A 72,089-nucleotide genomic window follows, 5' to 3' on the forward strand; every position below is an offset into this window, starting at 1 on the left:
ATGGACCCAACCTCCATGACTTTATCTCACTTCCCTTTAAACTCTGTTCTAGTTCTAGCCTTCACAGCCTCCTGCAGCAAGGAGTTCCACAGGTTGACTCTTTGCTTTGTGAAGAACAACTTTCTGTTACTAGTTTGAAGCCTGCTACCCATTCCTTTCCTTTGGTGTCCTCTAGTCCTTCTATTATGGGAACTAATGAAGAACTTTTCTGTATGCACCCTCTCCACCCCACTCATGCTTTTATAGACCTCTATCCTGTCCTCTCTCAGTATCCTCTTTTCTAAGCTGAAAAGTCCCAGTCTCTTTAGCCTCTCTTCATATGGGACCTGTTCCCAACCCCTGATCATTTTAGTTGCCCTCCCCTCTCCCAGCCTCTCTCTTCCCCTCTCCCACCTCCTTTTCCCCATCTCCCCCAGTTTTGTTCAATAAAGACAGATTCCATTTTGGAAGACACGTTATCTTTATTTTGTACATCAAGAAGAGGGGCTAGGGAAGGGTAAGTGGAAGGAGGTGAGGGAGGAATGGGGCACAAGCCCCCGATGGGGAGAACTGGGCTGGCTCTGCGGGCTTCTGGGTGTGGAAGCTCTCCTGCAGCCCCCCAATTGCCCCCTCTCCCCAGATGGCAGCCTGCGGCAAGTGCAGCCGGGCTGATGGCCGAGTGGTGTGATGTGCCCAGTGTGGGTAGTCGGGGCAATCCAAGCCAGGACTGCTTTGCAAGTGGGGCACCCCTGAGAACTGTCTGTCCGGGGTGGGGGTCGGGACCCTTTAAGCACAGCCCTCGGCTAGCCTGAGACAGCATCTCCACGCTCTAAGTTCTCCTCTGATGCCCTGCCGGCACTGCTTCCGGCCATCCTTAAGCCCGGTTCAGGGTCCACTTAATGTGGACATGCTAGTTCGAATTAGCAAAATGCTAATTGGAACTAGCTTTTAGTTCTAGACGCGTTAATTCGAACTAGCTTAGTTCGAATTAACGTTGTAGTGTAGACATACCCTAAGATCTTTCACCAGATCTTTGATGAGACGTTTCATGGAATTGTCAGAAAGTGAAATTTCCAATAGTTTATTCTTGCTTTCGACACCAAGCACAATATCAGCTGCTTTGAACAAACAAGGTTTCCCAAGTTTCTCCTATTATGTACGCTTTCATGGCTTTAGCGATGAGCAATGACAGTTCATAAGACGCTTCTACCACTTTGGCCAATGCTTGATTAAAAGCTCCAGTAGTGTCCAGGTTCATGCATTTCAAATTTGGAAGTTTAGCAGCAAAAAACTCTTTTGGTTTGTCTGTCAAAGTGCTGTGGTTCTTCGTCAAGTGTCTCTCAAGATACTAGGTCTCAAGGCATCATTTCTGAGAACCGTGTGGCATACTACGCATTGAGGATGATTGATCCCATTTTTTTCCGTGACAGTGAAGCCATACTTAATGAAGACTTCATCGTACTTCCTTTTCTTAATTGCGGCCATAATATATTAATTAAAAAAATGTATAAAAATAGTGTTCCTGATTAAAATAAAATGAACGGACGCAAGTTACTTTGATAAGTTATTGCAAATGTTTATTTACTACTACTATTATGTACAGAGGCATGCTGCCTTATATAAACCCCACCACCAGTCACTGCACAAGACCAGCTACCTACTCCCATGATAGAATCGTTCTGAACACTCCTGCAAGTGTGCTAGAAAAAAGTTCTATCACCTTCTACATCATTCTTCAGCCTCACCACAGACCAAACTGGTACTCCGACATGTCAAAAGGAAAAAAAATTAAACTATTTGCATTTCGTGGTATGAAATTTGAAAATTAATTTTTTTATACTGATAATTTTTTTTGTTATGAAAATGTCTCAACCTCGCACTCCCCTTGGAATTTCTTCACTTACCCCCAGGGAAGTGCGCCCCCAGTTTGAGAACCAATGCTCTGAACCAAGAATCTAAAACCATCAGAAACACACAGGATTTTAGCTGAATATTTGCAAAGCTGTGCATGGTGAATAAACAACAAACTTGCCACCTCTCTCTCTATGAAGTGGTATTGCCTGAATTCAGAGTATTTCTCACATCTTCTCAGAAGTCCATTCCATTGTAGGTAAACAAACTTTGTGATAAGTTCAAGCAAGATGTGACTCAATTTTTCTGGGGTTTTGTTTGAAGATGGTCTGAATGACTGTCCCCATACTAGCCATCAAATCTCAGGAAGAAGTCAGAGCACTGTGGTACAGAAAATTTGACATTGTTTACCTTTGTAGTCAGTCAATTGAACAGTTGAGTCCCTAGGGGAGGTGAGATTAGTCAATGGAAGCATGATGACCGATTGGAATCAGCGAGGAAGGTCTTCAGCAAGGCTGGATTAACCCCCTCTCCAGACAGAAGAACATCAGCAAAATTCAATAGTGTGCCCTCAGGCAGGGAAGTGCTAGCAAACAATGGCCCTGAGACCTATGGTGGGGAGGCTTCCATCTGGGGTTGGGATGGCAGGATTAGGGGAATACAGTCCCAATTCCATTGCATTCCAGACCAGGACCACTAAAAGCGGTGCGATGTCCTGCCACCAGGTCAGTGGGGATTCTCCCCAAACACACGAAGACTGTGTCTAGACTGGCAAGTTTTTCCAGAAAATCAGCCGCTTTTCCAGAAAAACTTGCCAGCTGTCTAAACTGGCCACTTGAATTTCCAGAAAAGCACTGACGACCTCATGTAAGATTGTCAGTGCTTTTCTGGAAATACTATGCTGCTCCTGTTCGGGCAAAAGTCTTTTTCCGAAAGACTTTTGCGCAAAAGGGCCAGTGTAGACAGCACAGTACTGTTTTCCGCAAAAAAGCCCCGATCACGAAAATGGCGATTGGGGCTTTTTTGCGGAAAAGCGCGTCTAGATTAGCCACGGACGCTTTTCCTCAAAAAGTGTTTTTGTGGAAAAGTGTCCTGCCAATCTAGACGTGCTTTTCCGAGAATGCTTTCCGTTAAAAGCATTTTCCGTTAAATTTTCCATTAAAAGCATTTTTGGAAAATCATGCCAGAGTAGACGTAGCCTGACAGTCTGTTAAGCTACAAAAACATCAAACAAAACCCAGGCTACCTCCTGCCTGGGCTCCAAGTCAGACTCCTCAGATACATCAGGGTACTCGGTTGCTTGGATTTGTCTGGGAATTCAGCCACCAGCAGTTCATAGAATCATAGAATCCTAGGGCTGGATGAGACCTCAGGAAGTCGAGTCCAGTCCCCTGCCCAAAGCAGGACCTATCCTAATTAAATCATCCCAGCCAGGGCTTTGTCAAGCCAAGACTTAAAAACCTCCAGGGATGGATTCCACCACTTCCTTAGATAACCCATTCTAGTACTTCATCACCCTCCTAGTGAAATAGTTTTTTCTAATGTCCAACCTAGATCCCCCCCCACTGTAACTTGAGACCATTGCTCCTTGTTCTGCCATCTGTCTCTCCTGAGAACAGCCTCTCTCCATCCTCTTTGGAACCTCCTTCAGGAAGTTGAATGTTGCTATCAAATCCCCCCTCGCTCTTCTCTTCTGCAGACTAAATAAGCCCAAATACCTCAGCCTCTCCTCATAGGTCATGTACTCCTATCCCCTAATCATTTTGGTTGCCCTCCGCTGGACCCTCTCCAATGCATCCACATCCTTCCTGTAGTGGAGGGAGGGCCCAGAATTGGACACAATAATCCAGATGTGGCATCACCAGTGCTGAATAAAGGGGAATAATAACTTCTCTAGATCTGCTGGCAATGTTTCTCCTAATGCAACCTAGTATTCAATTTGCTTTCTTGGCTACAAGTGAACACTGTTGACTCATATCCAGCTTGTAATTCCAGGTTCTTTTCTGCAGAACTGCTACTTAGTCAGTTGGTCCGATCTCTGGACCGAGTTCTACCAACTCCAACTCCTCCTCACCCTTAAAGTGCCTGGCTCAGCAGCAGGTTCGGTGGCTGGTATCAAGCAGGGAACATCAGTCTCCTTCCCTGGCTTGGCAGCAGGGTCTACAGGGATCAGCCCTCAGTCTGTGTCTGGTGCTTTCCCCAGTGCTGCCCCAAATGAGGTACTGGCCCTATCTTTTTCCTTCCTGTTCCAGCCTTCCACTTCTGTGTGGTAGAGTAAGTTTGGTCTGGCTCCTGCCACCCAGGCAGCGCGATTTCCTCCTCATCCTCTGGCTTGGAGAAAGGCTGCACTCGCTCCCTATAGCTCATTATGTATAGCTTTGAGAATTAATCTCAAGAGTCTGTCAAGACTGAGTATTGAACCAAAGGAGAAGTAAGAGATTTAAAAAATGAGGTTATAATTTAATGATTTCCCTCCCTCATAAAGAAAATAGTCCTGCTATGCGCTTTGAAACAGTGTATGGAATACTGTATATTGCAAGCACAGTAAATCTTAAAATGCTATCATACACATATAGAGAATAATATCTTAGGAGCAAGGTAAAGGGTATGCATGAGGTGTAGAACTATACTTTATGAAATTGCATTCTTTTAAAATGCAGGTTAATAAATGAGCATTTAATTGTGCAAACAACCAAAGTGACTAGTATGAACTTAAAACACTTTGTTCTATACTGTGCAGCAGAGATGACAAAATATTGTCCTTTATTAGAGGATGTGGCTGAAAAATTTCTGCTAGCTGCACTAAGCCCTGTCCCATTATGTCTGTCAAAGCAATGTTTACTATTTACTGCCTCTCAAGGGACAAGTTAAAAAGCCTGAAAGATCTTGACAGATGCTGGTAGCATTCTATGTAATCACAACTTCTATCCACCTAACTGTCAGGGTCATTATCTGTGAAATGAGATGACTGTGAAGTTTGGGAAAGAAGAAAGGAAGTCATATTCAGGGAAGGCTGTGGAATTTATTACTGTGATGGTACTGAATGGTGAATTTCAAAACAATGAATGATTGAGAACAAAACTAAGCTAATATTTTAAATTCACTAGGGTATTACAATCTTCATCAGAGGCAGGAAACAAAACAAGATTAAAATACTGATGAATAAATACTAATACTTTTGGATATTTTTGTTTAACTACACAGGCATCAGTTCAGGAAAATAGTTAAGCACATGCTTAAATCAGTCCCTAAGCAGGACCACCACAAGCAAGAGCTTAGTTCTAAACATACCCTTAAGCAATGTTCTTAATGTGTATATTTAAAAAATGGGAGATACAATCGAATATTACATTATTAGCTGTAGTGGTTCATGGTGGAAGTTTGACGAAGCTATTATACTGTGGTTCTCATGTAAAGCAATAGTTTATTATAGAAAAATCACCCAGATATCTCAGGATCCAGACTCCATAGGCCATTTACTTCCTGTTACAAAAGAAAACCACTCTATTTAAATTTTGATGTTTAAGCTCATTGAAATATTGGAATAGCTGCAGATATTGATGTTTCAGGGTTTTTAAATTGTCTTTTGAGAAACACACTAGTCTAACACTTACATTCAGACTATTTATTGCCTGCATAAGTGCCAGTTCCGGTATTTTTAAATTGGAGCTATTTATCTGAATATAGATATCCCTTGTAAAAACCCCTCATAATATTAACTTGGACTTCTTAAAGTAAGACAAGAATAATTTTTTCTTCTCCTTTTCATAGAATCCTAGAATCCTAGGGCTGGAAGAAACCTCAGGAGGTCATCGAGTCCAGCCCCCTGCCCAAAGCAGGACCAACCCTAACTAAATTATCCCAGCCAGGGCTTTGTCAAGCTCAGACTTAAAAATCTCTAGGGATGGAGATTCCACCGCCTCCCTAGGTAACCCATTCCAGTGCTTCACCATCCTCCTAGCGTTAGTAGAGGTCAATGGAAAGATGACCCGCACAAACTTAGGTAAGGCTACCGCATCCTAATGGCAGGTGGTAGCAAGGTGCCTGACAATCCTCGGTTCTTCTGGGAAGCCTCCCTAATAAGAGAACTATGACTTTGTAATTTGCAGATTAAGTAGGCAATTAGGATTTTTAAAATATACCATTATCTTTAATTCTTTAACTGTGCTATTCAATAAAAACCTATTTGAACATAACCCCCCAACCCACACACACACACACACACACAATTATTGTGTTGTGTCCTCCCATTAGACATCCTCATTCCTTTTGATAATCCCCCTGCACACTACACACTTAGAAAGTCAGGCAATCTCTTTGCAGGACCTGTTATAAATTATAATTTCCTATGTCTTGGGCAGACCATGTCCTCTGAAGCTTGTTGTCTCCAGTGGGAATATAATAATGCTTTAATTACACATAATGGGCCCAAATGAGGTTGCTGACCTTCCAGAGTTGAAAAGTAATGCTGCATTATCCGTGCTAGACCAGCTACTGCCTAAAGTGCCTATTGCTGGTCTAATGACGATGAAAAGCATTCTGATTTTTTTCCCTAAGAGGAATTGCCAGCTAACTGGAGCAATAAGAGAGTGATAGGTCAGTGTAACAGGTTACTGACCTTTTAAGAACAATGAGGCCAGTGCCCCTTTGTTTCACTTGCCTTCCAGAGAGCTAGTACTGCAATTCTGAAAAGGGCTGATTGGCAGTACTGTGTTTGGGTAAAAGAGCCATAAGACTGGTCGGCTGCATCTAGACTGGCATGATTTTGCAGAAATACTTTTAACAGAAAAGTTTTTCCATTAAAAGTGTTTCTGCAAAAGAGCATCTAGGTTGGCACGGATGCTTATGCGCAAAAAGTGCTTTTGCGCAAAAGCATCTGTGCCCAGTATAGACGTGCATTTGCGCAAGAAAGCTCTGATGGACATTTTAGCCATCAGGCTTTCTTGCGCAAAAAATTAAGGTGCCTGTCTACACTGGCCCTCTTGCGCAAATATTCTTGCGCAAGAAGGCTTATCCCTGAGCAGGAGCGTCAAAGTATTTGCGCAAGAAGCACTGAATTCTTACATTAGAATGTCAGTGCTCTTGCGCAAATTCAAGCAGCCAGTGTAGACAGCTGGCAAGTTTTTGCGCAAAAGCGGCCACTTTTACGCAAAATCTTGCCAGTCTAGACACTCCCGTCATGTTCAGGTTGATGGTCTGGAGTTTGGGGAACCTAGAACAAGGTCAGAAATAATCTGAGATTGGAGTAGTGGTTAGACTTACACTGATAAGTCCAGTGCAGCTTTTCCAGTGCACTGAAAAGCTCCAGTGCAGCTTTTCCAATACTGTCCCCAGCCCAGTACTCCCAGTGAAGCTGTACAGACGCCAGGAGGGGCAGTTATGATCCCCCCTGATATTTGGGGAGGGGCATCTGTCACTTCTTGACCCTCCCATTACTCTGCTTATGTGAGCTGGATATATAAACAGATTGGAGAACTCAGGACAGACACACAAAAGGGAAGGTCAGCATGGGGTACAGATCACAGCTGGAGGATTCTCTGCATCTTGGGGTCTTCAAAGTATTTGAAGGCTTCAATATCTGAGATACAGGTGAGAGGATTATTCTGGGAGGAGTGGGTGAGATTTTGTGGCCTGCACTGTGCAGGGGGTCAGACTAGATGATCATAATGGTCCCTTCTGACCTTAAAGTCTATGGGTATGTCTACACCACCCTGCTAGTTCGAACTAGGAGGGTAATGTAGGCATACCGCACTTGCAAATGAAGCCCGGGATTTGAATTTCCTGGGCTTCATTTGCATAAGCGGGGAGCCGCCATTTTTAAAACCCCGCTGGTTCGAACCCCGTGCAACGAGGTGTACCGGTAGTTCGGAGTAGGAAGCCTAGTCCGAACTACCTAGTTCGAGCTGCACGGGGTTCGAACCAGTGGGGTTTTAAAAATGGCGGCTCCCCGCTTATGCAAATGAAGCCCGGGAAATTCAAATCCTGGGCTTCATTTGCAAGTGCGGTATGCCTACATTACCCCGCTAGTGGGGTGGTGTAGACATACCCAGAGAGAGACCTCACCATTCCACGGAGCTTGCACTGATCGGGGTTCCCAGATGATGATGGTAGCCGGGGGGTCCAGAGGGCAGGAGACAAGCAGAACAGAGCCCCCAGCACGATCAGACAGGAGATGAAGAAGTCTCAATGGAACTGATGCAGTTTAAGTCCAGGTATCAGAACAGTTTTTCTTGGGGCAAACATAGGTGTTTTTATAGGGATAGTTCAAAGAGAAAGAGGAGAGACAATAGAGACTGATCACCCCTGGTTATGGGTGATGTTCCTTGAATGAGCTCACAATGCAACTAGGCAGTTTCAGTATTTTAGATGTCAATAGGATCATTACTAGAATTGGTCTGATAATGACTAATGTGGGTGTGAATGGGCCTGGGTTCATTAGCATCTGGAGCAGGGATTTCCCATCAGGCAGTGCTTCTCTGCTTTCGGTGTCCCATAGTTCACTTTGGTTCTTGCCTTGGAAGAGCTGCTCTCCATTCTGTATGCTAATGAGATGTCCCTCTGTTCCATCTTTAATGCAAATGAGGCTGGGGTGTTTCCTTAATTGTATCACCCTTGTCTGAAGCAGTTTAGGTGTGTCTTCCCCGGCCTTTTCATTGCTTTGTCTGATTCCAGCAAAGGCTAAGGGGGGGGGGGGGGGGATGGTTTTCCATGAATGTCACTCCCTGGCTCCCAAAAGCACAGGGCTGGTAGGTAACAACCTACACTAACATGGAGTTCCCCTAAAAACCTGGCGTTCTCAGTCCAGGGAGTCCTCCTCCTAATTTGATGAATTAGGATGTAAGAATATAAGCAACATTGGAAGTGTTAAGGAAGAACATACAATCAAAAAAATATATATCTTTAAATACATTACATGTTTTTCCAAAAAAATCCAAAAAACTGCCCCTCAAGCTAATGTGGAGCCAGCTAATATAGAATTATATAGATTAAGGCAGTGTTGACCCTAGTTTTTTTAAGCTTGATGTTAAGGTAGATTAACTTGATAATATATCATGATATGCCAGTGATATGAAATCAATTTTATTTGAATGCTACTTTAATTCTTGGAAGAAAAAAACTGTATTAAAGTAGTGTGAGAGCTTTCCAAATCAGTACAGAAAGCTGAAGATGGACTATCTGTTTTCCTAGTATGCATGCACACAAATACCACATAAATGTGTGGTGTTTTGCACTCACTTCAATGTTGGGCTATTTGCAGAGGTTCAACCAGAAATTCACAGCATCCCTGGTACAGCCTAAAGAAACTAGTTGTGTTGTTGTATTTGAAACTATTGTCCTTGTTCTCTTTTCAATACTATATTCACACACAAAGCATTAGAGGGTGGGGATGTGTGGAAAAGAGAGAGATCTCACACCCATGACAAAAATAATTAAAAAAATATTTTTTCAAAGCACCCTTCACATTAAAACAAATATTTATACCTCAGATTGTGAAATGAAATTCAGAGCCAAATTCTCTGCTTTTTTTGCTTCATCAACATTAGTGGAGCTGTGCTGATTTAAGCCAGCTAAGGATCATGGGGTTTGAAATAGTTATCCAAGACATACTAGTTATTTATCGATATATTATTTTAAGTATTGACCAGAAGTCACGTGATGCTTTTGTGACTAGCCTGTAAAGCAACACCAAATTATGCAACTACACAAATGCAAATTCATGCCCTCCAATCCATTAATGCTATTAAAAAACCCACAATATCCTCCAAACATACAGAAAGCTTTAAAATTTCAGGACTGTATTTTCTGCTTTGCCGGTGGAGGAAGGGAGGGAGGGGAAGGATGCCAGTCCTGGAGACCATGTTTGCATTTGTTTGTCCTCCAGCCCCAGGGTCAGTTGGGGCTATAGCTGCCTAAGACACAAGTCAGGGAAGTCACAAGTATGCTATAATTTCTGCCAATTCCAATGACATGTTAGATGTAGGGCAAAGGATTTAAGCAGTGCTGAGGACCGAGCCCTCAATTTAAATTTAGCTCATTAACTTGTAGAACTAGAAAGTCAGAAAAATCACTCCTGTGAGAAAAAGAGATGTCTGGCCTTAGAATCTGTAAATCTATAGCTATTGCAGGTAACTGTTCAAATTTTCAGTCCACTGGGTGGAAAATGAATGCCGCTTGATAAAATCCCTAGTCTATCAGTACTGCATGTTTAGAACGCCCCAATTTTTTCCAAAACAGAGACAGGCTAACCTGAGAAGCACTGCAGGAGAACTACTGTCCTACTGAAAGTAGTATAGCAATATTCATCTGCAGTAAGGAGCCATTGTCAAAGCTATACATATCCAAAAATGACCAAAGTTACCACTTACATTAGGGCTATGTGCAGATATATAACTGTATTTGGCCCCAAGCAAGTACTAGCATAGAGCAGGGGTTCCCAAACTTTTTGACACGGGGACCAGTAAATCTATTCACAAGTTTTTGGAGGACTGGTAACATTCACCTGCATATCTGCATATTCATTAAGCAAATGAAAATGTTTCTGGTCCTCCCAAAGCCCCCAGTGCCAGCTTTAGTAAAGCTTTTGATATGGTCACCCACAATATTCTTGCCAGCAAGTTAAGGGAATATGGATTGGAATATGGACTGTAAGATGGATAGAAAGCTGGCTAAACCAGGTTTTCCCAAACTTTTTACTTTAGTTGCAATCGGGTTTTTTTCAGTAGTGTTTTTTGCAGCCAAAAATATAAACACACATAAAAAAAGAATTAAAAATGAATAAATGTTCAGTGTTTCACCTGGCTGCTTCCCCTGCCCAGCCTGGGCCAGAGCTTGGGGGACCTGGTGACGCATAGGCACTCCAGGAGGCAGGAGCAGGAGCAGATTGGGGGTAGGGTATCTGGCTAGGAGGGAGGGTGCAAGGTGGGGTAGGGTTGCCAGGTGTCTGGTTTTGTACATATAAAATGTCCGGTATTTTCTAATTAGGTAAGTTTTATTATTATTAGGTGTATCAGTCTGTAGCTGCGAACTGCCTGGCTGGTAGATGTGCTCACGCTGCATGAGTGTGTCTACCAGCCAGGCAGTTCGCAACTACTTGAGAGAGGGTATGTGGGGGAAGGAGGCAAAATGGAATCCCTGTGTCCGGACTCACTCATATGCCCGAGTCTGCATGTGCCCGGGTCAGTCCCGCTTCCCGCCAGCTGATTGACTCCCTCCACTCGCTTCTCCTCCTGGTCTCCTCAGTCCAGCCCTGCTGCTTCTGTCCAGCCCTGCTTCCGGAGCCTTCAGATATTAGTGCTATGTAACCTATCACTTAAATCAGCTTCTGTACTGAATGGCTAATGTGACAATTGTTGTTTTTTTTAAAAGGCTTCAAAGACAATTCTGGCAATTACAGACCCATGAGTCTAACTACAGTACTAGTAAACTGGCTGAAACCATACTAAACAATAGATTTGTCACACATAGATGAACACAATATTTTGAGGAAAATCAATGGAGGTTTTATAAAGGGAAATCATGCCTCACCCATATATTAGAATTCTTTGAAGGGTGGTCAAGAAACACGTTGGCAAGAGTGATCCAGTGCATATAATGTACTGGGATTTTCAGAAAGATTTTAAGGCTTTTAAGCAAACTAGGCAGCAATCATGGGGTAAGAGGAAAGGTCTTCCCATTAATTAATGTAACAAGATTGAAATCACCTCTTGTGAGCATCACCTGGCCAGGTGCATGTGCCTGCACTCTCTCTGTTTATGGTGGTTCTTCAGTGATTCAGTCCTCCGGTCAAGTCACACTCGGTGTGACAAAACAAACCTCTACTGGGGCTACAAGTCCAGCAGGGCATCTCTTGGTGCCCTCATTAATGTGTCTCAGTTTGTTTCTACTCTGGAATAGAGCAGTACCTCCAGGACTCAGGGCCGGCTCTAGGCACCAGCAAATCAGGCAAGTGCTTGGGGCGGCAGCTGGCGCCACCCCTGGCAACACCTAGCCCTGCCCTGCTGATCTTAAAGGGCCGTGGCCCAGGAAACGCTGTGGCTGTGCAGCCAGCTAGCACCAATGTGTGCCCGGAGCCTGCTGGCTGCCCCTGTCTCCTCTCCTGCTCCTCCCCAGTGGCCGCTAAGCAGCCGGTGCCGCCCACTGCAATGCCCAGCCCCTCCCTGCCCCACCCCACTGATTTTAAAGGGCTGCAGGAGACACCGCAGCTGTGAAGCTAGGGTAACCAGATAGACACCCACCCCCCAAAATACCGGCCAGGAGGTGAAAATGCTGGGCACCTGGCAATCCTACAAACACTCAGTGCCTGGCCTCCCACCCAGCCCAAACCCCCCTGACTCCCAACACCCCGACCCCAGCCCTCATGCTTACCTGGTTTCACAAAATGGCTGCAGGCCAAAAGACTTAGGGGAAGCTATCCATGCACTCACTGTTAAAGGCTTAAAGGGGACATGCTGTTTTAATGCTATTTCATTTAAAAAATGTTTGGCATAATTTTTTTTTTTGCTCAACAACTTTTGTCTGCCTCCCCCTTTTTTTCGCCCTTCAACAGAATTTTTTCCTGGTGTGGTGTGTTTTTTTTTTTTTTTTTTTTTTTTGGTGGGGCGTGGGGTGGCCAAAATTTTTTTTTGCTTGGGGCAGCAAAAACCTAGAGCCAGCCCTGCCAGGACTTCCTTCCTGAATACAATGTTTTCGCCATCTCAGGGCCCTTTTGGTCCCAGTTCTTTGGCTGGGTCATTATAGTTCAGTTCCTTCCCAGGATGCCTCAGTATCCAGGCCATTTCTCCCAGTAGCTAAGGGTATGTCTATATTTGCCCCCTAGTTCGAACTAGGGAGGCAAATGAAGCATACCGAAGTTGCTAATGAAGCACGGGATTTAAATATCCCATGCTTGATTAGCATATTCGCATCCAGTTGCCATTTTAAAAAGCCAGTAGCCCGATTTAACTCGCTGCTTGTAGACGCGGTAGTTCGATCTAAACCCCTGCCCTCGAATGAACTGTTACTCCTCGTACAGTGAATAGCTATCCTCAGTCAATTATCTTGAAGGGATGGGATCCTGGTTCCCTATGAATCATTAATCAGAGTACACTTGGAAAGAACAATCGATTTTTGAGTTCCCCCTCTTCCAAAGTAGAATGAATTTGCAACAAAAATGCAAATTTGTCTGAAATTACAAACCCAATTCTTTGAACAGTAGTTACAATGTGATACCTTGAACTGGATGGTGTGAAATTGTTTCCCATAATATTTTGCTTTGTTCTTACACAAAACCAATCCAACTCAGTGCTTGTTATTGAATTTTCCTTTTCTTTGTGTGGAATTTGTGGAAATTTAAAACAAAACTCAAACTGTCATTTTGGAAAGACTGAAATAAAATTTTCACATGAATCCCTTCAACAAAACTATTGAGTTCTGCCCAGCTCTAGCTATAATGAACATTTACCTGTACACAGTGATGAATAGGCAGTTGGGGAGATTTTTTCCCATTGCATTGAAACTGAAAGCTGACACAGAGTGAAAACAAGGAAATAGCACAAAATAATTGTAATAATAGTGGTTGCAGCTGATAACTTGAACATTGTCCTTATGTTGTTGAAACATTTATAAGTAATACATATGAGACTGGTTTGTGTCTATTAAGCCTTTTTCGTCCATAAATCTAGCTACATTGCTATCAATTCCAACAGAACACTGGAGTCATGGTAACTAAAGTAATATTGGCCATGATTTTGTTGTCTATAGAAGCAGAGACAAATCACGTTTAACAGCATCATTAATTGTTCCTGGGTAAACCATACTAAAATCAGAGTATACTGGAAAGCTCTTGGTTTGATGTTGAGCACAACTTTTCTCTGTCTATGATGACTGCAAAATAGTGGACAATATCATATTAGCTAACTCACCTCTTTCAATACAGGCAGACCCCGGGTTACGCGGATCCGACTTATGTCGGATCCATACTTACGAATGGGGCTTTTCTCGCCCCAGAGGATGCGGGCGGCGGGACCGCCCAGATGCGCCATGGTCCCACCGCCCACGTCTTCCGGGGCGAGAAAAGCTGCTCCGCGTCTCCCTGGTCTGCTGGGGGGGCCCCCAGCAGACCAGGGAGACGCGGAGCAAAGCCGCGAAGGATGCGGGAGGCGGGACCGCGGTGTGTCTTAGTGGTACTGCCGCTTGCATCTCCCTGGTCTGCTGGGGGGGGGGGGGCACAGCTAGTGCGCCCCCCCACCAACAGACCAGGCTTTTCTCGCCGATGCCTGTGGTAGAGCAGTTGGGGCACTGCTGGGTTGGTCCCGCAGCGCCGCTCCTCGGCGCTACTGGACCAACCCGGCTGCACCCCAGCTGCTCTGCCCCAGGCGTCCTGATTCAGCCGCTGCTGGTCAGTATTAAATCTCGTTGTCTTCAGCCTATCTATGTGATGGATGATCTGCACATAGAGAGACTGCAGAATATCAGTGTTGACTACTACCTCCTAATCCAAATGTTCATTTTCTCTATTAGCACTGTCTTCGAATTAAGTTAATATTTGTCTTGCATGTTGTAGGGGTCAATTGCAGAAGAACTCTGTAAGTGTGAAGTATATGGGTGGTAAAGCTTGCACTGCCCCCCACTTTCCTTTTACCTCCCTTCCCTACTACTGATGAGCCAGAAGCAAGCCTCTAGGAACATACACCATTGTAGCAAGAATGAATTGTAGATAAGGGTGGGAACATAGCAATCTTGTTTACCTACATGTACTGATCACGTAAACAAAGTCAAAGGACAAACAGTACATCTGAGCCATACTGTAACAAGCAATGAGTAACCCCCGGAAACTTCCAAACTGCCAAACAAGGTAGAGATATAGTATTTACAGCTGCACCAGAGCACAGCAATTTGGACCTCACATGTTAACTCCGGTGTCTCAAAATAGCTACTCAGCATCTTAAGAGCAAGCCCATTAGAGTGAAATAATTATTCCAACTTCCCTGTAAACCTCATTGCATGATGGATAAGGAACATTTTGGAATAGCACCTTATTTCAAAATAAAATCGAAATAAGCTACGCAATTTGTGTAGAGCTGATTGTGTAACTTATTTCAAGGAAAGGGTGCAGTGTAGACACACCCTAATACATTTCCATTTATCCTATTCCTACAGATGTATGAAAATAGCACAATATAGTTGCAAAAGATGAATAGCACTCTACATTTGAAACAATAAGTTGATCATCTGTCTCCTACCACATGTTGCTCTTAGACATATCAGTTACTTAAGAAGGTTTTTTTCCCCCTGAATTCGGGCCATAGAAAAACATGTGATGAAAAGATGTAGAAATCTGGTCCCTTTCTGAGGAGGAATTATTCAGAACAATTCTACAAGTGTGCACAGAGGCTACACTTCCAAAGCTGATAATTATTTAATTAAAATTTCTGTAGCTGGTAGGGTTTGTCTAATTAAAAAAGAAGCTGCATTATCATTCCCCATCTGTGGTTGTATCCGAGTTGTAGTGTGGGCTAATAATTGGAAATATGTTTGGTGCTGAAAGGCACTAGCAGACCCTGTAGACATGGTATTGTGTGACCTTTTTTAATTAACTCCCGGAGCAGGATCTCATCTTAAAAACATACATTTTTGTGTCATTTTGTTTATTTAAAAACATTAGTGTTCAAATGCAGTTTCACAGAGCCATCCTGGATCCATTCATAGAAGATGCAGCAACATAGGGCATCCAAACATTTGGAGCACCACTGGATCTTAATGTCCACCTACTTGCCAATTCCTGTCCCTGTTCTGTGGCTCTGCTTTCTGCATAGAGGATCCAGTTAATCTAATAGTGAAAAAGCTTGACATCTATTAGCAAAACATTGAAACTGAAAAAGCCATTCAGGTGGTAATGAAGCCATGTAACAGACATTTGCAAATGCCAGGTATATACTGTCAGTTTCTGAATTCACTGTGCTAGTCTACAGGACCTTAGTTTAAAATGTGTTTAAAAATATTTCATTAGTGTGTTGCTGAAGATTATAAAATCACATCCCTAAAAATATTGTTACCCCCCATTCTGGTCTGCTGTTGAGCATAAGGGCACTAGTTTAATAGTACTGTGTAGGGTCCCATATATCCTAAGGACACCCCGTTCATCCACAAATCAACGCAACATTTGCTTTCTGGTTTACAAGCATATTTAATACAAATGATTACATTAAAACCAATACACATTTTATAGATATGGCCCATTCATCTTGAGAGACAGTGGCAATCTATGAGTCGTGCCTGGATCTGCAACTTCTTTCATGGCTTATTCGTCCAATATTGGATTTGCACAGTCAATTACAATAGCTACATGCCAGTGTACTTCCATTTCATGAGTCTGAGAATTTTTCCTTCTGAGGCAGAGTTCTTTTGCATGTCTTACACAGATCCTATCGAAAAATGACGTGCCCTGTTGTAATAATTGTCACCAGATGTTGTGATCTGATGACGTAGATTCCTAAGAGCTTGGATTGATGTTAAACCTTTTCATAGTGTTTTTACATATATCCTTGAGTCTTAACTTTGGTCTTCCTCTTGCCCTTGCGCCACTTGTTAGTTCACCAAAGCGGATTTCTTTAGGAAGGCATTTATCACTCATTCATCTCACATGGCTGAGCCACCGGAGTCTTCTGTTGTTAAGGATCGCTATGAAACTGGGTATGCCAATTCTTGATAGGACATCTACATTTGAAACTTTGGCTTGCCACTTAATATTCATTATTCTGCGAAGGCAGCGAAGATGGAAACTGCTCAATTTTTTCTCTTGGCACAAGTAGGTAGTCCAGGTCTCAGATCCATAAAGCAAGACACTTAATGTGCACAAATGCTATATCAATATCTTTGTTTTTAATGTTAGTTTGGGATTGTTCCGTGCTCATTTCATAAGTCTGCCAAATGTTGTGGCTGCCTTCCCAATTCTGATATTCAGTTCTTCATCCATGGAGATATTTGTGGTGATAGTAGACCCAAGGAAACAGAATTGTTGAACGACCTCTAATGGACTGTCATTCAGAATGACCTGTGATGGTTGAGATACACCTTGAGCAAACACAACAGTTTTCTTCATGCTTACGTCGAGAGAGAATGATTTACTAACTCTGGACAGAGAATCTATCAGTGCCTGTAGCGTGTCTTCATTATGTGCAACAAGCGCTGCATCATCCGTGAATAGGAGTTCTCTAATGAGAACTTTCTTGACCTTAGTTAGCCTTGAGTTGTGTTAAGTTGTAAAGAGAACCATCTAACCTTGCCTGGAGAAATACATCACTGTGTGAGTTTAGAAATGCACAGTTTAATAGGACTGAGAAGAATATACCAAAGAGGGTAGGAGCAAGGACACATCCCTGTTTGACTCCACTTTTCACCACAAAGGGCTCAGATGTAGATCCATCATAGTACACTGTTGCTTTCATATCTTCATGAAAAGATATTATGAGCTTTAGTAGAGTTGGTGGACATCCAATCTTAGTTAACACTTTGTATGGTCCTGATCTACTGATTGTATCGAACGCCTTTGCTAAGTCCACAAATGTTATAAACAGCGGCTTTCCTTTATCTCTGCATTTTTCCTGTAGTTGTCGAAGAGAAAAAATCATGTCCACTGTTGACCTGCCAGCCCTGAAGCAAGGGCGGATGAGAGTTTTGTGGGACCAAAGGCAGCATAGTTTCGAGGGGCCCCGATTTGGAGAAAAAATAGAAAAAAGGTGTCAAATGTGCAAATTGAAGGATATTTTCATATCATATTAAATGTGAATTGGGTAAATTTGATAGAAACTTAATTTAGTTGGATAATTTTTATTTTTATTATTTTGTAATTTTTATTTTAATATATTTTAATATATTAATTATATTATTAAACAAAATTCTGCATTAATAATTAAACATTTGTATTTGTATTTAAGCTTAAACCCCCTCCTGCCGCACTCTCTCTATTTGGGTATGTCTACACTACAAAGTTAGTTCGAATTAACGGATGTTAGTTCGAACTAACTTTCATAGGCGCTACACTAGCGATCCGTTAGTTCGAACTTAATTCGAACTAACGGAGCGCTTAGTTCGAACTAGGTAATCCTCATTTTACGAGGATTAAGCCTAGTTCGAACTTACTAGTTCGAATTAAGGGGTGTGTAGACCCTTAATTCGAACTAGTGGGAGGCTAGCCCTCCCCGGGTTTCCCTGGTGGCCACTCTGGCCAACACCAGGGAAACTCTATTGCCCCGCTCCCGGCCCCGGACCCCTTAAAGGGGCACGGGCTGGCTATGGTGCCCGTGCCAGGTGCAAGCCTGCCAGCACCCAGCCAGCAGACCCTGCACCTGGAACGGATCGAGGCACCCACCCGATGCCCCCCAGCCCTCCCCCTCTTCCCGGAACCAGGCTGGCGGCTCCCGGGAGCTTGCCCAGGACTGCAGGAGGCGGACACCCGCCTGGGCTAGTGCGGACATCGTGGACCTCGTCCACGATCTCCGCACTAGGCACAGGAAAGTGGCCAGCTAGGGCAGGAGAGCTGCCAGCCTGGCCACCCGGGAGCAGGTGTGCATGAAAATCAAGGGGGTCCACTGAGACCCCCGACCCTGAGCCCTGAGCTTAGAATGTCCATACTGGGTCAGACCAAAGGTCCATCTAGCCCAGTAGCCTGTCTTCCGACAGCGGCCAACCCTAGGGACCCTGGAGGGGATGGACCGAAGACAGTGACCAAGCCATTTGTCTCATGCCGTCCCTCTCCAGCCTTCCACAAACCTTGGGCAGGGACACCACTCCTACCCCCTGGCTAATAGCACTCCATGGACCCAACCTCCATGACTTGATCTCACTTCCCTTTAAACTCTGTTCCAGTTCTAGCCTTCACAGCCTCCTACAGCAAGGAGTTCCACAGGTTGACTCTTTGCTTTGTGAAGAACAACTTTCTCTTACTAGTTTGAAGCCTGCTACCCATTCCTTTCCTTTGGTGTCCTCTAGTCCTTCTTTATGGGAACTAATAAATAACTTTTCTGTATGCACCCTCTCCACCCAACTCCTGCTTTTAGAGACCTCTATCCTGTCCCCCCTCAGTCTCCTCTTTTCTAAACTGAAAAGTCCCAGTCTCTTTAGCCTCTCTTCATATGGGACCTGTTCCAAACCCCTGATCATTTTAGTTGCCCTTCCCTCTCTCAGCCTCTGTCTTCCCCTCTCCCACCTTTTCCCAGTCTCCCCCAGTTTTGTTCAATAAAGAGAGATTCTATTTTTGAACACAATTGTCCTTTATTTTGTACATCAAGAAGAGGGGCTAGGGAAGGGTAAGTGGAAGGAGGTGAGGGAGGAATGGGGTACGAGCCCCCAGTGGGGAGGACTGGGCTGGCTCTGCAGGTTTCTGGGTGTGGAAGCTCTCCTGCAGCCCCCCAATTGCCCTCTCTCCCCAGATGGCAGCCTGCGGCAAGTGCAGCTGGGCTGATGGCCGAGTGGTGTGATGTTCCCAGTGTGGGTACTCCGGGCACTCCAGGCCAGGACTGGTTTTCAAGCAGGGCACGCCTGAGAATTGTCTGTCCGGGGTGGGGGTCGGGACACTTTAAGCACAGCCCTCGGCTAGCCTGAGACAGCATCTCCACGTTCTAAGTCCTCCTCTGATGCTCTGCCGGCACTGCTTCCGGCCATCCTTAAGCCCGGTTCAGGGTCCACTTACTGTGGACATGCTAGTTCGAATTAGCAAAACGCTAATTCGAACTAGTTTTTAGTTCTAGACGCGTTAGTTCGAATTAGCTTAGTTCGAATTAACTAATTCGAACTAAATTAGTTTGAATTAGCGCTGTAGTGTAGACGTACCCTTTCTCTTCTCCTTCTGCCTCACTCTCTCTTTCTCTTCTCCTTAGTGCTTCCCCTTCTGCCTCTCACTCGCAGAACCCAAACAGCCGTTTGGGCCCCATGTGGCGTCCTGGCTGAGCAGCACAGAACTCAGCCGTGCACCATGGTGGGGGTCAAGCGGGGCGGGGTGGTGATGTACACTGTCAGGGGGCAGGACCTGGGGCCTCTGTCATGCCCTTTGCCTCCCGCCCCCGGCCGTGTACATCACCACCCCGCCCCCCTTCACCTCCTGCCATGGTGCTCAGCTGAGTTCTGTGCCTCTCAGCCGGGACACCGCGTGGGAGCAAGTGGCTCAAGCTGCCGTTTGGACCTGGTGCGGCAGCTCAGCAAGGGGCCCATTGCAGCGCAGGGCCCGGGGCAGCCGCCTAATTTGCCCTGCCCTATATCTACCGCTGCCACACTGTGTTTCTGGATAGACTCAATCTATGAGTTTTTGTAGGCGATTAAAAATGACATGGACAAAAGCATTAGCTGTAATGCTTAGCAAAGAGATGCCTGTGTAGTTGTTACAGTCCCCCTTTTCACCTTTTTTTTTGTTTTTATAGAGACTAATGATGTTTGTGTCCCTCATATCATGAGGGACCTCTCCTGCTCACCAACATTTTATAAGTAAGTCATAGAGGAAGGGGATGAGGATAGCCTTGTTAACCTTCAGGACTTCAGCTGGAATCTCATCATTACCTGGTGCTTTTCCACTGGAGGGAGCATCAAGTGGGAAAGCTCTTCTACTGTAAGCTCTATATCTAGCTCTAACATTTCTGGAAGAGTTGGAATGAGGTTATCAAGTTCAGGATGTGTTGTATGTTCATGGGAGTAAATACTTGAGTAGTGTTCCACCCATATGGACATCTGTTAGTTTTTATCTGTGATCACCTGTCCATTTAGATGTTTCAATGGAGCAACTTGGGTAACGTTTGGTACAAGTGCTTTCTTCAGTCCATCATACATGGTTTTCAGGTCACCCATATCAAATGCTTTTTGAATTCCAGAACATAGATTGGCCTAATACTTGTTTGCACACTGCCTGGATTCTCTCTGAAGAACAGATCTTGTATGGCGGAGCTGATCTCTTGAACTTTGTGATGGATTCTTTATGTTGTTCAGAAAAGCCTTGTTTTTTTCTTCAAGAAGAGGCCTGAGAATGTCAAAGTTTTGTTGGAAAATTTCTGTGTTCCAAAGGCAGATGTGGCACATTCATATATTGCAGCACTCAGCATGGACTGTGTCTCATGAACAGCCTGCTGGACAGGTTTGTCTTCCATTTTGTGAGTGAATTCTTCTGCAAAGACAGTGCATTTCAGTGCAGCTCTAGTACTGAGGGCGTTAACCTTTGGTTTTCTGCAATCCTTTGACTTATGGAGTTTCTTGGGAGCAATTTTCACTCTACTGATAATCAATGAGTGATCAGTGTCATAATCTGCACTGCGATATGCATGTGTAAATTTAACGGAGTTGAGATGTTTTCTGAGGACCAGTACAAGGTCAAGTTGATGCCAGTGACTGGATCTGGGGTGGTGCCATGAGACCTCGTGGCAGTCTTTTAAGTTGAAAAAGCAGTAGTGATGGAGAGATGTTTCTGAGAATTGAATTCAAGAAGCCTTTGACCATTTTCATTCATTTTCCCAATGCCGTGATGACCTAGCCAAATGGGCTAGGACTGGTGATCGCGTCCCACTCTTGCATTAAAATCACCAAGTGTAAATTAAGTTCAAACTCCTTTGTAAGAACTGGCGTCACAAAGATGGACCAACACAATTTGGCATCTTAGATAAGAAAGAGGATACGGGCCCCTAAGGGTATAAAGATTCATAGACTCATAGACTCATAGAATTTAAGGTCAGAAGGGACAATTATGATCTTCTAATCTGACCCCCTGTACAGTGCAGGCCACAGAATCTCACCCACCCCCTCCTAGAATAATCTTCTCACCTATCTCTCAGATATTAAGCCTTCAAATACTTTGAAGACCCCAAGATGCAGAGAATCCTCCAGCTGTGATCTGTACCCCATGCTACAGAGGAAGGCGAGAAACCTCCAGGGCCTCTGCCAATCTACCCTGGAGGAAAATTCTTTCCCTACTGCAAATATGGTGATCAGCTAAACCCTGAGCATGTGGGCAAGACTCACCAGCCAGACACCCAGAAAGTTCTCAATAGTAACTCCTATCATCCCTCCATTGACCTATTTACCACTGATAATGAATGGTCAATTAGTTACCAAGGTCATGTTATCTTATCAAACCATCCCCTTCATAAACCCATTTAGTTTAATCTTGAAGCCAGCTAGATCTTTTGCCCCCACTACTTCCCTTGGAAGGCCATTCCAGAACCTCACTTCTCTAATGGTTAGAAACCTTTGTCTAATCTCAAGTCTAAACTTCCTACTAGCCAGTTTATATCCATTTGTTCTTGTGTCTACATTGGTATTGAGCTTAAATAATTCCTCTCCCTCCCTGGTATTTATCCCTCTAATATATTTAAAGAGTGCAATCATGTTCCCCCTCAGCCTTCTTTTGGTTAAGGTAAACAAGCCAACCTCCTTTCATAAGACAGGTTTTCCATTCCTTGGATCATCCTAGTGGCCCTTCTTTGTACCTGTTCCAGTTTGAATTCATCCTTCTTAAACATGGGAGAGCAGAACTGCATACAGTATTCCAAATGGGGTCTCACCAATGCCTTGTATAACGACACTAACACCTCCTTATCCCTACTGGAAATACCTCTCCTAATACATCCCAAGACCATATTATCCTTTTTCACAGCCATATCACATTGGTGGCTCATAGTCATCCTATAATCAACCAGCACTCCTCCGTTACTTCCAACTGATGTGTCCCCAGCTTATGACTAAAATTCTTGTTATTAATTCTTGTTATTAATTCGAACTAGGGATGCAGTGTAGACGTACCCTAAATGCATAACCTTACACTTCTCACTATTAAATTTTATCCTATTGTTATCACTCCAATTTACAAGGTCATCCAGATCTTCCTGTATGATATCCCGATCCTTTTCTGAATTGGCAATACCTCCCAAGATGGGTCCAGCAGCACACTTGATCTGACCGTCAATCTACAATCTTTCTGCTGGTCGGGTTAGGTGATTGGCCTCCTGAGGTTCCACGGGGACGCCCACCTCGTATTCGTCTTTCCTAGGAATTGAGGGACCAGTTCTGGCCTGACACACTGGGACTGAGCGATGCAGAAGGGGGTAAAAATTGTACCTGTATGTGTCCTTTGTCTTAAGTGTACACATAGACTTAGAGCTCTTTAAAGATTAAGCTGTCACTTGGTGCCATTATTTCTATTTTCTATCTTTATTTTCTTTGTAACCATTTTTAAGATCTGTATTTGCTAGTAGTTAAGAAATAGAGCAATAGCCATTGTAACCATATGATTTATAAGCTTCTTTAATAAACCTGTAACTGGTTAAGTTTTAACCTGACTCCTTCAGTTACTGTAACAGAACCAAACACAATTTAAAAGAACTCCAGCTGGTCATAAGCGACAGATACAGGCAGAGCTGGGCATTTGGATCGTGTCGCTTCCAGAGGACAGATTCATAGGGGCATCTCTCAGCCTTCCTTCGGCTGCCCGCTGCGAAGTGATCATGTATCCTAGCAGTCAAAGTCTAAGGTGTAATAAGCTCTCTGTGTAAACTCGGGGGCATCTGTCAGCCTGTTGCTGCCCACCGCGAAGGGACCCCCGTCCTAGAGGTCAAAGACACTTCCCAGGGTGCCTGTCAGCCTTCCCTAGGCTGCCCACTGAGACAGGACCTTGTGTCCCAGTAGTTGAAGACTCAGGTGTAACACACACACACACTGCCCTGACCATCGGCTGACAAGGAGGGATCTGGAATGGGGAAGCAAGGGGAAGAAGGAAGAGGGGAAGCTCAGAGCTCGGGGTTGGGGGTCTTGCTGGACCAACTTGATTTTCATACAAACCTGTTCCTGGGTTTACATGTGACCTTTGGTGTCCAGGCTGGCAGGTATCCTGCTATAGACAGCCATGTTCCTCCCGGGTGCCCCAGTGATTCGTGGTTTGCTGTGTCTCTCTGCAGGTGGTCAAGGCCATCAACCAGGTGCTGCTTTGCAGGGTGGTCCACCTTGCCGACCTGGACATGGTCAGCCATGGGTTCGGCATCCTCGGCTTCCCCAACTGCAGGGGGGCCATCAACGGGATGCACATCCCCATCCATGCTCCGGAACACCAGGCCTCCCTGTATATCAACTGCAACGGTTACTTCTCCATGATCCTGCAACCCGTGTCTGACCACTGGGGCCAGTTCACAGACATAAATGTGGGCTGGTCCAGCAAGGCATACGACGCCAGAGTGTTCCGCAACTCCTCCATGTGCCAGAGGCTGCACTCTGGGACCTTTTTCCCCGACTGCCACATCAGGGTCAGGGTCGTGGACATGCCCATGTGTCTGGTGAGGGATGTGGCCTACCCCCTACAGATCTGGCTCACGAAGCCCTACATGGGACACCTCAACCCCTCCCGGCAGGCTCACCAGGGCCCGCATCATGGTCGAGGGGGCCTTTGGCCAACTGTAAGCGCGCTTTAGGTGCCTCCTTACTCGCCTCAACCTCACCAAGCACAATATCCCTCCCTTGGTGGCAGCATGTTGTGTGCTGCACAATGTATGTGAAAGGAAGGGGAAGGCTTTCCTGCCAGCCTGGATGGCTGAGGCTGACCGCATGGCTGGCCAGTACACGCAACCCCGCACCGCTGCCATTGGGGAGGCCCAGTGGGGGGCTGTCCAGATCCAGGATGCTCTGAGGGAGAGGTTCCAGATGGTGGAGGACTGAAATCTCCCTGCATGCCCCACTGGGGCCTTCTTCCACCCTCCCCTCCTTCCTCTTTCCCCTCCCTAACCCTCCTTCCTAATGTAAAATAAAAACACCTGTTTTGCCGGACACGGTCAGCCAGGGGTTCGGCATCCTCGGTTTCCCCAACTCCCTCAGCCTCTCCTCGTGGGTTATGTGCTCCAGCCCCCTAATCATTTTGGTTGCCCTCCACTGGACCCTCTCCAATGCATCCACATCCTGTAATTGGGGGCCCAGAACTGGACACAATACTCCAGATGTGGCCTCACCAGAGCCAAGTAAAGGGGAATAATCACATCTCTGGATCATCTGGCAATGCTCCTCTTAATGCTCCTCTAGTATGCCATTAGCCTTCTTGGCTACAAGGGCACAGTGTTGATTCATGTCCAGCTTCCCATCCACTCCCAGGTCCTTTTCTACAGAACTATTACTTATCCAGTTGGTCCCCAGTCTGTAACAGACCTTGGGATTCTTCCATCCCAAGTGTAGGACTCTACACTTGTCCTTGTTGAACCTCATCAGATTTTTTGTGGCCCAATCTTCCAATTTTTCTAAGTCACTCTGGACTCTATCTCTTCCCCCCAGCGTGTCTATTTCTCCCACTAGCTTAGTGTCATAAACAGAAAGGGCTACTTCTCAGTAGTCCTGCAGGCCTTGGTGGACCACTGGGGCCACTTTACAGACATTTATATGGGGTGGTCAGGCAGGGAACACGATGCCTGAGTTTTCAAAAATTCCAGCCTGTGTGTCAAGCTGGAGGCGGGTATCATTTTCCCACACTGGGACTCAGACTCATAGACTTTAAGGTCAGAAGGGACCATTATGATCATCTAGTCTGACCCCCTACACAGTGCAGGCCACAGAATCTCACCCACCCCTCCCAGAATAATCCTCTCACCTGTATCTCAGAGTATGTCTACACTACCACCCTAGTTCGAACTCGGGTGGTAATGTAGGCAACCGGAGTTGCAAATGAAGCCCGGGATTTGAATTTCCCGGGCTTCATTTGCATAAAGCCGGGCGCCGCCTGTGACAGACCGGGCCGTGTCTGGGCACAGCTGAGGGCATCCGCTCAGGGTGAATTGCTCAAATCCGGGGCTCCTTACAGCCCCCAGACTGGTGACCTCTCCAAACAGGCCATAAACCAGTCCCACAGAATGCTTCAGCTGCCTGCCTGAAGCCTCACGAGCAAAATCCCTCTGATACCCCAGCAATATCCATGTCCCAGATGGCCCCAGGCCTCATACACAGGTGGGGGGTCCTAGCACCCAATCCCACCTACCCCGAACAAGTCCTCTCCGGTTCCAAGAAACCAGCCACAGATCCCTGGTCAATTTACCCTCTGGATCTTACCCACAAATCACGCTGGGCCAATCCTTTAGAATCTATATCTAAAGGTTTATTATCACAAGAAAGAAAAGCATGAGAGTAAGGTTGTTAAAGATTAGTACGTTACATGCACCGAATCTCCCAGTCCTCGATGCAGGCTCTAGCAGAGATGTTACAGCTGCTAGTTTAAAAGTTCTTGTTGCACATCCTAGCATCAGGATGGGTTCACTGGTCTTCGATCCCTGCAATGCTGCCTCTGGGATGAAGAGCTGAGCTGAGAACAAAATGGAGTCCCCCACATGGCCTCTTTATACCTCCTTCCTGGCCCCTTCTTGGCTAAAGCCGGTCACCTAGCCCTCAGCCTCTCTCTCCTGGCAGCTCTTAGGTCTCTGCCCTCATGCTTTAGGTGTGTCCTTGGCCAATTGAGTGCTATTGTCCCATAAGGCCTCGCTAATTAGCATGTCCATAGGCCAGGCTCTGCCCAATGCTCAACCACATTCAGAGAAATATTCAGCTTCCACACAGATTACAGATTCCTACCTATACACACAGACACTATACACTCACATAAATAGCGTACACAGGATCAGCAAACAGTAAGCTCCCATTCAGCACCCCACATGGCCCCCTTTTATATCATTTTTGGGGCCAGCACCCCCACCTATGGGTGCAGCCATGATCTGGCTGCTTCCCTCAAATTCCAGTAACGTGACACCGCCATTTTTAAATGTCCGCTAGTGCGGACTCCGTGCCACGCAGCTACACGTGGCAAGGAGTCCGCAATAGCGGACATTTAAAAATGGCGGCGCCCGGCTTTATGCAAATGAAGCCCGGGAAATTCAAATTCCGGGCTTCATTTGCAACTCCAGTTGCCTACATTACCACCCTAGTTCAAACTAGGGTGGTAATGTAGACATACCCTCAGATATTGAAGCCTTCAAATACTTTGAAGACCCCAAGATGCAGAGAATCCTCTAGCTGTGATCTGTACCCCATGCTACAGAGGAAGGGACTTTGTGGTAGGTAAGCACAACATGCCAGTGTGCATAGTGGGGGATGTGACATATTCAATCAGGCCCTGGCTGATGAAGCCCTGCACCGACCACCTGAATCCTAGCAAGGACCTATTGAATGCCCACCTCAACCAAGCCCGGATGTAGGTGGAGTGTACCTTCGGGTGTCTGAAGCGATGGTTCCGCTGCCTCCTCACCCGCCTGGATGTTGGGGAGTACAATATCCCTGAATTTAAAGAGAAGTTAGATAAATTCATGGAGGTTGGATCCATGCAGTGCTATTAGCCAGGGGTAGGAATGGTGTCCCTGGCTTCTGTTTGTGGAAGGCTGGAGATGGATGGCACAAGACAAATCGCTTGGTCATTGTCTTCGGTCCATCCCCTCCGGGGTACCTGGTGTTGGCCGCTGTCGGCAGACAGGTTACTGACCCAGTACGGCCATTCCTATGTTCTTATGTTCTAAGCTCAGGGCTCAGGGTCGGGGGTCTCACTGGACCAACTTGATTTTCATGCAAACCTGCTCCTGGGTTTGCATGTGGCCTTTGGTGGCCATGCTGGCAGCTATCCTGCCCTAGACGGCCGCATTCCTGTGCCTAGTACAGAGGTTGTGCACATTGGAGGCCTCCCCCCAAACCTTGATGAGGTCCATGATCTCCGCATTAGACCAGGCGGGCACCCACCTCTTGCGGCCCTGGGCAGGCTCCTGGGAGCCACCAGCCTGGAATTGGGAAGAGGTGGAGGGCTGGGTAGCAGCGGGTGGCTGGCTCATGCCAGGTGCAGGGTCTGCTGGCTGGCTGCTGGCAGACTTGCAACTGGCACGAGCACTGTAGCCAGACCATGCCCCTTTAAGGGCTCCGGGGCCAGGAGGGGGGCAGAAGAGTTTCCCTGGTTTGGCCCAGAGTGTCCACCAGGGCAAGCTGGGGAGGGCTAGCCTCCAACTAGTTCGAATTAAGTGGCAACACAGCCCTTAATTCGAACTACTTAATTTGAACTAGGCATTAGTCCTCGTAGAATGAGTTTTACCTAGTTAGAATTAAGTTCGAATTTATCTAGTTCGAATTAGCGGTTGCTAGCGGTTGCTAGTTTGAATTAAATTCGAACTAGCGGTTTGTATGTATAACCGCTATGAAAGTTAATTCGAACTAACAGTTGTTAGTTTGAATTAACTTTTTAGTGTAGACATATCCCTAGAATCATAGGGTTAGAAGAGACCTCAGGAGGTCGAGTCTAACCCCCTTCCCAAAGCAGGAGCAATCCCAACTAAATAATCCCAGCCAGGGACTTAAAAACCTCTAGGGATGGAGATTCCACCACCTCCCTCGGTAACCTATTCCAGTGCTTCACCACCCTCCTGGTGAAAAAGTTTTTCCTAATATTCACCTTAGACCACTGTAACTTGAGACCATTGCTCCTTGTCCTACCATTCCTCACTACTGACAACAGCCTCTAACTTCCCTTCAGGAAGTTGCAGGCTGCTATAAAATCTCCCCTCGCTCCTCTCTTCTGCAGTCTAAATAAGCCCAAATCCCTCAGCCTTTCCTCTTAGGTCATGTATTCCAGCACCTAATCATGTTTTTTGCCCTCTGCTGGACTTTCCCCAAAAGTGTCCACATCCTTTCTATAATGGGGACCCCAGAACTGGCGCAATACTCCAGATGTGGCCACACCAGTGGCAAATATTTATACTAATAATAATCACTTCCTTAGCTCTGCTAGCAATGCTTCTTCTAATGCACCCTAAGAGGCCGTTAGCATTCTTGGCTACAAGGGCACACTGTTGACTCAAGGGCACACCTATCTCCATATTTACAATAGACAGAATTTCACAATGAAATACCTACTGTTCTGTCTTTGCAAATAGATAATGGTACTATTCACTATTCTTAATGCCATTAGTATCACTACTATATTTAGTACAGAGAATACTTGAGGAATACCTATGAAATGAAATGCTATGGTTAAACTAATTTTGTGGAAAAAAGCCAGTATTAAGATTGCAGTGATAATCATTGTAGCTGTTTCTTTGCTGAATTTGTGGAAATTCTGGTCCAATGAGGATTTTTTTTTTTGGCTTGGAATATTTAGCTATTGGAAATGCTAGTACATTAGAAGCATAGGGGTTTTTTTGTAGTACAAGCATGCACTGATTTTCAAATAGCTGTCTATTATAAACATGGATATTGTGAAACTGACAAATCATCATTAATACTTAAGGTACTAAGAATAAATCAATAACTGGTTGAGTGATTTTCTGACTGTAAAAAGCTGTATTTACTAATGAAATTAAATAGACATTGAAATGTGCAAATAGAACGTAAGAGCTGATTCCATTTAACAGTGGGTTATCTACATGATGTATTTTTATTTAGTTTATTTATAGCATGCTGGTAAAGTCCAGTCTTGTCATTTTTATCTGGTTGGTAGGGGTGAGCTTTTAACCTTTATACTGATGGCATTTTTAAAGCCTGGCAGAAAAGAATAATTGTTTAAAGGACTGTCCAGAAAGCTATTTAGTTTACCTGTGGTTCTGGGCTAGGTTTCCTGTGGCTCCTTCTATGTTTCAGTTATAACTGGTGGAATAAAATCTTTTCTTTTTCTCCCATTCTCCAGCCTCTGGCCCAGGGATAAATGGAAGGGCCAGATGTTCTCAATCTCCATATTCATACAAAGTTAGATTAAGCCTTTGTTTTACTCAGCTAAGTTTGTGGGTAAGATTCCTACCAACCTCTTGTTCATCCTAATCATCTCTTGAGTCTAGGTCTCATGGGAAGGTCAGCTCCTGCTTTCTGGACAACATGTGCAAAATGTATAAAATGTGGGGTGGGGTTGAATAGGAAAGAAGCAAGGCCTGAAATAATTTACTTCCCCAAACTACCCCAGAGCAAGAAAAAAGAAGGGACAGAATCACAGTTTTGCATCATAATTCCTTCTAGGGCTATTTCTGGGCCTGCACAGGAGAACATCATCCTTTCCTCAGGGCTGAACTGAATCATCCACTCTACCCCATATATGCAAAAATGGGGCAATAACCTCACTGAGACCAAGGACACTAAGGGTGACACTGCACCATTATTTTGAGATAACTAGTGTTATTTCTATATAACAATGTGAGTATCTACAGTATGTGATCCTTATGCAAACTAATTTCTTTCCAGAAGGAAACTCTCGCTTGTCCATATCTATCCTTTATCAGTTATTAAAGATCTCTTTTGAGGCTAAAACATATCACATCAGATGCTGTCAACTTTTCTTTTTGCTATCTCTTACTTACAAGGTTGTGATGGTAATTAATATTTGTAGTGCATTTGGATATCATGGATAGAAGCTGCTGTTTAACTATAAATCATTGTAATTTATTATTAATGAGTTTCAAATCAGAAAATTTAGAAACAATAATAAGAATTACCATTAAGGGCTGCTTAAATAAAGTAGGCTGCACTACAGTTCCTTTTGTTAAATAGAGAGTATAAGTACAAAGAGAAATTATTGAGAAATAAATAGAAGTACATAAGAGACAATAGTGAGGCTGATTATAGCTAATGGGGTGTCATAGCCCAAACAGAAAGTACTTGTAATTGTGCTGTTCAGCAGACATAAATGCAAGCCAAACTATTGTGAAATTGAAAGAGAAGGCTACAAATGAGAATGGGATGAGATGCCGGGGGGAATCAAAACCATATAGGCCGGGTGTGAAGAGAAGATGTGAGAAATAAAGCTTTGTGAGACAAAGTAAGGAAAAGGAGAACAAAGGAAATTCTTGTCAGTATCATCTCTTTCTTAATGAGTGGATGAAAGGTAAAAAGAGAAATAAATAATCCCCATTTGATTCCAGAACCAAGAGGGATACTTTGCGATCATTCACAATGATCTCCTGTACAGCACAGACAAAGGGTGGGCAATAGCACCTAAGTGGGCCATATGTGGCCCACTAAACAGGTGGATCCAGCCAGCAGAGGACCTCCTGCTTCCTCGCCCCTCGGTCAATTAGATCCTGGGGGCGGGGGAGCGCACAAAGTCTTTTCCGCTTTGCCCCTGCTCTGCAAGCAGCATGTGGTGTTTCAAAGTGCCGTGTGCTCCAGGCAGGGCACGAGGAGGCTTCCCATGCTTCCCTGTCCCCAGGCTAATTAGGGATGGGGTGGGGGAACATGTGAAGCCTCCTCCCACCCTGCCAGGAGCATGCGGCACTTTGAAGCACCATTGGGGGGGAGAGCGGAGGAGGCTTCATGCACTTCCCTGCCCCCAGGCCTTAATTGGCCTATGGGCAAGGGAGCAAGGAAAGTCTCCTCCCACACCAGGGGCATGGGCACGTTGGGGGAATATGGGGTGGGGGCAAAGGCATTCCCTCACCCCCAGAGCAATCATTGTCTGGGGGTGGGGAACCCAGAAATATCTTGGCCATACCCCTTCTGTTTGATGCCCTACCCCTTCCACTCGATGCCCTGCCCCTTCCTGTGTGGCCTGAGACCACTTCAAAAATTTCCAAAGTGGCCCCCAGCAAAAAATTATTGGCCACCCCTGGCATACACCAAAGAATTTCCTCAAAATAATTCCTAAAGATCTTTTATAAAAACATACAACTTTGCATTAAAATTTGTCAGTGATGGAGAATTCACTGTAACCCTTGGTGAATTGTTCCACAGATAATTGCCTTCATTGTTAAAAATGTATGCCTTCATTTCGCTTCAACTTCCAGCCATTGCACCATGTTATCATAGAATAACAGGGTTGGAAGATACTTGGGTGCCACAGTGGCACACATCCAGCCAAGTGCACATGAACTCAAGGCTGGTGGGAAATCTTAGAGGGAATCATAGAATCATAGAACTCTAGAACTGGAAGGGACCTCCAGGGGTCGTTGAGTCCAGTCCCCTGCCTTCGTGGCAGGATCCAGTATCATCTAGACCACTCCTGATAGATGTCTATCTAATTTACTCTTAAATATCTCCAGAGATGGAGATTCCACAATCTCCCTAGCTAACTTATTCCAGTGTTTAACCACCCAGCTGGAGTTTAAGTCCATTGCTTCTTGTATCATCAGAGGCCAAGAAGAACAATTTTTTCCCCTCCTCCTTGTGACATCCTTTTAGATACCTGAAAAATGTTATTGTGTCACCTCTTAGGGTGTGTCTAGACTACATGCCTCCTTCGACGGAGGCATGTAGATTAGCCAGATCGGAAGAGGGAAATGAAGCCGCGATTAAAATAATCGCGGCTTCATTTAAATTTAAATGGCTGCCCCGATCTGCCGATCAGCTGTTTGTCGGCAGATCGGGGGAGTCTGGACGCGATGCCCCGACAAAGAAGCCTTTCTTCATGGACACAGGTAAGCCTCGTGAAACCAGGCTTACCTGTGTCGATGAAGAAAGGCTTCTTTGTCGGGGCATCGCGTCCAGACTCCCCCGATCTGCCGACAAACAGCTGATCGGCAGATCGGGGCAGCCATTTAAATTTAAATGAAGCCGCGATTATTTTAATCGCGGCTTCATTTCCCTCTTCCGATCTGGCTAATCTACATGCCTCCGTCGAAGGAGGCATGTAGTCTAGACACACCCTTGGTCTTCTCCTTTCCAAACTAAACAATCCCAATTCTTTCAGCATTCCTTCACAGGTCAGGTTCTCTAGACCTTTAATCATTCTTGTTGCTCTTCTCTGGACCTTCTCCAATTTCTCCACATCTTTCTTGAAATGTGGTGCCCAGAACTGGACAGAATACTCCAATTGAGGCCCAATTAGTGCAGAGTAGAGCAGAAAAATGACTTCTCGTGTCTTGCTCACAACACACCTGTTGTTGCCTCATGTTTGCTCTGTTTGCAAGAGCATCACACTGCTGAATCATAATTATCTTCTGATTCACTGTGACCCCTAGATCCCTTTCTGCAGGACTCTTTTCTAGACAGTCACTTCACATTCTGTATGTGTGAAACTGATTGTTCCTTCCAAGTGGAATATTTTGCATTTGTCAATATTTACCTCAGACCTGTTTACCTCAGACCATTTCTCCAGTTTGTCCTGATCATTTTGAATTATGAGCCTATCCCCCAAAGCAGTTGCAACACCTCCCTGCTTCATATCATCTGCCAACCTAATAAGAGTTATGTCAATATCTAAATTGTTGATGAAGATATTGAACAGAACCGGTCCCAAAACAGACCCCTGAGGAACCCCACTTGTTACGCCTTTCCAGCAGGATTGTGAAATTATAATAACTACTCTCTGAGAATAGTTATCTAGCCAGTAATGCACCCACCTTATGGCAGTCCCATCTAAGTTGTATTTGCCTATTTTATTGATAAAAAGAGCATGTGAGACCATATCAAATACCTTACTAAAGTCTAGGTATACCACGTCCATCACTTTTCCTTTATCCACAAGACTCATTATCCTATCAAAGAAAGCTATCAGATTGGTTTGACATGATTTGTTCTTTACAAATCCATGCTGGCTGTTACTTATCACCTTTTCATCTTCCAGGTGTTTGTAAATAGATTCCTTAATTACTTGCTCCATTCTCTTTCCTGGCACAGAAGTTAAACTGACTGATCTGTATATGCCTAAGTTGTTCTTATTTCCCTTTTTATAGATGGGCACTGTATTTGCCCTTTTCCAGTCTTCTGGAATCTCTCCTGTCTTCCATTATTTTTCAAAGATGATAGCTAAAGGCTCAGAGACCTCCTCTATCAGCTCAATGGCTACGTCTACACTGGCCCCTTTTCCGGAAGGGGCATGTTAATTTCACCTATCGTAGTAGGGAAATCCGCGGGGGATTTAAATATCCCCCGCGGCATTTAAATAAAAATGTCCGCCGCTTTTTTCCGGCTTTTAAAAAAGCCGGAAAAGAGCGTCTACACTGGCCCCGATCCATTGAAGTGGGAATAAGAGCCTCCGGAAAAGGGCACTTTTTCCGGAGGATCGGGGCCAGTGTAGACGCTCTTTTCCGGCTTTTTTAAAAGCCGGAAAAAAGCGGCGGACATTTTTATTTAAATGCCGCGGGGGATATTTAAATCCCCCGCGGATTTCCCTACTACGATAGGTGAAATTAACATGCCCCTTCCGGAAAAGGGGCCAGTGTAGACGAGCCCCCTTGAGTATTCTAGGATGAATTTCATCAGGCCCTAGTGACTTGCAGACTTTTAACTTTTCTAAGTGATTTTTAACTTATTCTTTTTTATTTTATCTTCTAAAAGAAGCATTCACTATGTTAGACATTCCTTCATCATCAGACTTTTTGGTGAAGACTGAAACAAATAAGTCATTAAGCACCTCTGCCATTTCTAAGTTTCCTGTTACTGTTTCTCCCTCCTCACTGAGCAATGGGCCTACCCTGTCCTTGGTCTTCCTCTATTTATATTAGAAAATATATTTATAGAAAGTCTTCTTGTTTCCCTTTATGTCTGTAGCTAGTATGAGCTTGTTTTGTGTCTTTGTCTTTCTAATCTTGCCCCTGCATTCCTGTATTTTCTACTTATATTAATCCTTTGTAATTTGTCTTAGTTTCCACTTTTTATATGTCCATTTTGATTTTTAGATCATGCAAGAACTCCTGGTTAAGTCAAGGCAATCTCTGTAATGTGTGTGTGGGATGGGGTGAGAGCAGAATTGGATGCAAAACTCTAGCTGTGGTCTCACCAGTACTGAATAAAGGGGAATAATCACTTCTCTGGATCTGTTGGTGTGATGGGGCAGCCCCGTCCCTCACTATAAGTGAGCCTATGGGCAGGGCTCAGCAGGATGAGAAGATCCAGCTGGTGGAGATTGCCCCACACCCACGGCCTTGCAAAGCATGCTCACTAGTGAGCCGCACCATAAAAGGCCCTCACCATAAAAGGCTGAGCCACCTCACTTCGGGCTGATAGCCAAAGGGGAAGGACTGACAAGGCCAGCTCCTGACCTGGAGGGTTCCCTGCCAACGGGACCAATACAACCGCCCCAGCAGCTGCACCAGCCTTAGACCCAGAGACCACGGAGAGGTACAACCATGGGAGAAAGGCGGGAAGGTAGGAAGCAGCCCAGGGAAGGGAGGAACAGGCCCCCGAGCACTCAACATGTTACAGGGAGAAACCCCTCGCTGAGCAGGCAGTGGACCAAGCCACTGCCCATAGGGCCCTGGGCTGGGACCCGGTGGATCAGGAGGGCCCGGGTCCCTCTATTCTCCCCCTTAGCACTGCCCCAAATCTAGGAGAGCTGACCAGCCTGAGGACTAGGCCACAAGGCTGTTATTAACCCCCAGAGAGGGGACCTCTAAAGACTGTGTCAAGAGGCCATATTTACTTCAAGAGAGTGCACCTCTAAAGACTGTGCCAAGAGACTATATTTACCCCAAGAGAGGGGAACTGTAAAGACTTTGCCAAGAAGCCAGATTAACTCCAAGAGAGAGGAACTCTAAAGACTGTGCCAAGAGGCCGTATTTCCCCCAAAAGAGGGGGACTTTAAAGACTGAGCCGTTGGGCTAATATGGGAGAGATCCCAACCGAGGGGGGGTCACCCCTCAACACTTGGTGGAGAATGTGGGCACCCCAATCCCACCCCTGGGTTAAGGGGTTTAGGGGAACTCGTAGGAGTTGGCAGTCAAGCTGACAGATGGGGAGCCATGACGATGGGGGCAATGGCAAGGAGAAGGCCATTAGAAGGTCCCACCTGGGAGCGTGAGGGGCCAACCCAGGTGAGAGGCATGGGGGGAAAAGCAAGGGACTGTGGCTACGGGCAAATACTTACAGCCAGGCAGAGAGCAAGGAGGTGGGACCTGACGAAGGTGGTAGCCCAGGTAGCGGTAGAAGGGACGCCAACCTTAGCCCTTGTGGACATGGGCTGTAGCCAAACCCTGGTCTGGGCGGACCTAGTGAAGGACCCTGAGCCAGCGTGGAGCCCTATTTTTGTGCAGTGTGTGCATGGGGAGATTCAATCATACCCCACTGCCTGGGTGAGGGTGTCAGACAACCAGGAGGAGGCCATTTGCCGAGTGGGGTTGGCCCCACATCTGGCATACCCAGTGATTTTTGGCCGGGATTGGTTGGGCTTCTGGAGGCCGGTGAGGGAGTGGAGTCAGCAAGGATCCCCTGAGAGTGGTGGCCAGGAGGACAGGTGGGCCATGCTTGCCCAACGGGATAAGGGGAGCCCTGAAAGGGGTCCCAGCACTAAGCCGGGGAGTGGCCCCGAACAGGGTCAGGGGGAATGTGGACTGTGAGAAGCAGAGGTGGAGGGCCTAGAGATAGAGAGAGACTTCTTACGTGAACAGAGGGAGTACCCCACATTGAGCCATGCCTGGCAACAGGCAAGGGAACCCACAACAGAAGGGGAGACTGAGCCACGGAGATCCCAGGGCCCTTGGCTTGAGGAGTGCTGGGACCGTCTATACCGGGTAGAGGAAGACTCCCAGACCAAAGAGGAAGTTAGGCAACTCCTAGTCCCCCGGAAGTATAGGAAGGGAGTATTGAGGCTGGCCCATGCCAACCCCTGGGCAGGGCACCTAAGGTGGGAAAAGACTTTGCAGCATCTGACCTAGAGGTTTTTCTGGCCGGGGACCCACCAGGTGGTCCAGGACTTCTGCGACACCTGCCCTGAGTGTCAGAAGACGAGCAAAAAGGGTGTACCCAGAGCCCCAATGGTGGCTCTACCAGTAGTAGAGGTTCCTCTTGAGAGGATAGGGCTGGATCTGGTAGGTTCCTTGGAGAAAACCAGCTCAGGGCACCAGTACATCTTTGTAGTGGTGGACTATGCTACTAGATATTCAGAGGCGGTGCCTTTGCAGAACACCACGGCACCAACACTGGTGGCCAAGTTAATGGAAATTTTTTCCTGGGTAGGGATACCCGGGAGATTTTAACGGATCAGAGGATGAACGTAACCTCTAAATTGATTACTGAATTAAGCCGGCTGCTAGACATCAAGGCCCTGAGGACCTCTGTGTACCATCCCCAAATGGATAGGTTAGTAGAACGTTTTAATCAAACTTTGAAAGCCATGTTATGCAGGTTCGTGGAGAAAGCCCCTCTGTAACTGGGACAAACTGTTCCAGGGGCTCCTGTTCGCGGTGCGGGAGGTCCCCCAGGCATCGATGGGTTTCTCGCCATTCGAACTTTTATATGGAAGGCAGCCTTGGGGAATCCTTCTCCTAAGAAGCACAGGAGACTCGGGTCCAGGGATCTGTCCCCTACATCCTCCAACTCAGGGAGCACCTGCAGAAACTGGGAGGCTTTGTCCGATCCAACCTGTTGCAGGCCCAGGAAACCCAAGCTAAGGGTATGTCTATACTACCACCCTAGTTTGAACTAGGGTGGTTAATGTAGGCAACTGAAGTTGCAAATGAAGCCCAGGCACCGCCATTTTTAAAGCCCCGGTAGTTCGGACTACACGCGGCACGGAGTAGGTAGTTCGGATAAGGCTCTCCTAAGGAGGAGGAGAAGTACCGCTAGTTCTGATTAGAGATCCTAATCTGAACTACCTACTCTGTGCCGCGTGTAGCCGCGGGCACGGAGTCCGAACTAGCGGGGCCTTAAAAATGGCGGCACCCGGTAAGATGCACATGAAGCCTGGGATATTTAAATCCCGGGCTTCATTTGCAACTTCGGTTGCCTACATTAACCACCCTAGTTCGAACTAGGGTGGTAGTGTAGACATACCCTAATTGAGGAGCTAAGCTGCGCACATTTGAACCAGGAGACCATGTCCTCCTCCTGCTGCCCTCGGGGGAGTCTAAGTTGATGGCAAAGTGGCAAGGGCCCTTTGAAGTGGTGTGGCAAGTGGGGCCGGTAGACTATGAGGTGCGGTTGCCAGAGCCACAGCAGAGAGTCCAGACTTACCATGTCAACCTTTTAAAGAAATAGAGGGCACAGGAGGGGCTGCTGATTACCCCACCAGAAACAGAATTAGGGCCCTGGGTAAGGGAGGTGCTTACCGGGAGCTCGCATTCACGATGTGACTGAGAGGCTTACCAAACTGATCAAACCTTTGGATCGCTACCCCTTCCTGCTTCTCCACATGGGAACTAATGATATGGCCAAGAATGACTTTGAGAGGGTTACTGCGGATTATGAAGCACTGGGAAGAAAGATCCAAGAATTCAGCGTGCAAGTGGTGTTCTCGTCCATCCTCCCTGTTGAAGGGAAAGGACTGGGCAGGGATCATCGAATTGAGGACGTAAATGCATGGTTGCGCAGGTGATGTCGCAGAGAGGGCTTTGGTTTCTTCGACCATGGGACTCTGTTCTGGGCACAAGGATTTTATGAAGAGATGGGATCCATCTAACGAAGAGAGGAAGGAGCATCTTCGCGGACAGGCTTGCAAACCTAGTGAGGAGGGCTTTAAACTAGGTTCGTCGGGGACGGGGGACTTCCCTGACATCTGTTGGGAAACCAATACGGCAGTACACAGGCAATCGAGGAAGTTTTTAGAGAATGTTGAGGATAACTTCTTGACACAAGTGCTGAAGGATCTGACCAGGGGCCGTGCACAGCTTGACCTTCTGCTCGCAAACAGGGAGGAATTAATAGGGGAAGTGGAGGTGTGTGACAACCTGGGAAGCAGTGATCATGAGATGGTAAATTTCAGGATCCTGACCAAAGGAAGAAAAGAGAGTAGTAAAAAACACACCTTGGACTTCAAAAAAGCAGATTTTGACTCCCTCAGGGTATGTCTACACTAGAAAGTTAGTTCGAACTAACAGACGTTAGTTCGAACTAACTTTCCTAGGCGCTACACTAGCGCTCCGTTAGTTCGAACTTAATTCGAACTAACGGAGCGCTTAGTTCAAACTAGGTAAACCTCATTTTACGAGGACTAATGCCTAGTTCGAACTAGCTACTTCGAACTAAGGGCTGTGTAGCCCTTTAGTTCGAACTAGTGGGAGGCTAAGGCTTCCCAGGTTTCCCTGGTGGCCACTCTGGCCAACACCAGGGAAACTCTATTGCCCCCCTCCCGTCCCCGGAGCCCTTAAAGGGCCATGGGCTGGCTACTCACTTTGTGCCAGTTGCAAGGCGTCCACCTGTGAGTACCCTCGTGTTCCCCTTATGTGTACGGGGGGCTGGGGAGAGAGGGAGCCCCGGGACCGTGCGCCTGGGCCTTGCCCACCACGGAGCAGCAGCTGGGGATCCTGCAGGGGCCCTGGCCTTGCAGAGGGGAGCTGGGTTTCACACACCTGGGCCCCTGGGGTAATTGACCGCTGGTCTTCTTGCACCACAGCTGCAGCACCTGGGCCTGCAGGGTGCACCACACCGCCTGCAGCAGCCGCCCGCACCCGGGCAAGCAGGACAGCCAGGAACCAGGAGGACTACCAGAGGCAGCATCTCTGGTTCCTGGACCGACAGCTCCGTCTCCTCAGGCTGCGCCGGAGGAGTCTGGAGGCCCTGGAGGAGCAGGGCCGTGCCCTGTGAGGCCACCTCCAGAGCGTGCTGGACCGCTTTCCATTTCCTCCTCCCCCTGCTCCCCCTCTTGCTCCTCCTGCTCCTCCTGCTTCCGCTCCTGCTTCCGCTCCTGCTTCCTCCACACCCCCTGTCCCCTCTGCCCCCCCCTCCACAACCATTCCCCACCGACGCCCCCGGACCTGGAGTGTGGCGAGACGGGAGAGGCAGCCGGACTCCCACCCCTGAGCTTTCCTTTCCCTTCCTCCCTTTCCTCCCCTCCCCATCTAGCTCCCTCATCCCAGGTTTCCCCCTCCCTTCTCCCACCTTCATTCCTCCCTCCCCCCACCCCAGTTCTGTGAAATAAACAGATGTTTTTGTTTGAAAAACAGGTGTCTTTATTTGACAGTAGGTAGGGAGGGGAAAGGGGAAGGGGGGTAGGGTGGAAGAAGGCCCCGGTGGGGCATGCAGGGAGAGGTCAGTCCTCCTCCTCCTCCACCTGGAAGCTCTCCCGCAGGGCTTCCCAGATCTGGATGGCCCCCCGCTGGGCTTCCTGGATGGCGGCGGTGCGGGGATGACCGTAGTGTCCAGCCATGTGGTCAGCCTCAGCCATCCAGGCTGGCAGGAAAGCCTCCCCCTTCCACTCACACAAATTGTGGAGGACACAACATGCCGCCACCACGGGAGGGATGTTGTGCTCGGCCAGGTCCAGACGGGTGAGGAGGCAGCGAAAGCGGGCTTTCAGTCGCCCGAAGGCCCCCTCCACCACGATGCAGGCCCTGGTCAGCCTGGCATTGAAGGCCTGGCAGGAGGGATTGAGGTGCCCCGTGTAGGGCTTCATGAGCCACGGCTGCAGTGGGTAGGCGGCATCCCCCACCAGGCAGACGGGCATGTCCACATCCCCGACCCTGATGTGGCGGTCGGGGAAGAAGGTCCCGTCCTGCAGCCGCTGGCACACGGAGGAGTTCCGGTACACCCGTGTGTCATGTGCTTTGCCGGACCAGCCCACATTTATGTCCGTGAACTGTCCCCAGTGGTCACACACGGCCTGCAGGATGACGGAGAAGTACCCCTTGTGGTTCATGTAACGGGACGCCTGGTGTTCCGGGGCACGGATGGGGATGTGCGTCCCATCGATGGCCCCCCCGCACTTGGGGAAGCCGAGGGCGCCGAATCCCCGGATGACGGCGTCTGGGTCGGCGAGGCGGACCACCCTGCGGAGCAGCACCCGGTTGATGGCCTTGACCACCTGCGGAGAGAGACACAGCAAAGCGCCAATCAGTGGGGCACCCGGGTGGCTGGGAGCGTGCGTGTCCTGGCAGTGCCCCGCTCCTCACTCCCGGAAGCAACCCCCGTGGTGGTGTGTAGTACGGCCGGGACAGCCCGACCCCTCCGGTGCGGGGCGCTATCGCCTCCTCCCGCCCCCCCTTTGACCCTGGGGTGGCCCATCCCCTCCTCGCAGCCCCCCTCCCCTCCGGCTCGGTGGCCGACGAGCGCCGTACCTGCATGAGCACCGCTCCGACAGTGGATCTCCCCACGCCGAACTGGTTCCCGATGGATCGGTAGCTGTCCGGCGTGGAGAGCTTCCATAGGGCGATGGCCACCCGCTTCTAGATGGGGATGGCGGGTCTCATGCGAGTGTCCCTTCTTTGCAGGGCAGGGGCGAGCCACTCGCAGAGCTCCAGGAAGGTGTCCCTCCTCATCCTAAAGTTCTGGGTCCACTGTCGGTCGTCCCAGCGCTCCAGGACGATGCGGTCCCACCAGTCGCTGCTGGTGTCCAGACGCCAGATGCGGCGGGGCACACCAGTGCCAGGGCGCCGCCGCGGCTCCTCCACGGCCCCCAGGGCGGCCAGGCGGAGAGGCAGGGGGCTGACGTTCCCCAGGTGGTGCCAGGCAGCCTCGAGCCATTGCTGGCAGGCTTGCAGCAGCAAGTCCAGAAAATGCACCAGAAGGTGCAGGGCGATCCGTGGCTCCATGTTGCCACCTGCGGCGGTCCCCCCCGAAGGGAAGCACCGACACAGACGGGCACAGAGACCGACTCTTTGCTGTCCCTCGGCGAGGTTGGCAAGCAAGCAGGAAAAGCTGAGAACCGGCTGTCCGGGGGGGTCCCTTTAAGCACGAGCCTCAGATAGCCTCAGACAGCAGCCACACAAAGCAACTGCTGACCTGATGCCCTGCCAGAACCGGTTTCAGCTGCCCTTAAATGCCCTCCTGCGTCCAATCAGTGTGGACGCGCTAGTTCGAACTAGCAAAACGCTAGTTCGAACTAGTTTTTAGTTCTAGATGCGTTAGTTCGAACTAGCTTAGTTCGAATTAATTAATTCGAACTAAGTTAGTTCGAACTAGCGCTGTAGTGTAGACGTACCCTCAGAGATCTGATTAGCAGAATCCCCTGGGATGCTAACATGAAGGGGAAAGGAGTCCAGGACAGCTGGCAGTATTTTAAAGAAGCCTTATTGAAATCACAGAAAGAAACCATCCCGACGCGTAGCAAGAGAGGCAAACATGGTAGGAGACCAGACTGGCTTACGGGAGACATCCTTGGTGAACTTTAGCATAAAAAGGAAGCTTACAAAAAGTGGAAACTTGGACAAATGATCAGGGAGGGGTTTAAATGTATGGCTCGAGAGTGCCGGGGGGTTATCAGGAAGGCGAAAGCGCAGATGGAATTGCGACTGGCTAAGGATGTGAAGGATAACAAGAAAGGTTTCTACAGGCATGTTAACAAGAAGAAGGTGATCAGAGAGGGCGTGCGGCCCCTAATGGATGAAGATGATGTGGGGAAAGCTGAAGTACTCAATGCTTTCTTTGCCTCTGTATTCATGGACAAGGTCAGCTGTGGGACTTGTGCGCTAAGTGACGCAAGATGGGATGAAGATGGACAACCCATGATGGGTAAAGAACAGGTTTGGAACTATTTAGAAAAGCTAAACGTACACATATCCATGGGTCCGGACTTAGTACATCCGAGAGTACTGAGGGAGTTGGCAAATGTCATTGAGGAGCCTTTGGCTATTATCTTTGAAAAGTCGTGGAGATCGGGAGAAATCCCGGATGATTGGAAAAAGGCAAATGTAGTGCCCATCTTCAAAAAAGGGAAAAAGATGATCCAGGGAACTATAGGCCAGTCAGTCTTACCTCGGTTCCTGGAAAAATCATTGAAGGGATCCTTAAGGAATCCATTTTGAGGCACTTGGACGAGAGGAAAGTGATTAGGAATAGTCAGCATGGATTCACAAAGGACAAGTCGTGCCTGTCCAATCTGATTAGCTTCTATGACGAGGTAACTGGCTCTGTGGATGTGGGAAAGTCAGTAGATGTGATATACCTTGACTTCAGCAAGGCTTTTGATATGGTCTCCCAAATATTCTTGTCAGCAAGTTAAGGGAATGTGGATTGGATAAATGGACGGTAAGGTGAATAGAAAGATGGCTAGAAGGCCGGGCCCAGCGGGTAGTGATCAACAGCTCGATGTCAGGATGGCGGTCGGTTTCTAGCGGAGTGCCCCAAGGTTCGGTTCTAGGACCGGTTTTGTTCAATATCTTTATTAATGACCTGGATGAGGGGATGGATTTCACCCTCAGCAAGTTTGTAATGGTGCATGAGCAGGAAAAGATTCTGGGTTGACTCTCAGATCTTTGGGCCAACTCTCTGTGCTGACTATGAGGAAAAATAACAAGAGTAACAAGAGGACTGATCCTCTCTCAGTATCCATTCTTAGTTGCATATTTGACCCGACACTTGTAAAATTAGCAATGGAGCCTGGAAGACAAAAACACACATGAAAACCTCAGGATGCTATTTCCCACCCACTTTTAAGAGAATAACCAGAATTTCAGACAAAAGTTTTCTGCTCTCAGAATTCTATAGGACAGTCATTTAGTAAAAATGAGTGTGGTTCGCTCCTTAAATTATACAGTTTATACTTTTCAGAAACGTAGTTAATACAGCAACAGCTGGCTCACAAATGGCCATGTTGTATAAACCTTTGCTTATACGTCTTGTTAGGAAAAGTCATTCTCAGTGCCATGCCATGCCATACGTACATGTCACTCATGCAATGCTTTTCTTTAAAGCTTCCCCTATTGTTCATTAGAGCACATCACCTGCAACAAGTTAAAAAATAACTTTCTTGTGATATATAAGCTTCAGAGGGATAACCAAGTTAGTTTGTAACAAGAAAAACTTAAAAAATAACAAATAGGCTTGCAGCACCTTAAAGGCTAACAAAAGATATAGATGGTATCATGAGCTTTTGAAAGCTCATGATACTATCAACATGTTTTATTAGTCTTTAAGGTGCTACTAGTCTATTTGTTGTTTTGGGATATATCAAAAGGCTGATTCCTGGTGGGTCAGAATAGGGCTCTGGTCCACAACGCGGTGCCCACGGGTGCCATGGTGCCTGCTGGGGCATTTATGTGCACCTGCGCCGGCGTTTTAAAACTCACATAACCATTACAGGACCTCTTGGGAATAGTTACCATAATATAATAACATTCAACATTCCTGTGGTGGGAAGAACACCTCAGCAGTCCAGCACCCTGGCATTTAATTTCAAAAAGCGGAATTACACAAAAATGAGGAGGTTAGCTAAACAGAAGTTAAAAGGCACAGTGACTAGAGCCAAATCCCTGAAAGCTGCATGAAAACTTTTTAAAGACACCATAATAGAGGCCCAATTTAAATGTATACCCCAAATCAAAAAAACATAGCAAGAGACCTAAAAAAGAGTCACCGTGGCTTAACCACCATGTAAAAGAAGCAGTGAGGGACAAATGGTATCTTTTAAGAAGTGGAAGTCCAATCCTAGTGAGATAAATAGAAAGGAACATAATCACTGTCAAATCAAGTGTAAAAATGTAATAAGAAAAGCAAAAAAAAGATTTTGAGGAACAGCTAGCCAAAAACTCAAAAAGAAATAACAAAATGTTTTTTAAGTACGTTAGAAGCAGGAAGCCTGCTAAAAAACCTGTGAGTCCCCTAGATGATCGAGCTATAAAAGGAGCAATCAAGGACAATAAAGCCATTGATTTCTTTGCTTCAGTCTTCATAGCCGAGGACGTTGGGGAGATTCCTGAATCTGCACCGTCCTTGTGGGTGATGAATCTGAGGAACTGTCCTGGATTGAAGTGTCATTAGAGGAGGTTTTGGAACAAATAGAAAAACTTAATGTTAACAAATCTCCGGGACTGGATGACATTCATCCAAGGATTCTAAAAGAACTCAAATGGGAAATTGCTGAGCTATTATCTGTGGTTTGTAACCTATCCTTTAAATCGGCTTCCGTACCTAATGACTGGAAGGTAGCCAACGTGACACCAATATTTAAAAAGGGCTCTAGAGGCGATCCTGGCAATTACAGACCGATAAGTCTAACTTCAGTACTGGGCAAATTAGTCGAAACAATAGTAAAGAATAAAATTGTGAAGCATGTAGAAGAACATAATTTGTTGGACAAAAGTCAACATGGTTTCTTTAAAGGGAAATCCTGTCTTACTAATCTGTTAGGGTATGTCTACACTACCCCGCTAGTTCGAACTAGCGGGGGTAATGTAGTCATCCGCAGTTGCAAATGAAGCCCGGGATTTGAATTTCCTGGGCTTCATTTGCACGAAGCCGGCCGGTGCCATTTTTAAATGCCGGCTAGTTCGAACCCTGTGCTGCGTGGCTACATGCGGCACGGAGTAGCTAGTTCAGATTAGGCTTCCGTGTTCCACAAGGAGTACAGCTAGTTCGGATTAGAAGCCTAATCCGAACTAGCTACTCCATGCCGCGTGTAGCTGCACGGCACGGGGTTCGAACTAGCCGGCATTTAAAAATGGCGCCGGCCGGCTTCATGCAAATGAAGCCTGGGAAATTCAAATCCCGGGCTTCATTTGCAACTGCGGATGACTACATTACCCCCGCTAGTTCGAACTAGTGGGGTAGTGTAGACATACCCATAGGGTGGGAAGAGATCTCAGAAGGTCATCAAGTCCAGCCCCGTACTCTGGGCAGGACCAATCCCAACTAAATCAACCCGGCCTGGGCTTTGTCAAGCCAAGACTTAAACACCTCTAAGGATGGAGAATCCACTACTTCCCTAGGAAACCCATTCCAGTGCTTCACCACTCTTCAAGTGAAATAGTTTGTCCTAATATCCAACCTGGACCTCTCCCACCACAACTTGAGACCATTTCTCCTTCTTCTGTCATCCATCACTACTGAGAACATCCTTTCTCCATCCTCTTTGGAACCTCCCTTCAGGAAGTTGAAGGCTGCTATCAAATCCCCCCTCACTCTTCGCTTCTGCAGACTAAAGAGACCCAACTCCTTTAGTCTCTCCTCATAGGTCATATGCTCCAGCCCGCTAATCATTTTGGTTGCCTTCCGCTGGACCCTCTCCAATGCGTCCACATCCTTTTTGTAGTGGGGAGCCCAGAACTGGACACAATACTTCAGATTTGGCCTCACCAGAGCTGAATAAAGGGGAATAATGACATCTCTTGATCTGCTGGCAATGCTCCTCCTAATGCAACCTAATATGCCTTTAGCCTTCTTGGCTACAAGGGCACAATGTTGACTCATATCCAGCTTCTCATCCACTGTAATCCACAGGTCCTTTTCTGTAGAGCTACTACTTAACTGGTTGGTCCCAGCCTGTAACAATGCTTGGGATTCTTCCGTCCCCAGTGCAGGACTCTACACTTGTCCTTGTTGAACCTCATCAGATTTCTTGTGGCCCAATCCTCCAATTTGTCTAAGTCACTCTGGACCCTATCTCTGCCCTCCAGGATATTTACCTCTCCCCCTAGCTTGGTGTCATCTGCAAACTTGCTGAGGGTGCAATCCATCCCCTCATCCAGGTCATTAATAAAGATATTGAACAAAGCCAGTCCTAGAACTGAAGCTTGGGGCACTCTGCTAGAAACCCACCACCATCCTGATATCAAGCTGTTGAGCACTACTTGCTGGGCCCGGCCTTCTAAGCATCTTTCTATCCAACTTACTGTCCATTTATCCAACCCACATTCCCTTAACTAGCTGGCAAGAATATTGTGGGAGACCGTATCAAAAGCCTTGCCAGAGTCAAGGTATATCCCATCCACTGACTTTCCCATATACACAGAGTCTGTAACCTCATCATAAAAGCTAATCAGATTTGTCAGGAATGACTTGCCCTATGTGAATCCATGCTGACTATTTGTGATCACTTTCCCCTCTTTCAAGTGCCTTAAAATGGATTCCTTAAGGATCCCTTCAATGATTTTTCCAGGAACCGAGGTAAGACTGACTGGCCTATAGTCCCCTGGATCGTCCTTTTTCCCTTTTTTGAAGATGGGCACTACATTTGCCTATTTCCAGTCATCCGGGATATCTCCCGATCTCCATGACTTTTGAAAGATAACGGCCAAAGGCTCCTCAATGACATTTGCCAACTCCCTCAGTATCCTCGGATGCATTAAGTCCAGACCCATGAATTTGTGTACATTTAGCTTTTTTAAATAGAAATCCTGTTATTTACCCACTAAGGGCTGTCCGTCTTCAGTACCATCTTGTGTCACTTAGCGCATTAGTCCGGGAGCTGACCCTGTCCGTGAATACAGAAGTAAAGAGAGCATTGAGTACTTCAGCTTTCCCCACATCATCTGCCACTAGGTTACCGCCTTCATCCACTAGGGGCCCCACATCCTCTCTGATCACCTTCTTTTTGTTAACATGCCTGTAAAAATCTTTCTTTTTATCCTTCATATATTTGCCAGTTGCAATTCCAATTGCGCTTTCGTCTTCCTGATAATCCCCCAACATTCTCGAGCTATACATTTATAAGCCTCCCTGGTCATTTGTCCAAGTTTCCACTTTTTGTAAGCTTCCTTTTTATGCTAAAGTTCACCAAGGATTTCCCCTGTAAGCCAATCCGATCTCCTACCATGTTTGCCTCTCTTGCTTTGCGTCGGGATGGTTTCTTTCTGTGCCTTCAATAAGGCTTCTTTAAAATACTGCCAGCTGTCCTGGACTCCTTTCCCCTTCATGTTAGCATCGGAGGGGATTCTGCCCATCAGATCTCTGAGGGAGTCAAAATCTGCTTTTTTGAAGTCCAAGGGGTGTATTTTACTACTCTCTTTTCTTCCTTTGGTCAGGATCCTGAACTCTATCATCTTATGATCACTGTTTCCGAGGTTGTCACCCACCTCTACTTCCCCATTAGTTCCTCCCTATTTGGGAACAGAAGGTCAAGCTGTGCACGGCCCCTGGTCGGATCCTTCAGCACTTGCACAAAGAAGTTATCCCTAACATTCTCCAAAAACTTCCTGGATTGCCTGTGTACTGCCATATTGGTTTCCCAACAGATGTCAGGCTGATTAAAGTCCCCCACGAGAACCAGAGTTGTCTGAAGAAAGCCGCATCTACCTTATCCACCCGATTCGGTGACCTGTAGTAGATACCAACCACAACAACATCACTGCTGTTGTTTGCACCTCTAAACTTAACCCATAGACTCTCAACAGGTTTTTCTCCCTCTATATACTGGAGTTCTGAGCAATCATAGTAGTCTCTTACATACAGTGCAATTCCTCCTCCTTTTCTCTCCTGCCTGTTCTTCCTGAACATGACAGCGCTCTAGTCATGCGATTTATCCCACAAAATCTCTGTTATCCAAATTAAATCATATTTCTTGGACTGGGTGTCAGCCGATGGTCAGGGCAGTGAGTGGTGTGAGTGTGTGTTATACACCCGAGTCTTTAGCTGCTAGGACAAAAGGTCCCTTCGCAGTGGGCAACCTGGAAAGGCTGACGGGCACCCCAAGAGTCTGCAGGGAGAACTTATTACACCCAAGTCTTTGACTGCTAGGATGCAAAGTCCCTTCGCAGCGGGCAGCCTTCGGAGGCTGACAGGTGCCCCAGGGGTCTGTCCCGTGGAGGTGACAGGACCCAAATGCCCAGCTCTGACTGTGTCTGCTCCTATGACCAGCTGGAGTTCTTTTAATTGTGTCTGGTTCTGGTACAGCAACAGAAGGAGTCAAGTTAAAGCTTAAACAGTTACAGGTTTATTAAAGAAACTTATAAGGCATATGGTTACAATGGCTATTGTTCTACTTCTTAACTGCTAGCAAATACAGGTCTGAAAGTGGTTGCAAAGGAAAAGGAAGATAGAAAATAACGGTACCAAGTGATAGCTTAATCTTTAAAGAGCTCTATTCAATGCATGCACTAAAACAAAAGGACACATACAGGTACAATTTTTACCCACTTCTGTGTCTCTCGATTCCAGCGTGTAAGGCCAGCACTGGTCACTCAATTCCTCGGAAAGACGAATACGAGGCAGGGTGTCCCCGTATAGACGTCGGGATGCAATTACCTCACCCAACAAGCAGGTAGGTGGTAGATTGACGCTCAGAGTAAGTGTGCTGCTGGGCCCATCTTTATACCCACGGGGTCATGTATTCTCTTTCTTATCTATGGCGCCAAATTGTGCTGGTTCATCTTTGTGACGCCAGTTCTTACAAGGGAGTTGTGATCTTAATTCACACTTGTAAGAGAGATAACTAAATTGGAAGTACTGGGCATTCTTTACTCAGCGGGAGATTCCTCTCCCAGGGATGGTTGTGTGTTTGTATCAACACAGGTGCCAGCTAAGGGCAGTTTTCTTGGAGCCTCTAGGTCAGCGATTGGCTTGATCACCCTCTCTTATCTGTCTTTACAGTTATCCAGGGTCAGATGAGCCAGCATATCCGGGCCTCTGTCAAGGCATCAGAGACTATGCTGATTTTATTGCTCTCTGTGTCCTGTGTGCTCCAGGCACCTCAGAGGGGCAAGCAAGATGAATGTGATGGGGGGGGGGGGGCTCTGTCTGGCTACACTGGGCCAGGGCCTCCAGTTCTTCTTGTTTGTTGCTGAGGCTTCTCGCATTAGTGTACAAAGACCTCAGATAACCAGTTCGTCACCCTGTCTTCTCCATTCGAATCAGAGGTCCTCCTTTCTTGCTCGTTCCTCTTTACATTTCTTCCCGGTATCCGACTTTCCCGCTCTCCTTAGGGTTTTGGTCACCGTTCCCCAATGAACCTAGTTTAAAGCTCTCCTCTTGGTTAGGTGGATCCCATCTCTTCCTAACAATACTTGTGCCCAGAACAGAGTCCCATGGTTGAAGAAACCAAAGCCCTCTCTGCGACACCACCTGCGCAACCACACATTTACTTCCTCAAATTGATTATCCCTGCCCAGTACTTTCCCTTCAACAGGGAGGATGGACGAGAACACCATTTGCACTCCGAATTCTTTGATCCTTCTTTCCAGCACTACATAATCTGCAGTAACCCACTCAAGGTCATTCTTGGCTGTATCATTAATTCACAAGCGGAGAAGCAGAAAGGGGTAGCGATCAGAATGTTTGATCAGTTTTGTAAGCACCTCAGTCACATCCTGAATTCAAGCTCCCAGTAAGCAGCACACCTCTCGAGATTCCAGGTCCAGATGGCAGATAGATGGCTCAGTCCCTCTTAGGAGGGAGTCCCCGACCACCACCATCCCTCGTCTTCTTTTGGGGGTGGTGGTCGTGGAAGCCCCATCCCTAGGACTACGCATATCATGCCTTCTAATAGATGGTGTTCCCTTCCGGTTTCTTCCTTGTGAAGTCTCTTCCAAAGCATTCACCACTGCAGAGCCTATGGAGAGAGCCTGAAAGTGATACCTCTATGGCATTGGGGGATTCCTGTGCTGGCCTTTTCCCCCTTCTAGAAGTTACATGCTGCCGGTTCTCTTCCTGGTCCCGTACTGCCCTCTCTGGCTCTTCCGCCTGCCGTGCTTGCAGGATTAAATGCTGCCTTCTATCGAGTAATTCTTCATCCTCTCTGATCAAGCGTAGGGTTGACACTTGGGCCTCCAGTCTTCTAATTTTTTCTTCCAAAATTGCAACCAGCTTGCACTTACTGCAGATGAAATCTGTTCTTTCTTCTAGGAGGAAGACAAACATGGCACACGCTATGCAGGTAATAACAGCAGACCTATCACCATCCCTGCCTCCTGTACTTGAGAAAGGATTTAAAAGAAAGGCAAGAGTGCATTGCCCCCTTCCCTCTCCCTTTCCAAACTCTCTCTCTAAACTCCCTGCTAGCACTCCTTGGTCGCTTGCTCACTGCTTTATAAAGCCCTAGACTGCCTGAAAGTCCTTCCCCCTACCAAGGCTCGGCCAATCAACAGAGGCTTCTACAATTCGAACTTTAATTAGACACCAACAGTTTCCACCTGCCAGTCACAACACATACTCCATGAAGAGGAGGGGGAGGGGGAAGAGAAAGGGAGAGAAAATAAAGGTAGGATCTGTTCCCTCAGGCAGAGTAGAATGTAGCAGTCCATCTGCTTAATGAATTGTTTCTATTGTTCTTAGTGAATTTCCCCAGGAGTGTAAAACAGCTATAAGAATTGTAAGGCTCCTTTACATTGCCAGAGTGGTGTAAAGAACATTTATTGTAAAGGACAGCAAAGGTATGTCTACACTAGCCCCCTAGTTCAAAGTAGGGAGGCTAATGTAGGCATTCAAAGTTGCAAATCAAGCCCGGGATTTAAATATCCTGCGCTTGATTTGCATCTTCCTGACTGGCCGCCATTTTTGAAATTTACAAGTCCGGACTAACTGCCTGCGTCTACACATGGCAGGGACCCGGTAATTCAAAATAAAGCCCTAGTTTGAACTACCTGTTATTCCTCCTGGAATGAGGTTTAACAGGCAGTTCGAACTAGGGCTTTATTTCGAACTACCGGGTACCTGCCGCGTGTAGACATGGGCAGTTATTCCAGGCTTGTAAATTTAAAAAATGGCGACCGGCCGGGAAGATGCAAATCAAGTGCGGGATATTTAAATCCCAGGCTTGATTTGCAACTTTGAATGCCTACATTAGCCTCCCTAGTTTGAACTAGGGGGCTAGTGTAGACATATCCCAAAGTACAATAGAATAAGTATTGTAAATGCTTATGGTGCTTTTAGTGATTTGAAATGGTTTACATTTTTGGACTGAAAAAACAAAAATATGCTCCATGAACTGTTTGTTACTGACCTTTTTTGAGAGAGTCAGGAGCCAGTATAAATTCTGATTTTGAGTTCCCAGGTCTCAATTGCTCATCATTCACCTATAATTTAACATTGAGCATATGGATCTCAGTTCACAGATGAGGGCAAGGCTTCAGGCACAGTGCCCCCTGGGATGACAGACCATCTCTCTTTATTCTCCACAGCTGGACCAGCTGCAAGAGGGAGGCGGTTGACATCACCCAGGACAGCCTCCCAAATCCGAGGGGCCTGCAGGTGCCAGAGACCCATGGAGAGTTCCAGAGGGAGCATCTCACAGAACTGGAGCAGAGCATTGACTGCAGGCTCTGGGAAGACATCCAGCTGTGTCAGGATACCAGGCGGGAGCTGTTGGAGCAGAGACGTTACATGTGCACAGACATGCACTCCCTTTTTGCCAGTATGATACCTGCTCCTGCTTCTGCTCCCACTCCTGCTGTTGCTGTAGCTTCTTCTCCCACTCCCTCTCCCTCTTCTACTCACTCTCCCACTCCTTCCCCAACACACTCCCCTCCCCATGACCACCATGGTCCCTGCTCCCATGGTGGTGGGATCACCAAAGCCAGGTACCATTCACAGCCACAGCCCCAGACCTGAGACTCTCCTTCCTCTCTTCCTCCTTCCAGCTCCTTCCTTCCCCCTGCAAGGTTTTCATCCTTCCTCCACCCATTCTTTCCTCCCCTCTCCCAGGTTCTTTCCTCAGTCTCTCCCCATTTTCTTTAACCTCAAATAAAAAGAAACAGAGATTTTATTTTTTCCAAAATAAAATTTTTGTTTATTGTCTCAGCAGGAAGAGGGGAAGGGGGGAGGGGGAAAGGGGTTGTTAGAAGAAAGGCAGAGGGGGCAATGCACAGAGCCCTAGTGGGACGGCCCAGGGGAGATTGTCACTGGGACCCTGGGGAGAAATTCTCCCTTGGGGCCTCCCAGATGGATGCAGCCCCCTGATGGGCTTGGTGGATAGCAATGGTCTGCAGCTGTTCAAAGGCCCTGCCGATGCAGTCAGCCTCTGTCCCCCACCTTTGCAGGAATACCTCCCCTTTCCACTCACACACATTGTGGAGCACACAACACGCAGACACCACAAGTGGAATGTTGTGGTCCATGAGGTCCATCCAGGTGAGGAGGCATCTGAAACATGCCTTCAAATGGCTGAAGGAACCCTCAACAACCATGCGGGCCTTGCTGAGCCTGGCATTGTAGTATTCCTTAAAGGGGGTGAGGAGGCCATTCTATTGCTTCATGAGCCAAGGCAAGAGAGGGTAGGCCATGTCCCCTATCATGCAAATGGGCATGTCCACATCCCTGACCCTGATGGTATGGTGGGGTAAAATGGTTCCAGCGTGCAGCTTCTGGAACATACTAGTGTTTCTAAATACATGTGCATTGTTTGCCTTCCCGAACCACCCAACAGAGATGTCGGTGAACTGGCCCCAGTGATCAGTGACAGCCTGCAGGACCATCAAAAAGTACCCTTTCCGGTTGATATAAAGAGATGCTCAATGGCTGGGGGCCTGAATGGGGATGTGAGTGCCATCAATAGCCTCCCTCACAGTTGGGGAAGCCCATGTCGGCATACCCGGCAAAGATGGTGTCCATGTCACTGAGGTGGGCGACCCTGCGCAGCAGGACAGTCTTGATGGCCTTCACCACCTGCAGAAGGAGACAGAGATTCACAGGGGTGTCAGGGCCCCTGGAAGTTCCCCCAGCCCAACCTTCCCTTCTTCTTCTTGCCCCACTCACCAGCAGCAACTCCCCCCCCCACTCACCCCAACTCCCGGCAGAGCTTTGTAAGGGTGAGATTGAAAAAAAATCTCCCAGGATCGGGGGTTTCACCACCACTGCCCCCCTTTTCCATAGGAAACCCCATTCCTGCAGTCCCCTTCCCTTGGAACAATAGCCTGAGATGCCTGCATGAGCACATCCCTGACAGTTGATCTCCCCATGCTGAACTGGTTCCCGATGGATCGATAGCCATCTGCAGTGGAAAGCTTCTAGAGAGTGACGGCAACATGCTTCTGGAGGGGACTGGCAGGTGTCATTTGAGTGTCCCATTGCCTGAGGACAGGGACAAGCCACACAGAGCTCCAGAAACGTGTCCTTCCTCATCCTGAAATTCCAGAGCTATTGCTGGTCTCCTTAAAACTCTATAATGAGCTAATCCCACCAGTCTGCACTGGTGTCCAGATGCCAGAGATGGTGGGGTATGGCATCCAGGGAAGGATGAGTGGGATTCAGCTGCATGAGCCATGCCCTCAGAGAACCAAGGAAAGTCTCCCAGAGGAGTTGGGGGTTGGGTTCCTGCAGGGCCTGGGAGGCAGCCTGCAGAAACTGCTGCATGAGTTGCAACACAAGCTGCAATAGCCAAAGACTGCCCAGAGGCAGCTCCGGCTCCATGTCTGACAAGCTGAGGTGTCCACAAAGACACCTGCAGCAGGCAGAAGAAAAGGCTTTGTTATCAGGAGAACATTTCCCACCAGCATAGTGCTGTCCGCAATGGCGCTTTTGTTAGTGAAACTTTTGTTTGTCAATGGCATGTTTTTTTACACCCCAACCAACAGTTTTACCAAGAAAGCGGTAGTGTAGATACAGTATTAAAGTGGGACTGAACAAATACAAGTTACATAAAGGTGGGACATCAAACTCCACTTCTACAGGACTTTTGTTGACTGAATGTTTCAAGAAGTTGTTGGATCTGATTCAGAGTCCATGGATGTCAGTGGAAGTTTTTTCATTGACATTTAATAAGTTTTGGATTATTTCTATGAATCTTGTTGCTGTGTGTCTGTGCACAGAACTAAAAGAAAGAGCACAGTTGTGGAAATGAAAGCCCTTCACTAAAAATGCTCTGCCACAGCTGCCTGGTATTTCACTCTGAGCAGAGACGGCAAGAGGTTTTCACGCATGTGTAGCCAACTTGATGGTATTTGGCATGCAATGAACTGAAATGGAAAATGTACAGTAACTTTAAATACATGGATTTACAAAAGTGGCAATAAAACCTCCTCCACTGAGAAGAATTAACCTTTTAAGTAAAAGGAATCTAACTTACTAAATGCAGAGAACTGATACAGACATTCTCTATTAAGATTTCTGTTTGGGCACAGGATGTTTTGCTAGGATGGATTTGTGAAAATGATAACAATATGACCTCTCAGTGTCTAGGAGTCATTGACATGATTTTGAGTAGCAGTCTGCCATAGGTACATACTCATTCCATATGAACAAGCTCTTTCCCAGAAAGTGCCTTGGGCAAATTGACATTTCATGAGTCATGAGCATCTCTAGTCTTTGAGTGTTTTCATTCTACTGACATATGTCAAATAAAATCACAATTTCTTCTATCATTCCAAATATTTGTGGGCAAAACAATATCTTCCATTCATCCCCTGTTTACGTCTCAGACTGCATATTTGGTAGATAGATTTGCACTATTCCTTTTCTCATAAATTTTGGAATTAACAGTTGTATATTCTTTATTTCCATTCTTACAGGTCTACAGTTTGAGTATCACATTATAACTGTGTGATCATTTCTATGTTGAGACTAACCTTTAGCTGATAAAATTTACTTGATTTACTCCTACAAACAGTCCCAGTGAAGTCAATCAAACTAGTTTTATGACTCAGACTAGCAGCCTTTGGCCATCCCTATTTTTTTATATTCAGTACACATCCTTTTGGCCATGATTCCGCAATGCACTTAGGCATATGCTGAGGACCCATAAATGTTAAGCTTGTACTTAAATGCCGTCCTGAGTTGGGGCCTCTCTCTTTAATCTGATTTTAATTAAGATTTGTGCAATCGCTGGCAAATACTTCATTAGTTTGTACACTTGTTCAATATGGTTTTCATTCATTTTTGACATCTATATCAATGAATTTTTTATTCAGACATGATCTAGAAAGCATTGCTGTTACATACATTTCCCCTTAGTTTGCACGTTGTCCTAAGATAATACATCATTAATTTTGTGATGTTGCATTGCATAGAAGTAGAGTTACTTAACTCTTTATCTGAATGATATTTATTACAAATATATCTCCTTTTAGGTTAGTGAATTGTTCATGAATCAACCTTGATTAACTTTCAGAGTTCATTAACATTCTCAGGATTTCCCAGTGGTTGTTAAAATATTTAATATAGTGTGAGACTCCTCAGATCATAGGAACTGAAGTCTGATTTAATAATGAATATTTGTGAATCAATTTAATTTACTATCCAACTAACTCTACTAAGGCATTGTTAAAACCAGTTGTTTATAGAATCATAGAAATTTAGGACTGGAAGGGACCTTGAAAGGTCATCTAGTACAGCCCCCATAGGCAAAAGCAGGACTGAATGTACCTAGATCATTCCCCTCACAAGTAGATAGCAGTAGTTCAATCTGTTCGAGTATATCTGGGCCACTGTCTGGCAGCAGAGATAGAGGCAGGATTATCTCCTTAATGATGCATATATGGGCTTAATCTGACATATGTAGTGGCTGTGTAAATTGTACAGGGTCGAATTTTCTAAGAGATCACACCTCAAGCAGAATGGCCTACAGCTATGCAGATATTGTGATGGATGTTCATAACAAAAATGCTTAGGTACATGACTATTTCTTGGGAAAAGCAGGCTGTGAAACTGCAGAGGCTGAGCTGAGGAGCATTTGAAAAGTAGGCCCTGTCTCTACTAACTTATGCAAGCATCAGAAAAGTGTGTTTCTTCATCAGAAAAATGAGCTATTGCTATTGAGGCACACACATACACACAAATGGCATTGACTATAATCCGTATGTGATATGTAGTACAGGTTGACCCTCAGTAGTCTGACACCCTCTGTATCTGACTGGTGCTGAACCAGAGTTTGCCATGCCATGGGAGGTAAACATTGGCAGCATTACTAACACTTCCACTGCTTTACAAGTGATTTAGGGGTACATTAGAGCTAAACAACAGCACAGACTACTGAGAGCCAGGACTTATGGCTGTAAAAACTTCATGGGATCATCATAAACTTGGCTACACTCCTCCCTCAGGGCCTTCCAGATGCGCATCCCCACCTGATGGGTCTGTTGGATGGCAGCTGTCCTTGGCTTCTCAAACGCTTGCCCCACATGGCCAGAGTCTGCCCCATCTTTTCCTCAATGTTGTGAAGGACACAACATGCCACGATCAACTCAGGGATGTTGTGTGCCCCCATGTCTAGGCAGATCAGCAGACACTGGAAACATGTCCTGAGGTGCCCAAAGGCACACTCCACCTGGATGTGGGCACTGTTCAGCTGGGCATTGAATTGTTCCCTGCTGGGGTCCAGGTGGCTGGTGTATGGCTTTTTAAGCTGTGGCATGAGGGGTTAGGCCATGTCTCTTATGATGCACAGTGGCATCTGTATGTCCCCAATAGCAAAGTCCCAGTGGGGGAAAAATAAGCCCGGCTCCAGCTTGCGGTACAGGCTAGAGTTTCTGAATATTTGAGTAACATGTGCCCTGCCCGACCGCCTGACAAAAATGTCTGTGAAGTTTCCACAGTGGTTCACCAGGGCCTGCAGCACCATTGAAAAGTAGCTCTTCCGATTTATGTACTGGGCTGCATGATGGTCCGGGGCATGGACTCTGCCAGAGTTCAGGAACCCCAGGGCAGCAATTCCAGCCACAATCGTGATCAGGTCTCCAAGACAGATGACCCCTCTGGAGCATGATGGAGTTGATGGCCCTCACAATCTGCAGAAGGAAACAAACACACAAAACAGTGAATGAGAGAGGGAGGGCCTGAGCCCTTGGGAGGTGCCAGACCCCCTCTCCCTCCCAAACGCCCCAGGAGCCATCCCCTATGAGGCCAACCCCCAAGCAGCAGGGCTGTGTGAGGGTGGGATGGCACAACCCCCTGGGGATGGGGTTTCCCCGCAAGCCTCACTCCCCCCACAGCCTCCAACCCCACTTTCCCTAGGGTCCCTCTTTAACAGGGCCTCCCTCCGCATAGGGACTCCAGCCTGAGAGTACCTTATTTCCATGATGAGGGCCCCAATGGTGGACTTTCCCATGCCAAACAGGTTGCTCACTGACCGGTAGTTGTTGGAGGTGGCGAGCTTCCAGAGGGCTATTGCGACCCACTTCTCCACAAGGATGGCAGGTGACAGGGGGTGTTGTGTCTCTGGAGGGTGTGGTCGAGCCAGGTACACAGCTCCAAAAAGGTGGCCTTCCATATGCGGAAGTTTTGGAGCTACTGCTGATCATCCCACTGCTCCATGACCAGCTGGTCCCACCAGTCCAAACTGATATCAAGATTCCAGAAATGCCTCTCCACAATGGGTTGTGTTTGCCAAAATGTAGCTCCTGCACTCACAGAGAAGGTCACCAGAATGAGCTCGGGGTCCAGGTCCTGGACACAAAGTGCTGCAAAAACTGCAGCATGGCACAAAAACATGGGGACAACCTAACCCAACCCGGGACTACAACCCACTGCTTCTCAGGCAAGTGCCCTATCCCCTAGGCCATACGGGAACACAAGCAGCTGGCACAAAGCGCTACAAAAACTGCAGCATGGCTGTGTGGGGGCCATTGCATGCCCAGGGGCAGCTCCGGCCCCATGGCACCGAGAGAAAAGCTGTGGCATCCAAAAAAGAACAGGGCAGCCACAGCAGGCACTGCAAGAGCTTTGCTGTCCCTCAAGGAGGTAGCAAGCAGCAGAAGCAGAGAGACAGCTGTCCAGGGGCTTCCTTTAAGCGCTTGTCTCTGCAAGACTGCAGCACCAGCACTGGGAAGCAACTGGTGACCTAAAGCCCTGGCTGAAGTGGTTCCGGGTGGCCTTTTATGATCTTTCGAAAGGGCAGATCGCTTTTTTGCTGCACTTTTGTGTGTGGACATGCTCTTTCGGAAGCAGATTTTTCTGAAGATCTCTTTTGAGTAAAGCTTCTTCCAAAAGAAGCCTGCAGTCTAGGCATAGCCTAGGTCACTTCCTACCTTGTGTCTCGAGGCTACTGTTTGTGGCCATTGGAGTCACTGAGCTCCTCAATGAAGCAGATTCTTCAGGTGTCCCTGAGCTCTGGGCTTTGTGGGCATGCAGGGCCTCCTGGTCAAGGCAGTGGCAATTCTTCACAAGTCCTTCCTCTCTTTCCATCCTGAATGAGCTGAGCTTTTAAATCTGTGTCCCATTTGGAGCATGCCCAACAGGGAAGGGGGACATGGCCTCCTCTGCCCAAATTGTTGGACAGTGTTCACAGTAACAGTGCAGGGCTGAGGGCACCATAGGCACGTTTTAAGATGTTTTAAGAGATGTTTAAAGCATGATTTGTCTGAAAAAAATTCAATTAACTTAGCTACCAAATAATAATACCTCCCCCCCTCCCCCCCGTGGGAGCCAGGCATATATTACTAATATATTGCTTGCTAAGAATTGAGCTTTGCAGGAAATTTGAGAGGCATTTGAGAATTCTGCTGTTTATAAGTGTTATGATTCATTTATATTTTATGCAGACATAGGAAATCTTATTCCCAATTGCCAAAAAGAAGGGGGAACAACTACTAAAACTCTACCCATTGGCAACTTGTTTTATCTATCTATCTATCTATCTATCTATCTATCTATCTATCTATCTATCTATCTATCTATCTATCTATCTATCTATCTATCATGTCACGATCATTCTTCAGTTATGAGGAAAATATACTGCAATCTGCTTAAAGTCTTTAGAAATGTCAAACATTTTAATGGCATTTGAGTTTCAAAAAAAGAAAAATACAATTTGGCACCATTAGATTGGCCATCTTGCTATATTTTAGAAACTCCGCAGTTCTTCAGTGGCATACATTAGAAATAGATCCTTTAAAAGGGAATAATATTGAATGGTTCAAAATATTATAGTAACACTATCTGAAGCCATGGTGTTTTTGCATCATCAATTGTAGAAAACTGTAGAGCATGTAACCGTGTCTATATTGGCATGATTTTGCGCAAAAACATGCTGCCTGTCTACACTGGTGGGAAGTTCTTGTGCAAGAACACTGACGTTCTAATGTTAGAAATCAGTGCTTCTTGTGCAAGAACTATGATGGTCCCGCTCAGGAATAAGCCCTCTTGCGCAAGTGAGGGGGGACTTGATAGCAGCCTTCAACTTCCTGAAGGGAGGTTCCAAAGAGGATGGAGAGAGGCTGTTCTCAGTAGTGACAGATGGCAGAACAAGGAGCAATGGTCTCAAGTTGTGGTGGGAGAGGTCCAGATTGGATATTAGGAAAAACTATTTTACTAGGAGGGTAGTGAAGCATTGGAATGGGTTACCTAGGGAAGTAGTGGAGTCTCCATCCCTAGAGGTGTTTAAGTCTCGGCTTGACAAAGCCCTGGCCGGGTTGATTTAGATGGGATTGGTCCTGCCTAGAGCGGAGGGCTGGACTTGACGACCTTCTGAGGTCTCTTCCAGTTCTGATTCTATGATAAGGGGATGGTTGGATGAAATAACATGATCTTGGTAACTAATTGACCATTCATTTCCAGTTGGAAATAGGTCAATGGAGGGATGATAGGAGTTGCTATAGGGAACTTTCTGGGTGTCTGGCTGGTGAGTCTTGCCCACATGCTCAGGGTTTAGCTGATCGCCATATTTGGGGTCAGGAAGGAATTTTCCTCCAGGGTAGATTGGCAGAGGCCCTGGAGGTTTTTCGCCTTCCTTGTAGCATTGGGCACAGATCACAGCTGAAGGACTCTCTGCATGTTGGGGCCTTCAAAGTATTGGAAGGCTTCAATATCTGAGACATAGGTGAGAGGATTATTCTAAGAGGGGTGGGCGAGATTCTGTGGCCTGCACGGTGCAGGGGGTCAGACTAGATGATCAATGGTCCCTTCTGACCTTAAAGTCTATGAGTCTATGAGTCTAAGAGGCCAGTGTAGACAGGCAACATGAATTCTTGCGCAAGAAAGCCCAATGGCTAAAATGGCCATCAGAACTTTCTTGCGCAAGAGAGCATCTACACTGGCATGGATGCTTTTGTGCAAAAGCACATCTCTTGCACTAAGGCACATGTCAGTGTAGATGCTCTCTTGTGCAAATACTTCAACGCAAAAACTCTTGTGTTAAAAGTATTTGCACAAAATCTTGCCAATGTAGACATAGTCTGTGTGTTTATATAAACAAAATAACATACTACAGATCTGTGGCAAAAGAATATTATTTAGTCTGCCAAACTGAACACTCAGAATTAGGTAATGCTAAATTTACAATTGCCTAAGCAACTTTAATTTTCACTCTTGTGCCTCCATTCTGTGCATTGAAAAAGGCAGGGTTCCTATGGAAAAACAATATGTGATCCTGTAATATTAATATTGTATTGAGCTGGACTTAGGTGTGTGGGCAACAATACATTTGAATTTCCTAACTTGGAAATACTTGACTTGACAACCTAAATAACGTATCACTATAGTTTTTTGCATGTAACTTTCTAGATTTTTGAAAAGTGAAAAATTACATGCCACTATAAAATAAACCCCTCTCTAGTTATATGTCATCAGGTTTAGACTGCTATGCAGTGACCTATAGGATTTAGTAATGAGCTATCAGAAGATAGCTTATTATTGTATACTTACTATTACAGAATAAGTAATTATATTAGTTTAGTGCATCCGTTTAGTGCAGGGATGGTGTGGAGGAATCTGGCCTTCCAATCTCACTTTCTTTCCTCCACTTGGACAAAATATAGGCATTTCCAAAATTCTTAGGAATATGTCTTCCCCATGGTCTATTCAGTTCAGTAATTGGCACGAGAAAGCCATTAACAACAGACATTTCAGAGGAATGTGGAAAAAGAATCACAGCTCTAACTTATTAAAAGCCCTTATTAAAATGAATAATTCTGTCTCCCACATACCACCTCCTGCCAAGGCAAGATTTTGTTTCCCTGCACATTTATAGAGTCAAAAATGCATCTATTTAAAGAAAGAAATAATTTATTTGCATTAATTATATTAATTATTTTTCCAAATCTGCATGAAATGTGGACTACTGAATGGTTAAACTTGGCACCAAATATAAATCTTACTCTAGCAGGTGAAACACTAACCCTGAGAAGTGCAAATATTAATGAGAAAAAACAGATAATGCCACTGATCATGGAACTTTCAATAGTGCACTGACAATTTTCTTATTAGCAACTCTAAGGAGTAGCAAATACATTATTATAGATCTTGCATAGGACCACAATCTTGGCAACAATCTGTCAGATCTTTGTTAGTGAGCAGAGTCAATTCTGTTTTCAGTAGTCAGCTTCAGTTGTGATTTGTCTGGAGTTCACAAGCCTGTAGTTCACATAGGTCCTATATTCTGCCAAGAGATTTTTCTGTTGCTACTTGTATCATGCAAGAAACAACCGTTTACCTTGGAGACATGAAAATAAATCTGCACAGCTGATCTGAAGTGACATGGTGGCACAGCTGCCAATGGGGGATCAAAATAAAGGCTGCTACTGTGTCTGTTTGAACACAACAGTAGGGCTACATCTACACTGGCATGAATTTCCGGAAATGCTTAAAACGGAATACTATTCTGTTTTCAGTTTTTCCAGAAAAGGAATGTCTACATTGGCCTCGGAGTTTTCGTGATAACGATGCGCTTTTCCGGAAAAGCAAAAGCCCGGAAACATTTTGAAGAGGGCAAAGGCCACCAGACCTTTCCGGGGGCGGGGCCGGAGCCCCGCCAGACGCGTGGTTAAAGGGGTCTCACCGGGCAGCCGTTGGTCTTGTGCTCCCGTGCTTTGGGACCTCTGCCAGGGACTGGCACCCTTCGCAGGGTCGGTGGTTGCCCTCTGAGTTTTGGGGACACCACCCTTTGGCCCTCCCAACAGCTTTTCCCGGCGTTTTGTTTTGTCTGCCCTGCTCTGTCTGCTATGGAGCTGTGGGTGGCCATGTACCTGCTCGGGCCCTTGTTGGAGCTGTACAGGTGCCTGGAGCTCATGCTGCAGGCTGGTGCCCTGCTGTACACATACCAGGAGGCAGAGATCGCCTCGGACTCCTTCCCAGGGAGGTCCTGGCAACCGTGTGGCATCAGCACCCCACTGTGGAGAGGCCCATCTGGACTTTGGAGACCAGCACCGACTGGTGGGACCGGGTGGTCCTCGGACGATGGGACAACCACCAGTGGATCCGGAATTTCAGAATGAGAAAGCGGACCTTCTTGACACTGTGCACCTGGCTCACCCCCGCGCTGCAGAGAACCGCCATCCGGCTGCGGGCACCCATCCCCGTGAACAAGAGGGTTGCCATCGCGCTCTGGAAGCTGGCCACACCGGACAGCTACCGCTCGGTGGCACACCAGTTCGGGGTGGGAAGATCCACTGTCGGAGTGATTGTCATCGAGGTAAGTCCCAGGGGGAGAGGGATGGGGGGAGGGAGGTGCTTTGGCAGGTTCCCTGAGGGAAGTCCCCACTGTGGCCACAGCTGTCCCTGGGCTACTGGGCTTGCTGGAGGAATAGTGGGAGGGAGAAGGGCCCCTGAGTTTTGCTGCAAGGATGGGACACCCCCCCACCCAATCACTCTTCTGGTTCCGTCCAGGAGATATCCCACGCGAGGGGATCTGAGAGCCCAGACCGCCACTGACAGGTGTGCTCCCAGGCACTGCCGTGGGGATGCATCTCGCTCCCTGTCAAACACCAGTGATTAGCCCAAAGCTTTTCACAGTCTCCACCGGCAGGGAGTTCCACAGGTGAATGCAGCACAAGCACCCTCCGCCCTCCACGGGGCCAGGATACAGACCGGTGCTTACAATACTGGAGGGGGGACCCTACTCCAGGGGCGGTCCTCCTTGCCAACATACAACACAGGGGCAGGAGGGGAAGAGAGTGGGCCCAAGCCACACAACTGTGGGATCACCTGGGCTCAGGGTGGAGGGCATGTGGTGTGGGGACAGTGGACGGCCTGCCTGACTGACCCATCCTTTCTTCTCTTCCCTGCAGTGGGACCCAGCAACAGACCCTCCACTGCGGCAGCAGCAGCACCCCCAGCTGGCCAACCCCGGAGGTGCAGGCTGCATCAGAGGGACCAGCTTCTGCGCCGCCACGTGACCGCCGTGGAGGGAATCCAGGGCTCCATTGAAGAGCGGGTGCAGGGGGACCTGCGGTGGCGGCAGGAGGGCTGGGCTGCCTTCCTCACTGAGTGCAGAGGGATGCGCACCCCTATGGACATGCTCACGGCACATTTAGTGCACTCCATCCACTATGGCATGGCCGGACCCCATGCCCCCGCCATCTCTCCCGGAGCACAGCCCATGCTACCTCCTATCCCTGATCCTATCCCAGCTCCTGCCCCTGTTCCTGCCCCTGCTCCTATCCCAGCTCCTGCCCTGCTCCTGCCCCTGCCCCTGCCGCTGCCCCTGCTCCTGATCCTGCTCCTGCCCACCTCCCCGTGCAGGCTGCCCCAACGCAGTCTGACCAGCGTGTGCAGGTCCCCCCCGGAGGAACGCTCGCAGGGGCCGCCCGTCGCAGTAACTGCCCCCCTCCCTGTCCCAGTTGAAGGTCTTTCCCCCCTCCCTGTGCCAGTTGATGGTCTTCGCCACCTTCCCCTTGTAAATAAAAAGTTGTCTGTTTTTCAGTTCATTCTTGTGTTGGTTATTTTGTTATTCTAGTAACTGTAAGAAACTGTAAGAAATGATTTGAGATGCCAATTAGCCACTTAAATTTAACAGGGTTACAAACTGTGGACAACAAATTCTTTACTCTATCAATGGGGGGGCCCTTTGTAAGTGGTCATTGGTTTGTGGCGCATAAAGAAATACTGAGACTTTTCAGTAAAATGTAAACCACAAACTACATTTATATAGCTAACAAACAAGCAAGAACGGTTAAAAGATGCACACCACAGAGTATTAAACATAGTCTAGGTACAGGGAGGACAATTGGGTAGTGTTGCTGACCACCTCAATCCTTTGGTCCTTCCAGGCCTCAGGAGAGGAATAGCCAGGAAATCCCTTAACGGAAGACGACTGGAATCAGGTACGCTGACTTGATCCTTCCTCACGAACCCCGAATCCTCTTGGCTGTTCTTCAGCACAGGCGATGGTGGCCTAAACCCTAGCCTAAACTAAAAAGAAAAACCCTACCTAAGCCCGATGCACCCGACGAACAGTCACGATGACGGCCGATGTGCTTTGACCCGACACTTTACAATTGGGGGGGGAGGTAAGGGGAGAAAGTGGGGAAGGGTATGGGATGGGAGGGAGTAATCTGGGGAGACCCAGGCGACCCTACTACGGGGCTTGGGCAAACATATCCACCAGGGCCTCTCTGATGCGCACCGCATCCTGGCGCACCTGGCAGATGGCAGCTGTGTCGGGCTGTTCCAAGGTCTGTGCCTCGGCTGCCACCCATGCAGGGAGGAAGGCCTCCCCACTGCGCTCCACAATGTCGTGGAGCACGCAGCACGCAGCCACTACCTCCATTGCATTCTGCTCACCCATCTCGAGACGGGTGAGCAGACAACGGAAGCGGGCCTTTAAACATCCAAAGGCCAGCTCCACTGGGTTTCAGGCCCGGTTGAGGCGGTCGTTGAACTGGGCCCGGTTCTGGTCCAGCTGCCCCGTGTAAGGCCACATTAGCCAGGGCATCAGGGGGTAGGCCGCATCCCCGACGACGCAGATGGGCATAGGCACATCCCCGGCAGTCAAGTCCCGCTGGGGGAAGTAGGTGCCCACCTCCAACCTGTGAAAGAGTCCAGAGTTCCGGAGGATGCGGGCATCGTGTGCCCGGCCGGACCAGCCCCGTAAATGTCCAGGAAGCGGCCCCGGTGGTCCACGAGGGCCTGCAGAACCATGGAGCAGTACCCCTTGTGGTTCATGAAATGGGCCGCTCGATGCTCCGGGGCCCAGATAGCGATGTGGGTGGCGTCCAGGGCTCCCCCGCAGTTGAGGGCATCCACGTCGCACAGGCGGATGATTCACGGGAGCAGGACATCGTTGATGGCGTGGACGACCTGCAGAAGGGTGCAGAGAAACACAAGGGGTGAGTGTGCGCTCCCTTGGGCCCCCCCCCTTGATTCCCTCTGTCCTCTCTCACACACACACACACACACACACACACACACACACCCGGGCCCCCCTCGTCCCACAGCCACCCCCACCACCACCGGGTCTGTGCAAGGGTGGGACAGCCCAAACCCCTGGGTGACCCAGCCTGGAGTCTTGCTGTCCCTGGGCCTGGAGTGCAGCACCCTCCCCCCATCCCACTCCCCCTGGGACTTACCTCCACGACGATCATTCCGACAGTTGATCTTCCCACCCCGAACTGGTGTGCCACCGAGCGGTAGCTGTCCGGTGTGGCCAGCTTCGAGAGTGTGATGGCGACCCTCTTGTTCATGGGGATGGGTGCCCGCAGCCGGGTGGCGGTTCTCTGCAGCGCAGGGGTGAGCCAGGTGCACAGCTGCAGCAAGATCCGCTTTCTCATTCGGAAATTCCTGATCCATTGCTGGTCGTCCCATAGTCCGAGGACCACCCGGTCCCACCAGTCGGTGCTGCTCTCCAAACTCCAGACGGGCCTCACCACGGTGGGGTGCTGATGTGACATGGTTGCCAGGGCCTCCCTGGTGAGGGAGTGCAAGGCGATCTCTGCCTCCTGGTACATGTACACCATGGCACCGGCATCCAGCACGAGCAGCAGGCACTTGTACAGCTGAAACAGGGGCCCGAGTAGACACATGGCCACCCACGGCTCCATAGCAGACAGAGCAGGACAGAAAAAACAAAACTCAGGGAAAAGCAGTTGGGGGACAAAGGGTGGTGTCCCCAAAACTCAGAGGGCAACCACCGACCCTGCGAAGGGTGCCAGTCCCTGGCAGAGGCCCCAAGGCATGGGAGCAGGAGACCAACGGCTGTCCGGTGAGACCCCTTTAAGCACGTGTCTGAACGGCGCTCTGGCCCTGCCCCCGGAAAGGTCTGGTGGCTTTTGCCCTCTTCAAAATGGCTCCGGGCTTCTGCTTTTCCGGAAAAGTGCGCCGCCAATGTAGACGCGCTTTTCCGGAAAAGCGCATGGTTATGACGGTAACTCCGGGGCCAATGTAGACGCTCCTTTTCCGGAAAAACTTAAAACTGTTCCGTTTTAAGCATTTCCGGAAAAAGGTGCCAGTGTAGACATAGCCACTGTGTTGTGTTTAGGGTGAATATTCAGAACCAAAGGATCCCTCACATTTTCCTTCCTGGTGTTGTAGGGACAGTCACTGAATTGGTGTTGTGTTCTTGAATTTTAGCATCCAGACTGTAGTTGAACTTAACATTGTAATGAACCCTTTGAGAGATCCCTAAACAATTTGCAAATTAAAACTTGTAAGAGTACATGAAAATAACTAAAAAAACCTATAGAATTTAAAAGAAAATTAGAGTTTCCATAGTTTCCTTTAAAACCCTCTATTTAGAGCAGTAGTATGATTTTTATAGAAGGAGGTTACAATTCTCTATTAAATTCCATAGGTTTTTTCCCATAACTTCAGTGGGGTTATATGCATATATCTGAGGCGATAGTTCCCCAAAGTTTGTATTTATCATTAAAACACTTCCTATGAATCTTTTACTTTACAATTTATATTTAACTAGATCTCAAATTATCTGACAAAAGGAATATAAAACCATCTGATGCGGTAAATTGTCAGTTACGGGATAGAGGCCTTGATCTTGCACGCATATACTCACATGCTTATTTTTAAGAATATGTTCATCCATTTTCTCATTCATAAAAGGAGGTGAACTGTTTCTTTTAATTTATAATAGGAAGCAATGCAGCAGGGGAATTCCAGGAGGTTTAGTGCAGAATTTCTACAGTGGAGCAGAGGCAGAATTGTTTTCCTATCTATAGTACCATTTATTTATGCATGATCGCTTATTCATTGTTGGAATAAAGCAACCCTTTCTGACAATTTACTATTTTTACATAACACCTCTAATCCCATGTGAAGACAGAAGTTTAGTTTTCAGAGGGAAAAGTGCCACCAAGAGTACTTCTCCTTGGAAGTCTCCCATTCGGCTACTAACCAGGACTGACCCATTTTAATTTGATGTTTTAATGGTTTTATACTCCATGGTAATCCAACAGTTTGGATGCCAGTTTGGAAACAAAAACACAATAACAGAGAGATAAATTAGAGTATACAGTACATGAAAGCAAAGAATTCTGAATAAAAAAAAAAGGCAGTTGCAGTACGGCTTGGAGAAAAAGATGACCTTCAGTTCTAAGGAAAGCTACAGTTTAATTTTGCTTTCCCCTCTGCTGGGAACTATAGCTGAATTGGCACTGGTCCAGATTATAAAAGTTTTTGATGTATTTGGTAATCTTATTATAACTGAAGTAATAGTGGCAACATTTCCAGACACAAGTCTGCTTGCATATTTAATTATGATATGTGGCCCATGAATCTACTGTCACAGCTGTGATATTAATGTGTGATTATGATTTACAAGCTACTAAAAATACAGTGGAACCATGGGCCTTTGTTGTTCCCAAGAAACAGGACTGTTCTAAGGCCAAATTGGCATAAAGTATCTAAATATTTCCAGTCTCTAAAAATTTTGCCACAAATAAAAAAGCCTGTAAAGACAATCTGGATAATAATATATACGCATGCAAAACAGGTCCCTCCTGCAGAGAAAATATCCATCTTGACTATGCTAATTTTCCTCATCACTAAGAAAGCGAGGATATACCATAAATCAAAATCAAGATAATTTCAAGTGGAAAAGAAAATGTTCCAGCGAAATTGACATGGAACAGATAACGTTGTTATATGGAAACCAGGCCAAAGAGTGATAAACAAGGATTTAAATTACAGAGTTATAATCGGTTTTGTAATTGGAACAGTTATGGCGGCACAGGGAAATCTCTTTTAAATGGAGATATGAAGTGAAGTGTGTGCCGGAGGGTGGGAGTTGTACTTTATCTCTTTAAAATGTATGCAACTTTCAAAATACGTCCTTTAAACAACTTTGAAAGTGTGTATTTTGAAAGTATCTTGACTTAGGTTACATCTACACTTCAAGGTTTTTGCGCAAAAACAAAAACCTGCGGTGCGTCCACACCACAAGCACACTTTTGCGCAAGTGATCGACAGTAAAACAGCAGAACAGAGGGCTTTTTGCGGTGTAGGTAAACTCCTTCTATGAGGCATAACTACTTTTAGCGCTACAGCTCTTGTGCAAAAAGGTAAGTGTGGACGGGGTTTTTGCACAAGAATTGGCCTCCAGGGAAAAATGGTGGCCTCTTGGCCACTCTGGCCAAGTCAATCAGAACTCTATTGTTCCCTTCTGTGGGCCGCCTTTAAAGCCACTCCAGGGTGTGTGCCCATCACGATGGAGGGGGAAGAATGTTCCCTCACCCCAAAGATATGGTGGCACTCTTGATAGTAGGTGTAGGTAGGGGGTCCTACCCGGGAGTGCCCCCTCTACTCCCTGGTCTTTACATACCCCTGACAGAGCTCCTTCACCTTTGTCTGGACTTGCTCCATGGTCCAGGCAGAGTGACCTCGCTCAGCCAGGGATACGGCCATGTGGGAGTAAATCTCCGCATTGCAGTGCTTGGCCCAGGGATCCTGCAGGGACTCCTCCTCACCCCACAACTCGAGGAGGGTGGCAACTTCTGGGCCACTCCAGGTGAGGCACGCCTTTTGGTTCCCCTCGGTGTGTCCTGTGACCCCTGTGGCTGGTGTCTGGATGGGCCAGGGGAGTCTCAGGGAGCTTTGCAGGTGGCCATTTGTGGCTGAAGCAGAGTGGTGTGGTGAAGGCACCTGCTCTGGACAAACTTCCAGCCACAAGGCTTGTGCAGGGTGTCTGTGGCTTTAAAGGTGGCCCGCAGAAGGGAACAATAGAAAATTATAAAAAGCAGAAATGAAAAAAGGGAAATTTATTAATATTAATTACTAAGTAATTATAAAGGAAAGAAATATTTAATATGGATTAGAAACTATCTCTGAGTTTGTCATACTTATAGACCAAGTTTTTCAAAAGTAACTAGAGATTTTGGATATTTAAATATTGTTGTGAGGGAAAAAAGTGTCTGTATGCATCCTCTGGAAGAGGCTGGAGTTCCTGAATACATGGGTATTGTGCACCTTCCCCAACCACATGCAGGGGGGAGGGGTCATTGCCATAGATTGGGTGCCCTGCACTGAACTAACAAAGGTTAAAACTAGCCTTGAGAGAGGATCCAGCAGCTGCTACATATAGCAGACAATTAGGGCCCAGCTGAAGCAATATAAATAAAGACTGAAGTGGAGGAGAGCACATTCTTGCTCCAGCTGGGGAACAGGAGGGTCCTGGATGCCATGGAAGTTACAGAAGCTTCCTGAGACAGAGCAGTGCTGGGAAGCTCACTCCTAGGATATAGGACCTGAGACAAGGCCTGGAGGTACTAGGACTGCAGAGAGGCAGCCAGGATAGCAGAAGGCAACTGGTTCACATCCACTGGCCAATGATCAGTAGTCATTTCAGACTTCAGTTGGCCTCTGTGGCAGGGGCTAGTTGATCACTGGCAGTGAGCATAGGGGGCTGAGGTTTCCTGCGAGGGGATGACCCCAGAGTACTGGAGCATTCCTGTAGCATAATACTGGGAGGAAAAGGCATCATGGGTAGGAAAGGACATGGGGCCTGAACCAGTACTGAGGGTATGTCTACACTACCCTCCTAGTTCGAACTAGGAGGGTAATGTAGGCATACTGCACTTGCAAATAAAGCCCGGGATTTGAATTTCCTGGGCTTCATTTGCATAAGCGGGGCGCTGCCATTTTTAAAACCCTGCTCGTTCGAACCCCGTGCAGCGCGGCTACATGGGGCACGAACTAGGTAGTTCGAACTAGGCTTCCTAATTTGAACTACCGTTACTCCTCGTGGAATGACATACCCTGAGACAATTAACTGGAGGGGAGACACCAGCCAGCAGAAGGTGCTCTGAGGCTGAAGAACTGATTCCCTGAGTGACCAGCAGGAGACATTGCAGCAGTTCAAGTGACCACCCTGTTACAGTCTTTTCAAACTCTGTGAAAGGAATCCAGTTTTGTAAAGTTATTTTCCCCATTTTTTGGGCTGACTTACCTCTATCTTGATATATTAATTTATCTTTAGTTGTCCCTTTGTACTTATATTTAAAATTCCAGAGTGCACTCCGCATTGCATAATGCTTGTATGTATGCCATTCCAAATGCTCTCTACGACTTTTAATCCTTCATTGTCTTTACTTGTGTGTCAGTCGTATTATAATGAAATGTAGGCCAAATCCTTACTGTCTTGGTCTCTCAATTAAGTGAATGGAAGTTTTACATGAATAAGGTCTGAATAAAGTGAGTAAAAATCCAGGATTTAGCCACATTTATTCTTAAGATATTTAATATTTGAATCACCCCATATATATATATATATACTCATTAGAATCAATTAAATGATCCTACCTTAGCTACATTACTAGTGTGCCCGGTGAATATATGATCTACTTGGAAATATGGTGGAGGAACAAATCCTCAGCTAGTTGTAAATCAACATAGTTCCATTTATTTCTGGTAGGTAAATAACTCTAAATCTGTTTCTTCATATCTATACAATTTGTTACATACAGGATTACCAAAAAAATTGTATAAAGTTCATTAAGCATCAGAATTTCAAAATAGTTCATTGGGTGTTGAGCACTTTTGAAAATATGTTCCTTTCAAGTCTCTAAATAAGTCTACTTCTACACTGCATCCCTCTTGCACAAAGCTTATGCAAATGAAGCACAGATTAGTATATTGCTGTGCTTCATTTGCATAATTAATTAGGGGCCGTTTTTGTGCAAGAGGCTTTTGCACAAAAAGAAGTAATCTACACAGCTCCTTTTTGCACAAAAACCCCCTATTGTGCAAGAGCCGTTCTTCCTTAAAAAATGAGGAACAATTAAATGATGGCCACATTAACACCATTCTATATCAGAGATCTACAGACCACTATTCTTACCTACATGCCTCTAGCTTCATCCAGGACATCATACAATCCATTGTTTATAGCCAGGACCTAAGATACAACTGGATTTGCTCCGGTCCCACAGACAGAGACAAAAACCTACAAGATCTTTATCAGGCATTCTTAAAACTTACTCAGGAATTTGCTTCTTCAAGACAGGCCCAAAAAGGAAAACAGAATACCATACTCATCACCTACAGTCCACCAATGCATCATTGACATTCTACAACCTATCCTGGAAAATGGGCCCTCACTCTCACAAGCCTTGGGAGACAGGCCATTCTTCGCCACAGACAGCCCCCCAACCTGAAGCAAATACTTTCCAGCAGCCACACATCACACCTCAGATACTCACCCAGGAAACTACCCCTGCAATAAACCCTGTTGCCAACTCTGTCCACATATGACAATATCACAGGATCTACCCATATAAACCACAACATCAGAGGCTCATACAATTGCACATCTTCTAATCTTTGATCTATAACATCAAGTGCCTGCAATGCCCCTTGCAAAGTAAATTGGCCAAACTGGGCAGTCTCCATGGCAAAGGATAAATGGACACAAATCAGATATTAGAAATGGTAACACATGAACCTGCAGGGGAACACTTTAACCAGCCTGGGCACTTATTAATGAATTTCAAAGGAATTAAACAAGCCAACTACGAAGATAGAGAGTGCGGAATTGACCTTTATAGGCACATTTTCCCTTGGCTTGAACATAAACATGAACTGGATGGCCCATTTTAAAACCAGCTTTCTTTACATTCAACATCTCATTGGCTAAGTATGAGGCACTTCCAGACTCCTCAGTTAGCCTCATTAGCACCAGCTCTGCAACTGGTAGGGGGTCTCTCAGAATTTAATAGAAAAAGAATGGAGAGGAGGAAATTATCCTTTTTTTTCTCCACCCAACCTCACCTGAAGAAATGAGTTTTGCCCAT

This window comes from Pelodiscus sinensis, chromosome 9 (assembly GCF_052426305.1).
Source record: "Pelodiscus sinensis isolate ZL-2025 chromosome 9, ASM5242630v1, whole genome shotgun sequence".
NCBI classification, from domain to species: Eukaryota; Metazoa; Chordata; order Testudines; family Trionychidae; genus Pelodiscus; species Pelodiscus sinensis.